The sequence below is a fragment of the Geotrypetes seraphini genome, chromosome 17, assembly GCF_902459505.1.
Source record: "Geotrypetes seraphini chromosome 17, aGeoSer1.1, whole genome shotgun sequence".
NCBI lineage: Eukaryota > Metazoa > Chordata > Amphibia > Gymnophiona > Dermophiidae > Geotrypetes > Geotrypetes seraphini.
Window position 1 is genome coordinate 35,773,961 of NC_047100.1, and position 72,089 is coordinate 35,846,049.

Sequence of the window (72,089 nt, forward strand, 5' to 3'; positions counted from 1 at the left end):
AGACAGCCGGGCACTCACCTAAATTAGCTGGGTGGAGTGCCCGGCTAAAAGACGCTAGGGAGAACACTGCTAATTATTGGTAGATGGACCATTGGTCTGACCCAGCATGGCTATTTTTATGTTCTTAAAGGAAGCTTACAGGGCAGCTAAGGGTTAATTGTAGCCTGACATGGATCTGGAATGTTATTTATCCAATATTTATACGTTATCTGTGCTTCTGTAGTGCAATTGTGTTTATTGTCTGGATTAAGCCTGTTCTGTTGCATTTTGATGGCGCTTTGTTCTTGTGTTTATTGTAGATTGTATACCACTTTGTCTTGTCAGTAAAGGTGGTATAGCAAATGTAAGTTAAACTGAAACTGTGTAACAAAATTCACAGATTTGCTTTATTCCCTGCTGTGAGTGTCTAGTTTTAGGAAAGGCTGTCATCCAGTGGCTGAGATACATTGTGCCAAAACAAGTGCTTCGGGGAGCTTCCTTATTAGAAATACACAATGTCCATCACAATTCAAACAAGCATTTTTGAACAGAGGCATTAAGCAAGAAAACCAGCCTACAGTTTGCAAATGCTTGTGAGTTATCAAAAGTCTGTGAATAAAAATAATCTGCACAAAAATGTGAGCACAAAAGAGCATCTAGTTCACTTGTTACACTGAAAGATAAACCAAAAACTGTAGTAAAGCCCCTATTTTTTACTAGTGGTCTTAACTTCTATGGTCAATGTAGCTGGTTTTAAGAAAGGTTTGGACAAGTTCCTGGAGGAAAAGTCCATTGTTATTGAGAAAGACACGAGGGAAGCCACTGCTTGCCCTGGATCGGTAGCATGGAATATTGCTACACCTTGGGTTTTGGGTAGGTGACCTGGATTGGCCACCGTGAGAACAGGCTTGATGGACCATTGGTCTGACCCAGTAAGGCTATTCTTATGTTCTTAAGTCTAACTCCTACCTCTAACCCAGTGTGTTGCAAACTTTTTAAGCTGCTGGCACACTAATCTTGGGGCTGCCAATGGAGGGTACCCGGAAATGTGCGGGGAATGGTTAATCAGCTGGCTGGGTTGGAGGGCAGAGGGGAGTCCAGTACAATTAAGCCACTGTGACATCATTGATGAGGTTGGCTTTTATTGGTGGAATGAGGCATTATGACATCACAGTCTTAGCTCTTCTTCCCAAACAGGATGTAATGGATATAGTTAAGGGGACGGTTAATCAGCAGGCTGGGTTGGAGAGGAGTCCAGGCCAATCAAGGCATTGTGACATCACTGATGAGGTTGTCTCTTATTGGTGGAATGAGGCATTATGACATCACAGTCTTAGCTCTTCTTCCCACGGGCTGGGTTGGAGGAAAGAGGAGATTGAAAGCTATATAGCGCAGGCGCGCTGGGATCATTGCCTGTCATAATGTTTGATCTTTGACTCTGAAAAAGTCATTGCTACGGGGGAAATGGCCAAACAGGCCCCATCCGCCTCCTTTAACCCCCCTCCCTTGCCTCGCAGACTCCGCCCCTCGAGCGTCATTCCAGTGCGCCCTTCCCGGCCGGAGATGATGACGTCAGCCGAGCCGCGTCGAGATGGAGGTGCAGGACGTGTTGGCTGATACCGCTCAGCTCGCCTCCTATAACGCGGGGCTGCAGGTGCGTCTTTACGGCTGTGAGGGGGGGGGGGGAAGGTTTTGCTTCAGTAGAAGGAAAACCCGGATGTGGCAATTCCTGGAGCCATATGGTCACCCTAGACCAGTGGTTTCCAACTCCAGGGCCACATTTTGGATTGGTTGGTACTTGGAGGGCCTCAGAAAAAAAAGGGTTAATGTCTTAGTAAAGAAATGAACATTTTGCATGAGTTTATAAATCTTTCCTTTTGGCCAAGTCTTAATAATAATATTGTAATTTACAGCTACTCTTTTATTTGACTTTTGTGATTATGAGGAACATACTGAGGGCCTCAAAATAGGACACCACTGCCCTAGGGTAAAGTCTCCTGGGGTGAAAGAATGAAACGGGCGCTGGGCTACTTGAGTTAACTTAGCAATGGGAGGCTGGTAGGGCGGGGAGCCTCAGACCGGTTTTTCAGGCGCGTCTCCTTCTCTCAGTCTGACTCAAGTGAGTTGGCGTAACATATTTGTGCACAATTCAGTCCTTTCCTTAGATCATGTATGCAGAGATGCGCAGTGGTTTACAAAGGGTGGGGCGGTCCGCACTGGCTGCGGGGAGTTCAGGGGTGGTCCGCCTGCACGTGGCCATTAGCTCCGCTGGCCCTTGCTCCCTCTGACGTCAACTTTCTGTTCTGGGGCAGGGGACCAGCGGAGCCGAGAGCAGCCAGCCCACAACCCTGTGACCGATCCATGCGCTTTCCCACTGCCTGGATGAATGGGTGTTCTAGCCAGAGAAGGGGGTACGCCACCTCAGATTCCTGTCCTACCAGGTAAGCCACCGGATAGGCATATAGGTTAGCAGTGGCATAACTAGGCAAGAGGACCGAGATGGATTCCCACTCCACCCCTCTATAGCCATAGCATCAGAGATGGCACCTACAGGGATTTGCATCACTGTGGCAGGACCTGCCAAAGAGACAACCTATACTGTTGTCTCTGAAGCTGTAGCTATGGAACACTCGGGTGGTAGGTAGAGAGCTCAGCACAGAAGTGGGCTGCTGGACTTCAGCTTATTGAATCGAGATTGTGATTTGCTTTTCCCGCATAATCGGGTGTGGGGTCTTTTTTTTCCCAAATGTCCAGGTGGATTTATTTTAAAGCCCATCCCCCTTTGCCTTCTCCAACTCCACACCAGCGCTGTGGTGTAAACAAAATAAACAAAAAAGACTTTTCCTCTCTCTGTTAGATCCTAGCTCATGCTTTCTGTCTTAATGCCAACTCTGACAGGATACACATTTCAAATCTGGCATATTGTAATCACAAAATAGAAAATAAAATTATTGTTTCTACCTTCCACTGCCATATTCAACATTTGTTTCTTTCCCACTGTCTACCATCTCTCTTTCTCCCTGCCCTGTGCCAAACCTCTCTATTCCCCTCCATGCAGCATCTTTCCCTTCCTTCCCTCCATTATCATGTGCAACATTTCTTTCTCTCTCCCTATGCCCTCCACTCTATGTCCAGGATTTCTCCCTCTCACCCCTTTCTACCTCTTTGTTTCAGCTCTCCCTTTTTCTCCTCCATCCCAACAATTCTCTCTGCCCATCTGTAGCATCTCTCCTCCCACCCATTCCCCTGTGCAGTAATTTTCCATCCCTCCGTCCCATCCCCCTGTGCAGTAGCACCCTACTGACCCTCCCACCAAGAGGCCTGACATGCCTCCCAAGGCGGCAGCAGCAGTGTGGCAGTAGCTGTCCTTGAAGAGGCAGCGCAGTGAATAGGCTGCTCGCGGCCTGCCCCGTCGGGGCCTTCCCTCTGCTGCATCACTGATGATGCCCTGATGATGCGGCAGAGGGAAGCCCTGGAGGGACAGGCTGCTGCCACACTGCTGCTGCTGCCGCCTTGGGAGGCATGGAGGTATGTCAGGCCTCTTGGTGGGAGGGTCGGTGGGGTGCTACTGCACGGGGGATGGGACGGAGGGATGGAAAACTACTGCAGAGGGGGATGGGTGGGAGGAGAGATGCTACAGATGGGCTTATAAATAATTAATCATCATTTATTATAATAATATGACATCATGAAAATCTTTAAAACATATAACATTATTTCATATTAAACATACACACTCGTTCTCCCAAACAGTGAAGCCCTGGTGTTATATTATTATAATAAATGATGAGTTATTTATAAGCATAAGAAGTAGTGTGTAATATAGCTCTTATTTGGGTATTTTGTTTATGTATTAAGCAGAGCTGTTAGAAAGTTTTACAAGCCCCGGTGAGTTTATTAATAGTGAATATGCTTGAGACAGATTTGCATACCTGTCACTTCCATTATATGCAAATTGCTCTCATGCATATTCATAAGGGTTATCCTGAAAACCCCACAGGCTGGTGATCTCGCAGGACAGGTTTGAGAACCACTGGTATAGAGCAGTTTTGCTCCGAGCAATACACAAATGTCTCATATTTTTAAAACCAAAGAGGGTCTATTGTACATGGAGCGGCAGTTGCAACCCTAACCACCCTGCTGGGCTCCCTTTTGCTATAGGGCTTTTTTTTTTGGACTAAGCTGCATCAGGCAGCAACATGCACCTAACGCAAAAACCCGCTAGAGTGCTCCATGTTAGTCTCGCCATCTGAGCACGTGAAACGTGCAGAGAATAGGCCTGGATCCACTCATCAAGCAGTGTGTGCACATTATTGAGCATCCATAATGCAGGAGCCTTTACAGCCACCTATATAAGAAGCACCTTTTTTACAAAACCGCGCAAGAGGTTTTTAACGCCGGCCGGCACGCTGAATGCTCTGCGCTGCTCCGACAGTCATAGAGTTTCTATGAGCGTCAAAGCAGCACCGAGCACTTAGCACACCGGCCGGCACGAAAAACCTTCTGGCATGGTTTTGTAAAAGTGTGGGGGTGATAAGTGCTTCCACAGTCGTTTATTTCAAATGATTAAATGCTAACTAGCTCTTAAAGCCCGTTACATTAACGGGTGCTAGAGACGGACGGGGTGGAGGGGGCTGCCGTCCGGGGCCGACGGAGAGGAGCTAGGCGGCTGGAGGAGTAGCAGCAGTCGCTGCCGATCGCAGCCTCCGTCCTACCTGGATTTCCTTTTTTATCTGCATCGGGAAGGTGGAGAGCGGCCTGCGAGGTTCGCTACAGCGGCTGGCGAACCTCAGCAGGCCGCTTTGAAGAGCAGCGGCAGCGGGAGGGAGGAGTCTCTGGAGCACACGCCTCCAGCTAGCTAGCACAGGCGCCGTGAGGTGTGACACAGAAGCACACCTCATGCCACCAGGAATCACGATTTTTGAAAAGCGCATGCGCGCTTAGCCTTTTATTATATGCTAATGTTAATATTAGTACACAGCCTTTAATGAGACAAATTGAAAAATCCCTTTTTGATGACTGCGCTAGAAATGGGCCTATTTGTTAGCCCAGCGTAATAAAAGAACCTCTTTTTTTTTCCTATGCTGTATTTTGTGCATTTCTTGTACAATAATTTTCTGCTATGGTTTTTGCTTTTTTTTTTTACCTTGTAGGTGTTGTTTAGAGTACTTACTTTTGGGTTAAATGCATTCACTCTTCGTTATGTTTCCAAGGAAATTATCGGGATCGTCAATGTCAGGTAAAAACAATGAGCGTGTTTATATTCTTATTACCGCTGCTTGAAAGAGCTTAACAATCTGATTATCACAGACACACTGGACAAAAATGGTGAATAAAAATATGCAGTTTATGTAGGAAAATACAAAGGGATGAAAGCGTTAGAGTATCGGGGATGACAGACAGATACGGTGCTTTACAAATTGGTGAGGACAGGACTTAGGGCCTGTTTCACAAAGCCGCGCGGTAACAACCCTGAAGCCCTTTAAATCTCTATCAGCTTCGGGGCCGTTACTGCAACGTCCCGTGCTAAACGGCTTTGTAAAAGAGGCCCTTAATCGCAGCTTTGAAAAAGTGGGCTTTTAGCCTGGATTTGAATCCCCCCCCCCCCCCCCCCCCCCGCCAGAGACAATATTTTTCTTCTGAGAGCTCTGGACTTTTCTCACCAGAAATGAACGGCTCGGGAAGGTGTTCAACTCGGTGACGGGACAAAAGCCCGCGAGACTTTGGCCCGTCGACATTGCAGCGCAGACAATTTGGCACAAGACCCCTGCCTAAAAAGTTACTTTTAAAGAGCTCCGATGGGGGGTGTGGGGGGTGCAACCCCCCACATTATAGAGAAAACTTAACTTTTTCCTAAAAACTCGGGAAAAAGTTAAGTTTACTCTATAATGGAGGGTTCCAACCCCCCAACCCCCCCCCCCCCCCCAACGGCAGCACGAAGAAAAAGCACAGTTACTTACCGTAACAGGTGTTATCCAGGGACAGCAGGCAGATATTCTCACATGTGGGTGACGTCATCTACGGAGCCCCAGCGCGGACAGCTTTTCAAGCAAACTTGATTGAAGTTTCAAGTTTGCTACACTGCACCACGCATGTGCATGCCTTCTTGCCCACTAGAGGGCGCATCCCACCTCGTGGTCCTCAGTTCCATAACTAGCAAAGAAGCCATCCCCGGGGAGGTGGGCGGGTTGTGAGAATATCTGCCTGCTGTCCCTGGATAACACCTGTTACGGTAAGTAACTGTGCTTTATCCCAGGACAAGCAGGCAGCATATTCTCACATGTGGGTGACCTCCAAGCCAACCAAAAAAGGGCAGGTGGGAGGATGGCAATTTAGGAAAACAGATTACGTAACACCGACTGGCCAAACTGGCCGTCGTTTCTGGACAAAGTGTCCAGACTGTGGGAGGTGAACGTATGAACTGAAGACCAAGTGGCAGCTTTACATATGTCCTCCATAGGAGTGGATCGGAGGAAAGCAACCGAAGCTGCCATCGCCCGGACCTTATGCCCCGTGACTCGACCCGGGAGCGGAAGACCAGCCTGAGCGTAACAAAAAGAAATACAAGCAGCCAACCAGTTGGACAAGGTGCGCTTGGAAACAGGGTGTCCTAAACGATTAGGATCAAAGGACAAAAACAATTGAGGAACCTTCCGATGAGACCTGGTACGTTGGAGATAAAATGCCAACGCCCTCTTACAGTCAAGCGTGTGGAGCGCCGTCTCGCCAGGATGGGAGTGGGGCTTAGGAAAGAACACAGGAAGGACAATGGACTGATTGAGGTGGAAATCAGACACAACTTTAGGCAAAAATTTTGGATGGGTGCGGAGAACCACCTTGTCATGATGAAACACAGTAAAAGGCGGGTCCACAACCAAAGCTTGCAGCTCACTAATCCGTCGAGCAGATGTGAGGGCAATCAGAAATACCACTTTCCAAGTAAGAAATTTCAGGAGAGACTTGTCGATAGGCTCAAAGGGAGGTTTCATCAGTTGAGCTAAGACAACATTCAAATCCCAAACGACGGGAGGAGGCTTCAGAGGGGGACAAACATTGAGTAGACCCTTCATGAAACGAGTCACCAGAGGATGAAGCGAAAGAGAACGTCCTTCCAAGTGACGATGGAAAGCAGAAATGGCACTGAGATGCACCCGAATGGATGTCGTCTTCAGGCCTGAATTAGATAGATGCAACAAATAGTCCAGTACCGAAGACACCGGGACCGAAGCCGGTTCCAGATGACGCAAGGAGCACCAGGAGGAAAACCTGGTCCATTTCTGGGAATAACAAAGCCTGGTCGAGACCTTGCACGAGGCTTCCAACACTTCCCTCACCGACTGAGAAAGCGGGACCGAAGTCAGGGGGAGAGGAACCAAGCGGTTAGGTGTAACGACTGAAGATTGGGATGCAACAGCGAACCCAGACTCTGAGATAGCAGAGAGGGAAACACAGGCAGAAGCAGAGGCTCCCTGACACTGAGTTGAAGAAGCAGGGAGAACCAGTGTTGACGAGGCCACCGAGGCGCAATGAGAATCATAGTTGCTCTGGATGATTTGAGACGAACCAACGTCCTCAAGATCAGGGGAAAAGGAGGAAACGCATAAAGGAACCTCCCTCCCCAGTCGAGAAGAAAGGCATCTGCTTCTAGACGGTCCGGGGAGTACATCCGAGAACATAAGAACATAAGAACTGCCATCTCCGGATCAGACCCATGGTCCATCGAGTCCGGCGATCCGCACACGCGGAGGCCCAGTCAGGTATACACCTGATGTAGTTTTAGTCACCCATATCCCTCTATGCCTCTCATAAGGAGATGTGCATCTAATTTGCCTTTGAATCCCAGCACAGTGGATTCCTTAATAACCTCCTTTGGGAGAGCATTCCAGGCGTCTACCACTCGCTGCGTAAAACAGTACTTCCTGACATTTGTCCTGGACTTGTCCCCCCTTAGCTTCAAACCATGTCCTCTTGTCCGTGTCACGTTGGACAATGTAAATAATTTATTTTCCTGCTCTATTTTATCGATGCCTTTCAGCATTTTGAACGTCTCGATCATGTCCCCTCGCAGCCTCCTCTTCTCAAGGGAGAATAGTCCCAGTTTCTTGAGTCGTTCCTCATATTCCAAGTTCTCCATACCTCTTATTAACTTCGTTGCTCGTCTCTGCACCCTCTCCAACAGTTTTATATCCTTCTTTAGGTTGGGAGACCAATGTTGGACACAGTATTCCAAGTGTGGTCTGACCATTGCTCTATAAAGCGGCATCATGACTTTCTCCGATCTACTCGTGATTCCTTTCTTTATCATGCCTAACATTCTGTTTGCTTTCTTTGCCGCTGCCGCGCATTGTGCCGACGGCTTCAGGGTCCTATCTATCAGTACACCCAGGTCCTTTTCTTGTTCGCTCTTACCCAGAGTTGCGCCTGACATTCTATACTCGTATTCCTTATTCTTTCTACCTAAATGCATTACTTTGCATTTCTCCACGTTGAACTTCATCTGCCATTGCTCTGCCCATTTCTCTAACTGATACAAGTCGCTTTGGAGTTCCTCGCTATCCTCCTGCGATCTGATTGCCCGGCATAGCTTTGTGTCGTCTGCAAACTTAATGATCTCACTGGATATTCCATCTTCCAGGTCATTGATATAAATATTAAATAGGATTGGCCCAAGCACTGAGCCCTGGGGCACACCACTAGTCACTTTCTCCCAGTCTGAGAACTTCCCATTTATGCCCACTCTCTGCTTTCTGTTTTCCAACCATTTGCCTATCCACCTTTGTATATCTCCCTCTATTCCATGGCTTTGTAGTTTCCTGAGAAGCCTTTCATGTGGAACTTTGTCGAATGCTTTCTGGAAGTCCAAATATATTATGTCCACCGGCATTCCACTATCAATTTGCTTGTTCACGGTCTCGAAAAATTGAAGTAAATTCGTTAAACATGATTTCCCTTTCCTGAACCCATGTTGACTGGGTTTCATCAAGTCGTGTGTATCTAGGTGCCGGACTATGCTATCCTTGATCAGTGCTTCAATCATCTTTCCAGGGACAGACGTAAGACTCACAGGTCTGTAGTTGCCCAGTTCCCCTCTCGATCCTTTTTTGAAAATTGGCGTGACATTCGCTATCTTCCAGTCCTCTGGTATCTGTCCCGTTCTGATTGTCAGATTGGCAAGTTTTTGCAATAGCTCTCCGATTTCAACCTTCAATTCCTTTAAAACTCTCGGGTGAATTTCATCCGGTCCAGGGGATTTGTCACTTTTAAGTTTGTCGATCTGGTAGTATATCTGGTCCAACTCCACTTCAACTGTGGTGAGGCTGTCTTCTATTACTCCACTAAACACTTTCACTGCTTCTGGTATTTTAGCGGTATCCTCCTCCGTAAAGATGGACGCAAAGAAGGAATTTAGTTTGTCAGCAATTTGTTTATCTTCCTTGATGTACCCTTTTCTTCCCTGGTCGTCCAGGGGTCCCACCGCCTCTTTTGCGGGTTTTTTCCCTTTCACGTATCTAAAGAAGGGTTTGAAGTTTTTGGCTTCTTGCGCTATTGAGAACAATACAGGGGTAGTTTGTGAGTCTCCGGAGAGGCAAACAGATCCACCTGCGGAGTCCCCCAGCGGTCGAATACCTTCCGCAGGACTCTGGAGTTGAGTGACCACTTGTGCGGCTGGAGAAGCCGACTGAGTTTGTCTGCCAAGCAGTTCCGTTCTCCCTGGATATAGACCGCCTGTAGGAAGATGTTCTGGGAGATCGCCCATTCCCAAAGGCGTAGAGCTTCCCGGCAAAGGGACCAAGAGCCTGTCCCACCTTGCTTGTTCACATAATACATGGCCACCTGGTTGTCCGTACGCACGAGGACTACCTGATCGTGGAGTAAGTGGCAGAATGCGCGAGCCGCCAGAAAGATGGTACGAAGCTCCAACACATTGATGTGACAGCGTCGGTCCTCCGCCGACCACAGGCCCTGGGTCCGCAGACCGTCGAGGTGGGCCCCCCACGCGTACTCCGAGGAGTCCGTGGTCAGAACCTTGCGATGTGGAGGGACGAGAAAGAGCAAACCCCCGGAAAGATTCGAAGAGACGGTCCACCAACGGAGCAATCGTCTCAAAGAAGGAGTCACCGCTATGAGACAAGAGACAGGATCGCAATCCTGGCGCCACTGAGAGGCCAGAGTCCACTGAGGGATTTTCAGGTGCAGTCTGGCGAACGGAGTGACGTGGACCGTAGACGCCATGTGGCCCAGAAGCATCATCATGCGCTGAGCCGAGACCACAGGTAGCCGAGAAATCAGACGGCTCAACCGAACCAAAGCCTCCAAACGAAGAGGAGGGAGGAACGAACGAAGGCGAACAGTGTCCAGCACTGCGCCTATAAATTGAAGTGATTGGGTCGGGCACAGCTGTGACCTGGGAAAGTTCACTTCGAACCCCAGTCGCTGAAGGAAGGTGATAGACTGTCGGGTCGCTGAGATAACCCCCTCCCTGGTTGGGGCCTTGATCAGCCAATCGTCCAGGTATGGGAAGACCTGAAGCCCCCGAGACCTCAGGGCTGCAGCGACTACCACCATACACTTCGTGAAGACTCGAGGGGACGAAGCCAGGCCGAAGGGGAGGACCCGGTACTGTAGGTGTAACTCGCCCACCTGGAACCGTAAGAATTTGCGGAAGGTGGGATGCACCGGAACATGGGTATACGCTTCCTTCAGGTCTAGGGAGCACATCCAGTCCCCTTCCTCCAAGAGAGGATACAATACCGGAAGTGACAACATCCGGAACTTCTCCCGGACCAGGAACTTGTTGAGCTTCCTGAGGTCTAGAATGGGGCGCAAGTCCCCGGTCTTTTTTGGGACCAAAAAGTAACGGGAGTAAAACCCCTGCCCCCGCTGGTCGGGGGGTACAGGTTCCACCGCCCGAAGCCTCAACAAGGCCCTGGCCTCGGCCATGAGGATGGGGAGCTGGGTCCGATTGTATGGGCAAGCCCCCGGTGACTGTTCCGGTGGCGCAGACCAAAAATTGAGAGAGTAGCCCTCGGAGACGGTCCGGAGCACCCAAGCGTCGGATGTTATCTCGGTCCAAGCCGCATAAAAGGACCGGAGTCGACCCCCTATGGGAAGGGGGACCGGCGCGATTGCGGAGGGGGGCCGGCCCCATCCGCATAGCACGTCAAAAGGACGGCGCTGGCTTGGACGCAGCCTGCGCCGGAGGTTTCGTTTGTCCCCCTCTTCCCTGTTGAGATGGACGCCGTGGCGGAGGCCTAGAAAAGGCCGGCGTCGACTTCTGAGGGTAACGCCTCGGAGGAGGCCGGAAGGGTTTCTGCGGCGTGGCCCTAGGTTTCGGATGGACCAACGAGGCCAACGAGCGCTCCTGCTCCGACAACCGTTTGGTCGCCGCCTCTAGGGACTCATCAAATAACTCGGACCCCACGCAAGGTAAATCCGCTAGGCGTTCCTGCAGGTTTGGGTCCATATCGAGGGTGCGTAGCCACGCTAGTCGGCGCATAGCTACAGCGAATGCAGACAACCTCGACACCAGCTCAAACGCGTCGTACACAGCGTGAAACAGGTACAGGCGCAATTGAGACAGGTTGGACATAAACCTGGCGAATCCTTCCCTAAGGGAATCTGGGAGATCATCATGATACTGAGGCAGGTCCTTCACCATGCCCCGTAAATAGGATGAGAATGTAAAGGCATAATTGAGCACCCTGGTTGCCATAAGGGAATTCGAATAGAGGCGACGACCAAACTTGTCCAGGGTCCGACCCTCTCTGCCGGGCAGGACCGCCGCAGAAACTCTGGAGGGTTGTGACTTTTTCAGCGCCGACTCCACAAGCAAAGACTGGTGGGAGAGTTGAGCCTTATCGAATCCCTTGGGTGGAATAGTCCTATACTTGGTCTCCATCTTAGACGGCACCGCTGTGACCGTAAGAGGTGAAGTCAGGTTCTTAAGGAAGGTCTGATGAAGGACCTTATTCAAGGGAAGTCGGGGAGTTTCCCTCGGGGGAGTGGGAAGGTCCTGCTCCTCGAGGAACTCCTTGGTATATTGAGATCCCGCCATGAGGTCCAGACCCAAAGCACGTGCCATGTCCTGCACGAAACTGGAAAAAGAGGACGGTCTGGCGGGCAGCGAGGGGGTTCTCGACCTCCCCGCCGAACAGAAGGGGGAAGCCTTGTGGGAATAGCGTGGTTCCCTACCGGATCCGGATTCCCAGGAGGCCAGATCCAATGGCCCCGAGGGGGTCGGGGAACGTTTACGTCCCGAAGAACCCCTGGGAGAGGTACCAGGTGTCCGAGGTACCGAGGCACGCCCCCTCCTCTTTGGCGAGGAGTCACGCGAACCCCCTCTCGCTGGGGAATGGAGCAGCCTCGGGTTATCGAGGCGGAGCTCCGATACCCGCAATGCCTCGCCCCCGAGCGGCGAGGAGCAACCACGTCGTCGAGGGGAACCTCGCGAACGCTTAGGCTTCCTCGGACGACGCCTCGCCCGAGGGCGAGGAGTCCCGGGAGGACCTCGAAGAGGAGGAGGAGGAGATCCGCCTCACCCTGCGCACCTTGTCACGGGGCCTAACGCTACTCTCAGGCGGGGCCCCCGAGGCCGAAGTCGAGGGTAAGATCGGGGCCGAGGTCGGTGCCGTCCCGGTACCCAAGGCCGAGGGAGTCGAGACCGAGGCCACCGAGGTCGGGGCCCTCGAGGCCGAAGCTGTCGAGGCCGAAGCCTGCTGCAAATGCTCGAGGGCCCCAGACAGCTCCGAGGCAATCAATGCTCGGAGCAAGTCTTGGAACGCCGGGATCCCCACCATGGTAGGCAGGTCCGAGGCCGGGGGCTGCTCCCTGGAGGGCGACCTCGGTCTCGAGTATTCCCTCGGGGCAGTAGTGGCCATAGGCCTTGGCGGGGCCGAGGACGACCCACCCGCCGTCGAGGAGCCCGAAGATGGCTTCTTCGTCGACCCTGGAGTCGGGGATGGAAGAGAGGACTTACCCGAGGCAGGTTTCGTCGGAGGCGTAGGCTTCGATGTCGAGGGACGTGGCGAAGCCGAGGATCCCGAGGCCGAGGTCAAGGCCGGGGCCGAAGCCGAGGCCGACGTCGAGGCCTTCCCCGGCGCGGAGTCGACCGCGAAGAGCTCCGCCATCCTGGCACGACGTCGGCGGAGCGCTCTGGCCTGAAAGGTGGAGCACCGATCGCAAGAATCAGTCGGATGCTCGGGTCCCAAGCAGAGCAAGCACCACCGGTGTGGGTCGGTAATGGAAAGTAACCGCTCACACCGGGTGCACTTCTTGAAACCCGTCAAGGGACAGGACATGAAAAACCGAGCCGGCCGAAAGCAAGGCCGGTCGCGGCCGCGGCTCACGGGAGCCCCCGGAGCCGAATGAAATAAACTTTTTTTTTTTTTTTTTTTGAAACGAACAATCAAAACAACAAAAACAAACAAAGTACAGCACAGCGACCGATCAAAATTCACCGGACGCGGCGACAGAAGGCAAAAAAGAGCAGAGCTCAATTTCCACAGGGCTTCTGGCTCCGCGGAAAAAACTGAACTGAGGACCACGAGGTGGGGATGCGCCCTCTAGTGGGCAAGAAGGCATGCACATGCGTGGTGCAGTGTAGCAAACTTGAAACTTCAATCAAGTTTGCTTGAAAAGCTGTCCGCGCTGGGGCTCCGTAGATGACGTCACCCACATGTGAGAATATGCTGCCTGCTTGTCCTGGGATAATGTAGTAAACTGGGGGTGGTTCCCCACTCATACGCTGCGTTGGAGCTCTTTCAAAGTAACTTTGTAGGCGGCGCCATGGGGTCTTCTTGTGCCGATTTGTCGGGGCTGCAATGTCGGCGTGCCGAAGTCTCGCGAGCAAATGACTATGAACCGTTCTACTCGGTATGGATAGCTACTAGTCAGGCATGCAGGGAGGTAAAAATCTCAGCATGCGTCCTGAGTCCTTTCACTTGGTCAGGGGCTAGAATGGGCAGTGCTATTTGGCGTTTCAGGCAGATGTGTGTAAATGACAAGGATCACAGGGGTGTCCAACCTCGGCCCTCACCCGGTTGGGTTTTCAGGATTGCCACAGTGAATTTGCATGAGGTCTATTTGGAGACAGTGCATGCAAAGAGACCTCCTCCATATTCATTGGAGAAATTTAGAAAACCCAACCTGGTTGCACCCTCGAGGATCGAGGTTGGACGTCCCTGCGGTAGCATCTGCAAGGGAATGTATGGTTTTGCTCTGGAAATTTCCCTCAATCATCATCAGTTTATCTCCTCTGTCCATCAGTGGCTTAAGTGAATTAAATTGGTAGTCTACTAACTGCTAGTGGACAGATGGCCATATCATCTAAATCAGGAGTGTCCAACCTGTGGCTCAAGGGCCGCATGCGGCCCAGTGAAGTATTTTGTGCGGCCCCGATCGAGGACGACGCAGTGTTTTCCTCTGCTGCCCCTGGGTGTTTACCGTCTTGCTGGCTCCCTCCTCTGTCTTGCTGCAGCATGGCCCCAGAAACATTTTTTTCTGACAGTGCGGCCCAGGGAAGCCAAAAGGTTGGACACCCCTGATCAGAAGAAAGGCTACTAGGATCGACTTTTTTCTCATTATACCTCTATCTCCCTAAAGCAAATCAATCGGCCAGAAGGCTCCATAACTTTGGTTCCTGTGAAAGCATTCTCCGAGTCTCCTGCATCTTGACCATGTGCTGGACCGAGAGAGTTAATCTGATATTTATATTCCACCTTTTTGGGCACAATATGAAAATAAAAGTACTTGATTCTTTTGGAACATTTGCATAATGAGCATTATGTTGGAAACAGCAATTCACAAATTCAAGAGATTGAAAACAAAATGTAATGAAAAGGAGGAAGCAAAGGAGAAAACTGGGGACAGGCTGGGGGCCTATCTTGAAGTCTTGGCTTGGATCCTGTGCTTTAGCCTTATCTTCGGGTGTCAATATCAATCTGCAAACACTCCATAATACAAATATTAGACGTTGCTTTTAGCTTTTGGATTGTTAGAAAAGGGGAGGAGGACCTTTTGTTCTTAGGTGATTTAACATGATATGTAGTTAAGTAAATTAGCAAAGCTGTCGACAGTGGGGATGTATCGAAGACAGCTAACATCATCCCTCACAAGAACTATAATGCAGAGGATTGTTAAAGTCTAAAATCCTTGAGCACTGTTCTTTCGTGTACGTGTGCCTTTGAAGGTTGTTGGGTTTTTTTTGCTGGGGAGCTGCAGTGGCTGGGTTTGATTATCTTTTGTTTTAAGTAAAGACCTCTGTATGTATAGTAAACATTTAACTTCTTGCCTTTCAGGTTAATGTTGCTATATTCCACAGTAGTCTTCCTAGCTCGAGAAGCATTTCGGCGGGCATGTCTCAGTGGCAGTGCCAAGAGGAACTGGACCCAGACAGTGAATCTTCTCTGGCTGACGTGAGTTGGGCTGTTTTGATGGGACACACTTCTGAGAAGGGCCTGGATTGGTAATGCCAAAAAAGAAGCTAGATTACAAACTGGCTAAATAGTTTCCTTCGCTTGCTGGAAGAAAAGCCCTTGAAAGTTTATGAGAAAAAGGGGGCACAATGCGTTGCTGAAAACGCACCTAAAAAAAAAAGATGCTGGCGGCGTTTATCACAGGCTTCGTTTACAGAATCGTGGCTATCGGCGCCTATGTAAAAACTTAGGCGCCTGAAATGTAGGTGAGGGTTCTAAAACCCTACATTTCAGGCGCCTAAGTTTTTGGAGAATCACACATGGCGGTGCCTAAATCGCGCTCTGCCCATAGAAACACACACTTAGTTGTTAGGTGCCTCTAAGTGCACTGTGCTAAGTGCCTATCGCCCAATTAAATGTTTTTAACCAATTATTGAGGCTGTTAAGGGTGTTTTGCCAATTAAGTTAGACGCCTAAGAGACATCTGACTTTAGGCACCCATTATAGAATCGGCCCTAGAGTGGCTAAAACTGCAAACAGTAAAATCTTCAGTGACCTGGGATCGGAAGCATGGAACGTTGCTACAAGTGGGGTTCTGCCAGGTACTTGTGACCTGATGGACCATTGGTCTGACCCAGTATGGCTGTTCTTATGTTTTTATGACCGAGCGGATGACACATTCTCACCTAATCCTGTTTAATTTTAGAAATGTAGTTGTGAATTTTTGTACTTTAGATGGGTTATGGACATTTGGAAGTTACGGACATGTGGAAGTTACAACAGGCAAAATACATGGGTTTTTAGAACAAGGTGGGTAAAGGGATGAGTAAAAGTTTTGGATTAAAAGTTTTCCCGAGACCTTGAGAACAGAGGTTTTGTTCAGACCGTATTAGACTTGTCTGTTGAAATGGTTTGACTTGCCAAGCTGCCATTTGATTGTTGTGGGTCTCAATAAAAGCTGCTTTAAACATAATAAAGAAAAGCCATGCTGACAGACCCTGTTTCCAGACCAGGTCACAAATATCCATCAGATCCCTCTCCAAGGTGGAGAGAACGAGAGGGCACTCTCTAAAGTTAAAAGGGGATAGATTCCGTACAAACGTACGGAAGTTCTTCTTCACCCAGAGAGTGGTGGAGAACTGGAACGCTCTTCCGGAGTCTGTTATAGGGGAAAACATCCTGTAGGGATTCAAGACAAAGTTAGACAACTTCCTGCTGAACCAGAACGTACGCAGGTAAGGTTAGACTCAGGGCGCTGGTCTTTGACCTAAGGGCCGCTTTGTGAGCGGACTGCTGGTCACGATGGACCACTGGTCAGACCCAGCAGCGGCAATTCTTATGTTCTTATCCCAAAAGGTAGATCAAAATGCTTCACATCTCATTTAAGAAATGCTTATTGTCGAGGCTATCTGGCTAATCATTTTTTTATGGACTTTCTTTCAAGAACTTGTCCAATGCTCTCTAGTTATTCACTGCTGGTCATTCATTTCCTAGTGACCTCTTGTCTTGTGTTTTTTGAAAGGTCAAAGAAACTTGAACTTCTTGACCCCACACTTTGTTTTTCTAAATTTCATTATACAGTATTTCCCGTGTTGTCACTTTTCCACTCACTGTTAGAGATGTTCCATCTCGTTTATCTTTCTCGGAATCTTTTGAGATGGGGTGACCAGAAAGGCACACAGAAGTGCTGCCCGATTCAGGAAAAAAAATTTTGATTCGATTCAGCCTATTGAATCGATTTTTTGATTTGATTCAATTTTCCTGCCCAATTGGGTGTTTTTTTAAAAAACATCCTGGTGAGTTTATTTTATAACTTCTTCACCCTTTTATAGTCTCTTCACCCCATTTGCCTTCTAACCACACTAGCACTGTGGTATAGACAAACAAAAAAGATTTTTCCTCTCTCTGTTAAATCCTAGCTCACGTTTGTGGTCTAACACCAGCTCTGGCAGGATACACGTTTCAAATCTGACGTATTGTAATCACAAAACAGAAAATAAAATGATTTTTTCTACCTTTTGTTGTCTGGTCATTATTGAAATCTTGTTGGTCCCAGGCTCTGGTTGTCTTCTGATAACTTGCTTGCCAGGGTCTCCTTCTTTCTTTTTTCTCTGTGCTAACTATCCATCTGCCATCTCTGTCCACCCCTTCCGTTTCCCTTCCCTCCCCCAGAGAACATAAGAATTGCCATCTCCGGATCAAACCCTGGGTCCATCAAGTCCGGTGATCCGCACACGCGGAGGCCCTGCAAGGTCTACCCTGTCATAGTTTTAGTCCCCATATCACTATATGCTTCTCAAGGGGATGTGTATCTAATTTACCCTTACCCATATCACTCTATGCAACTCTTAAGGACACCTCAAGACACAGAAGAACCTCGAACCCTTTCGCCTTCCCCCCACTCAAAGGCACACAACGCAAGAAAATGTTTGACAACCTTCTAGCAACACAAGCAGCAAAAATCAACCATTCCATCTCCAATCTTATGACAATATCAGACAACTTCAAAACATTCAGAAAAGAAATCAAAACCCTGATTTTCAAAAAATTCATCCAAATATCTTAACCCCTCCTCTTTTACCTCCAGAAGATTCACCTACCTTCAGATAACCTTCCCCCAAATTACCCACCTTAACACCTTCCAATTAAACAAATACCATAAATAGATTGTAACCTACCCTCTCTAACTGAATTCCATATGTATTTTTCATACAGTTCTTCACTGTCAGTTTAATTTCCATCCTATAAATTCACATATAATTTTTATTTTTTCAACCATCTTTATTTTCTCTTCTTTATTAATTTCCTGGTACTTTAGTTAGATTGTGAGCCTTCGGGACAGTAAGGGAATTTTTTAAGTACCTTCTTACTTCTCATTTATAATCTTAATGTATATTTTCTTCAAACCGCTTAGAACCTAACGGATGTAGCGGTATATAAGAAATAAATTACATTACATTACATGTGCATCTAGTTTACCCTTAAATCCTAGAACGGTGGATTCTGCAGTTACTTCCTCTGGGAGAGCATTCCAGGTGTCCACCACTCGCTGCGTGAAACGGAACTTCCTGATATTCGTCCCGGACCTGTTCCCCCTCAGCTTCAGTCTATGTCCTCTTGTCTGTGTCACATTGGACATTGTAAATAACTGCTTTCCCTGCTTTCCTTTTTTTCGTCTCCATCCACAGATCTGCCTTTTCTCAACTACCCTTTAATCCAGCATCTCTCCCTCCTTCCCAACTACCCTCCTATCTAGTATCCCTATCCCCCCTCCACACCATCTCTCCCTTTCTGTTCCTTCCCTCCCTAATTCCCATTGCCCATCATCTCTCTCCCTCTCCTCTATTTTTAGACCCATTATTTCTTCTCCCCAAAGTTCGGCATATGCACATCTCTTTGAACCCCCCTTCCCTCCCTCCCTCCCTCTGTGTACTTTTATACCAGGGCCCATTCCCCTGAAGGACTGTCCCCCCCCCCCCCTGAAGACCTACACCCCACTCACGAAGGCCTGCACCCAAGGCCTGCCTGTCCCCCCCGGAAGGCCTGCACCCCTTCCCTCTGGCCTCAATTTACCTAAATCCATCAACCTGCATAAGATCGCTAGTGCTAGCAATCTTTGCAAGCTGCTGTCGGGTCTTCTGAGCTGTCTTCTCTCTGCTGCAGACCCGCCCCTCCTCTGAGTTTTGTCCTGGCCCCATTCCTGTAAGCTCTGCCTTAACCGCACAAGCCTCAAACTCTTTATGATTTAAAAAATGTTTGAGGCTTGTGCAGATGAGGATGGAACTTGCAGGAATGGGGCAGGGACAGGAAAAGAATTTGCCTAGATGGGAAATTTAGTTCCCGCAGGGACGGGGAAAAATTTGTCCCCGTGACATTCTCTGCTAGGGGGCAAGCGATGAAGCTACTAAGTAGTGGATTTTAAACAAACTGGAGAAAATAGTTCTTCACATAACGTGTAATTAAACTCTGGAATTCGTTGCCAGACAATTAGTTAGTGTAGCGGGGTTTTAAAAAGGCTTGGATAATTTCCTAAAAGAACAATCCATAGGCCATTATTGAGATGGCTTGAGGAAATTCACTGCTTATTCCTAGGAGAAGCAACATAGAATCTGCTAGCTAGGTACTTGGGACCTGGGTTGGCCACTGTTGGAAACAGGATGCTGGGCTTGATGGACTTTCAGTCTGTCCCAGTAGGTCTTTTTTTCAGTGGTGGCTCTCTAATTCAAAACCCAGCACTTTTGCACTTGTCCACATTAAGTGGGAGAAGTTATCGACACGGACATGTTATTTTGCTAGTAATCCCCGTTCTGTAAAATGGGACCTGATCTAATTAGCACAAAGTTGTGGTAAGATAACACGTCTGAGCATTACCTCATGTTGCATGGTAGAGAGCAGTACTACTGAGCCACTGGGCTGGTCCCTTACCAAATTGTTTAAAGACTTTGGAAGAAATCTTTGAAGGAAGATGTTACCAAATGCGGTTCCTTATTTTCTCTCGTTTGTTTTTTTGAACATTCTCTTGTAGTGTACCTCTTGGAGTGCTGTGGTCCTTATTATTAGGTTGGGTCTGGTTGCACATGCTTGAAGGGCCAGACCCTGCTCTTGTCTCCCACTATGGCACTGGAGTGATGCTCTTTGGCCTCTCTGCAGTGGTGGAGCTCATGGCGGAACCATTCTGGCTTTTGGCTCAGGCACATTTGTTTGTAAGGCTAAAGGTAAGTACGTCAGAATGGGATGTACCTATAAAGGTGAGAGGAATTGAGGACATTTTAGGATTAATTGTGCTTTGGAACATTAATGAAACATATGTAAATAGCATTATTTAAATACAGTATAATCTCATTATATCGGACTCACTTATAACGGAACCTCGCCTATAGCGGACAAGGTCCGCTGGTCCCGGCCGTGCACCTTTATAAACATACAGAAAATCATCGCAAATAGCGGATTCGCATATAACAGACTTTCGGATATAACGGAAAACCAATTTGGTCCCCCAGAACCGTTTTTAGCTGTAGTTTTGTTTGTCTATAACGGACATGCAGGCTCCGCCCACAAGGCGCATGGCGTGCCGGTGATACAGTATCAAAATGCAGCCCAGAAGAAAATGACAGATTATTTTTCTTTCCAGTACAGTACGACCTAATGCTTTAGAACATCTTTTAGTGTTCTGGTTTTGCAATCGTTTCGTGCCATACCAATGTTTTGCTGAGTTTTGTTCTTGATGTTGCCGATATGCTTGTGCAGTGACTGTTGTTCATTGATTGTACGTTGTTTCAAGTTGACCTAAATAAAGTTTTTTTAAAAAGGCAACTCTAGATATAACGCACTGTTTTTCCAGGTCCCTTGAAGTCCGATACAACGAGATTATACTGTATGTAGATTGCATATATACGTATGTATGTAAATAGTATTTACTCTGGATAATAAAGACCTCCCAGTGGCGTAGGACTGTACGAGTGGTACCGATATGAAGGGGCAGAAAAATTGCTCCCACACAACTGTTTCATCTTAATGGTGAGGGTGGGGGGCACCAGTGGTGAGTTGCCCAAGTAGAATCTTGGGTATAAGAGTTAAATGCTGACATTGCTTATATAGTTAGACATATGCAATTTATTCTTATTGATGTAGCTTAATGTACCGTCAGAAAAATTGTCTGGTGTGCGTGTTCACTTGGGATGAAGGAAATCTTTATCAAAAATATAAAGATACTAATATTTTAGAATTTGCTAGTTTCTGTGGTTTCTTGTAAACGCTATTTGTGTATTTTCCCAGGTGATCGCCGAAAGCCTTTCCATAATAAGTAAATGCTGCTTGACCGTAATTTTAGTGGTTCTCTATCCTCACTGGGGACTTCTCATCTTTTCTGTATCTCAGGTAAGCGCAAAAAGAAATAGAGAGAGTGAGGCGGAACATTGTCCTGGAGAATCCCATGCACAAATGTTCAAAGTCTGGCTAACAAGATGACGACGTGCTTTTAATTATTGAGTTTTGATATACTAGAAACCGGGGTTGTTGTGACCAGAAAGGCTATAGTTTCTTTAGAACAGACTATGTGAAGAGAGAAAAAAATAGAGGTTGCAAGGAGGAAAATGTCGGAAAATGCTTCCATTCTGAGAGAGAGGTAGAAGTTTAGAGGAGTAGTCTGTGAGTGGAGGTAGTAGCAACCAAAAATGTGAAAGAACATTAAGAACATAAGAAAATTGCCATACTGGGACAGACTGAAGGTCCATCAAGCCCAGTGTCCTGTTTCCAACAGTGAGTGGCCAACCCAGGTCCCAAGTACCCAGCTAGATCCCAAGGAGTAAAAAAGATTTTATGCTGCTTATCCTTAAAATAAGCAATGGATTTCCCCAAACCATCTCAATAATGGCCTAGGAACTTCTCTTTTAGGATTTATCCAAAGCTTTTTTAAACCCCGCTAAGCTAACTGATTTCAACACATTCTCTGGCAGTGAATCCCAGAGTTTAATTACACGTTGTGTGAATATTTTCTCCAGTTTGTTTTAAATCTACTGTTTAGTAGCTTCATCGCATGCCCCCTAGTCCTAGTATTTTTGGAAAGAGTGAAGAAGCGATTCACATCTACTCTTTCCACTCCACTCATTGCATTTCTTTTTTTTTTTTTCCTTGCAGCTTCTATACACAAGTCTTCTTGTGATCTGCTATGTTGTATATTTTCTGAACTTTCTCGGTTCGCCTGAAGCATTGAGGAGATCGTTTCCTATCTACAGAGTGACTGAGCTGCTGCCTCATTTGGTGCAAGATGAGGTAAGGAGTAAAAGATATTAGATATTTCTCCTTCCTTTATATGGTAACAACCCCTGGACCCACAGTCTAATGACAGGAGTACTTGGATGTCATTCCAGGCTTTTCTTAACTGGAAACAGGCCAGACTGACCTGGAGTTTCTTTAAGCAGTCATTCCTGAAGCAGATCTTGACAGAGGGTGAGTAGGGTCGATAGATTCACCATGACATAGGTCTGGACTCTTTAACACAACTGAACCGTAAACAAGATATCACTGCCTTCTTTTGAGTACTACATTGGCTGCCAGTGGAGGCTGGGATTAAGTTTAAGTTAGGATGTTTTTGTAACAAAATTTTGTTTGGACTTTCTCCCAATTATCTCACGGATTCATTCTCATTTGCAACTAATAAAATACTAGACGTTCACATGCCAATTTTATTTTTCCATCTGTAAGAGGATGCAAATTCAAAAAGTACCACCATCGCCTTCTGTTCTACCAGGCAGCTTCCTGGGACAAAGATGTAAACACCTTAATTATGACCGGGTAAGAAAAACAAGGAACATGAATATAAAATGTTAGGTGTGACATTGGGCAAGACCAAACAAGAAAGGGACCTGGGGGTACTGATAGACAGGACCCTGAAGCTGTCGGCTCAATGCGCAGCGGCAGCAAAGAAAGCAAACAGGATGTTGGGCATGATAAAGAAGGGAATCACGAGTAGATCGGTAGACATCATAATGCCGCTTTACAGAGCAATGGTCAGACCACACTTGGAGTACTGTGTCCAACACTGGTCTCCCTACCTAAAGAAGGATATAACCCTACTGGAGAGGGTGCAGAGGCGAGCCATGAAGCTAGTAAAGGGTATGGAGAATTTGAGCTACAAAGAACGCCTCGGAAAACTGGGCTTGTTCACCCTGGGGAAGAGAAGACTGCGAGGGGATATGATAGAGACTTTTAAAATACTAAAAAGATTTGATAAAATAGAGCAAGAAACATCGTTATTCACATTGTCAAATGTGACTCGGACAAGAGGTCATGGACTGAAACTGAGGGGCAACAGGCCCAGGACAAATGTCAGGAAGTTCTGTTTCACACAGCGAGTGGTGGATGCTTGGAACGCTCTCCCTGAGGAGGTCATGATGGAGACCAACATTCTGGGATTCAGGGCAAGTTGGATGCACACCTTCTTGCAAATCACATTGGGGGATACGAGTAAGCAAGGTTTCTCAGCAGGGAACACCTGGCTTGGCCTCCCCGGGTGCGGGTCGCCGGACTGGATGGACCTAGGGTCTGATCCGGCAAAGCCATTTCTTATGTTTCTTATGTTCTTATGACTTCAACCACTTACTCGGATTTCAGGAGGCATCTGAAAACTTATTTGCTAACCCAATACTTAGGTAATTAAGTTAATTCATCACATTGTTCAATTTATTTTGTAAACCGCATAGAACAGGGGTGTCCAATGTCGGTCCTCGAGGGCCGCAGTCCAGTTGGGTTTTCAGGATTTCCCCAATGAATATACATGAGGTCTATTTGCATGCACTGCTTTCATTGTATGCTAATAGATCTCATGCATATTCATTGGGGAAATCCTGAAAACCCGACTGGACTGCGGCCCTCGAGGACCGACATTGGACACCCCTGGCATAGAACTTCACAGTCCTGTGTTATATAAGTAAAATCATAATATAATAATGTAATGTAAACCTCATTTATCAAACATTTTCTCTTACAAATATTGTTCTAGTACCTGTGTTTTGTCCCGGGGACAGAATGCATTTTAGGTTTTGACTTCTTTCATTGCACCATTGGAAAAATCATAATTAAAACTAAAAATACAGCATCAGCATTTCAACCAAGAAGGTCCCATTTTCCTATGCTGCAGTGCATAGGCGCTCTTTGTAGCATCCTCCAGGTTCCCCCCTGGCCTCCTGGTCTCACCTTCAGCTAATTAGGGCAGCCTGCAGAGGATCGCCGGTGCTGTAACGATCCTAGCAGGCTGCCATCGGTCTCCACAGCACGTTCCCTCTGGCGCGATACCGCCCCTGACTTAGGAGGGGCGGGACTGCGGCAGAGGGAATGTGCTGCGGAGGCCGACGGCAGCCTACTAGGATCGTTACAGCACCGGTGATCCTCTGCAGGCTGCCCTAATTAGCTGAAGGTGAGACTGGGAGGCCAGGGGGGAAGCCGTAGGATACTACAAAGAAGGGGGGAACATGCATGCCTTCGGGGAGGGGGCCCCTGGTGTAGAAGTATACGGAGGGAGGGAGGGAAAGGGGGGTCCAAAGAGATGTGCATATGCCAGACTGGAGGGGGAGGAGGGAAGAAATAATGGGTCTAAAAACAGAGGAGAAAGAGAGAGATGGTGGACAATGGGATTTAGGGAGGGAAGGAACAGAAAGGGAGAGAAGTTGGACAGAAGGGATGGTGTAGAGCAGTGGTCTCAAACTCAAATCCTTTGCAGGGCCACATTTTGGATTTTTAGGTACTTGGAGGGCCTCAGAAAAAAATAGTTAATGTTTTATTAAAGAAATGACAATTTTGCATGAAGTAAAACTTTCCTTTTGGCTAAGTCTTAATATTGTCATTTATAGTTAAAGAGATAGATGATCAAGAAACTGTTTGATTTTACTTTTGTGATTATGATAAACATACTGAGGCGGGCCGCGAGTTTGAGACCACTGATTTAGAACTAAGACCGAGGTCTAGTGCCACGAGCCTTCGTTCCCAAATACCGAGGGGAATTCCTGTATCTTATAAACCTTCTGTGTTGACTTTACAAGTCCCCAAGTCAAGGGCTATTATCCCAGGACAAGCAGGCAGGTATTCTCACTAGTGGGTGATGTCATCCGACAGAGCCCCGATACGGACATCTTGCAAGCATGTCTTGCTTGAAGAAACTCAGAAGTTTCGAGATGCCCGCACCGCGCATGCGCCAGTGCCTTCCCGCCCGATGTACCGGGCGCGTCTCCTCAGTTCTTTTCTTTCCGCGGAGCTGAGAAGTTCTCTTCAATTCTGCGCTGACTGAAATTTCAGTATTTTGCCTTCTTTCCCCGCGTTTTATTGTTTTCTTACTTTCTTTGACTTTTATTTCTATTTAAAAAAAAAAAAAAAAAAAGTTACAATTATTTCGTCCGGCGGTTCGGCCGGGCCGGCCTCGTGGCTGCGACCTAGCTCCTTCGACCTAGCAACGTCACTTTTCCGGCCTATGTCCCGGCCTATCACCGGTTTTAAAAAGTGCAGCAAGTGCCAGCGTGCGATTTCGTTGACGGACCCACACCGGCGCTGTCTTCAGTGTCTTGGTCCAGAACACGTTCCGAAATCGTGCCGGCCTTGTTCCACGCTCACAGCGCGCTCTTTTAAACGGCGCTGCTTACTTTGGGAGTCCATGTTTAAGATGGAGTCTTCTAAGGAGCCATCTGCTTCGACTTCGACGGATGTTTCACCGGTCTGTTCGAAGCCTGCATCTGCGACTCATGCATCGAGCATCGTGAAGCCAGCATCGTTCACACCGGCTTCTGCATCGAGTTCAGCATCGGTTCCTGCTCCCGTCTCCTCGGTTCAGGTACCGCCTTCCACTGTTCCTCCCGTGGTCATAAAAGTGCCCAAAGCTACCAAGCAGAAGCACTCGACCACGAAGGAACGCGATGACCGTGCAGGAGGACCCCCTTTCGGTGCGGATCCCTCCATATCGGCATCGCTTAAATCCCTGCTCGAAGCTCAATTTGTTGAGCTCATGCGGACGATGGGACCGAGGCTTATCGCTAATATTCAGGGCGATACTACGGTCCCGGTCCCGGAGAGCGGTCCGCCCCCTCCTCCTCCTCCTCGTCGTTCGATTTCCCTGCTCGACGAGGGGGAGCGGCGGAGGGCGGCGGAACCCACTAGGCGGGCTTCCCTTTCTGACATGCCGCCTTTAGAGCCCATTACACCTCCACGTCACCAGGGTACTACATCGGCCCCTGATAATCGGAGTCCTGGGCATACTGCATCGCAGGAGGAGTTCTTTCGCACTCCATACCAGACTTGGGTGGCACTGCGTGAGTCGGCATCGTTGCCTCCCATGCGCTCCACTGCATCGAGTCCAATCCATTCCTTCGAGGCTTCAAGGGATCGATCGATGCATCGAAGATCACGTTCCCCATCCCGGCATCGGGAGGGGCATCGATCTCGACATTCTTCTAGACACTCCTCGCGTCATTCGGAGGTGTCTCCACAGAAGAAAATGCAGTGTATGGGATACTCATCCTCAGATTTATCCCAGCCAGAGGGACCGGAGTATGAAGAACCATCTACCTCATACTCTCCATGCCGCTCCCAGCTCTCCCTGGAACCGGAGGCTTCCACGTCTTCTAGTCCGTCTCGCCGGCCGGCCTTGGCGGACCAACTTTCCTTTTCATCCTTTCTCAGACAGATGGCGGATGACTTGGATGTGACCTTAGATACTGGGTCGAAGTACTCTAAGGAGTATCTGGACACCATGCATTTACCTCATCCTCCGGCGGAGACACTTCGGCTTCCCCTGCATAAGTTACTTGACCAGACTCTCATGCGGTGTTTGGAGACACCGTATTCCATACCTGCGGTACCTAGCAAGTTGGATGCTCGATACCGCATCGTGCACCACAAGGGGTTTGAGGGAGCTCAACTCTCTCATCAGTCCCTCCTAGTCGAGTCTTCCCTTAAACGTTCGCACCCCTCCCAAGTCTACGCTTCCGTGCCTCCTGGCAGGGAAGGGAGAACGATGGATAAGTTTGGTAGACGTATCTATCAAAATTCAATGATGGCGACTCGAGTGCTCAATTACAATTTTTTCTTCTCGTCCTATTTGGATTTTTTCTTGCCGGTACTCCGCAAGTTCACACCTTTCATCGATGCTGAGGCTCGGTTTGAGTTTGAGGAGGTGGTGGCGACCCTGTCCCAGTTGCGCCTCCAATTGATGCAATCCTCCTATGATGCTTTCGAGCTCTCGGCTCGTGCTGCGGCCTGCTCGGTCGCCATGCGTCGACTGGCTTGGCTTCGCACCATTGATATGGATCCGAATCTCCAAGACAGACTTGCAAATGTGCCTTGTGCGGGAGCGGATCTGTTCGATGAGTCTGTCGAGACTGTTACTAAAAAACTGTCAGACCACGAAAAATCTTTCCAGTCTATCATGAGGCCTAAGCCTAAACCACAACAGTCTCATCCTTCTAGACCGCCTATAATCTACCAAAGGCGTTATCAACCAAGGCAGGCCCCTCCTGCGAGACAGCCTGCAAAGCGACAGCCGCCCCAGAAGACTCAGCAAAAGCCTCAAATGCCGGCTGCTCCCAAGGCTACTCAGCCTTTTTGACTCTCCTCCAGGGAGCATAACCGATCTCGTTCTGCCTACCCCATTTTTTCCCATAGGGGGTCGTCTCCATCATTTTTGTCATCGATGGGAGGCGATCACCACGGACCTCTGGGTCCTCTCCATCGTAAGAGAGGGATACTCTCTTCATTTCCAACGGGTCCCCCCGGACCATCCTCCAAGAGAGTATCCTTCCAACTCCACACAGACCGCTCTTCTTCTCCAGGAAGCTCAGGCTTTGCTCCGGCTTCGGGCCGTCGAGCCGGTACCGGTGGATCAACAAAACCAAGGGTTTTACTCCCGGTACTTCCTGGTCCCGAAGAAGACGGGCGATCTGCGTCCCATTTTGGACCTTCGGGTCCTCAACAAGTTTTTGGTCAGGGAACGGTTCCGCATGCTGACCCTTGCCTCTCTTTATCCCCTCATCGAGCAGAACGATTGGTTATGCTCTCTGGATCTCAAGGAGGCCTACACTCACATCCCGATTCATCCGGCCTCCCGCAAGTTCCTCAGATTCCGGGTGGGACATCTGCATCTGCAGTATCGAGTGCTTCCCTTCGGCCTATCTTCGTCGCCCAGAGTCTTCACGAAGTGTCTGGTAGTGGTGGCCGCTGCACTCCGGAACATGGGTCTCCAGGTGTTCCCATACCTCGACGACTGGCTCATCAAGGCCCCGTCCGCTCCCAAGGTCATTTCGGCGACCTTGACTACCATTTGTTTTCTGCAGAGCTTGGGCTTCGAGATCAACTTTCCAAAGTCCCATCTTCAGCCCACCCAGTCTCTCCCCTTCATAGGGGCTGTCCTGGATACCATTCAACTTCGAGCATTCCTTCCTCCTCCACGCTTACATGCTCTCCTTCTACTCTGCCAGTCAGTGTCTTCTCGCCAATCCATCTCAGCGAGACACATGATGGTCCTTTTAGGCCACATGGCATCTACAGTTCATGTGACGCCTTTTGCCAGACTACATCTCAGGATCCCTCAATGGACTCTGGCATCTCAGTGGACTCAGGTGTCCGACCCGTTATCTCGTCACATTGTGGTCACTCCTGCTCTACGGCAGTCTCTTCTCTGGTGGATGACCTCTTCGAATCTATCCAGAGGTTTGCTGTTTCATTCTCCTCCCCATCAGAAAGTTCTAACGACCGATTCATCGAACTATGCATGGGGGGCCCATCTGGATGGTCTTCGCACTCAGGGGTTCTGGACCAGTGCGGAACGACTCCATCAAATCAATCTTCTGGAGCTCAGGGCCATCTTCAATGCTCTCCAAGCTTTTCAACATCTGCTTCACGACATGGTGGTCCTTATTCGCACAGACAATCAGGTCGCCATGTATTATGTCAACAAACAAGGGGGCACGGGCTCGGCCCCTCTTTGTCAGGAAGCTCTTCGAGTCTGGGATTGGGCGGTTCGCCACAACACCTTCCTCAGAGCAGTCTACATTCAGGGGAAGGACAACGTCTTGGCAGACAAATTGAGTCGTCTACTTCAGCCTCACGAATGGACGCTCCACTCCGACCCCCTTCATCAGATCTTTGCTCAGTGGGGGACACCTCAGATAGACCTCTTTGCAGCCCCCCACAACTTCAAGCTGCCTCAATTTTGCTCCAGGATCTACACTCCTCATCGCCTAGAGGCAGATGCTTTTCTGCTGGATTGGAGCAAACGTTTCCTATATGCGTTTCCTCCTTTTCCTCTCATTCAAAAGACTCTAGTCAAATTGAGATTAGACCATGCCACCATGATTCTGATTGCTCCTCGGTGGCCCAGACAACCTTGGTTCTCCCTTCTACTTCAACTCAGCAGCAGGGAGCCAGTACTTCTTCCAGTGTTTCCTTCACTACTCACTCAACATCAAGGTTCACTACTTCATCCCAATCTGCAGTCCCTCCACCTGACAGCTTGGTTCCTTTCAACATAACTCCTCACCAGTTCTCTCAAGCAGTGAGGGAGGTCTTGGAGGCTTCCAGGAAGCCTGCTACTCGACAATGCTATTCCCAAAAATGGACTAGATTCTCTTCCTGGTGTATTTCCAATGCCACGGAACCTCAGCGAGCTTCCCTATCTTCTGTATTGGATTATCTTCTACACCTGTCCCAGTCTGGCCTCAAGTCTACCTCTATACGAGTCCACCTGAGTGCTATTGCGGCTTTCCATCAGCCTCTACAAGGGAAACCTTTGTCTGCTCATCCTGTGGTTTCCAAATTTATGAAAGGGCTTTTTCATGTCAACCCTCCTCTCAAACCTCCTCCTGTGGTTTGGGATCTCAATGTTGTCCTGTCTCATCTTATGAAGCCTCCGTTTGAACCTCTCAACACGGCTCCACTCAAGTATCTCACCTGGAAGGTGGTTTTTCTAGTGGCCCTCACGTCAGCTCGTCGGGTCAGTGAGCTTCAGGCCCTAGTTGCGGATCCACCGTTCACCGTATTCCATCATGACAAGGTGGTTCTCCGTACTCATCCAAAATTCTTACCTAAAGTGGTCTCTGAATTTCACATCAACCAATCCATCGTGCTTCCGGTGTTCTTTCCAAAGCCTCATTCTCATCCTGGGGAATCTGCTTTGCACACTCTGGACTGTAAACGTGCTCTAGCTTTCTACTTGGATCGCACAAAGCCACACAGAACTGCTCCTCAACTTTTCGTCTCCTTTGATCCAAACAAGTTGGGACGACCGGTATCGAAGCGCACCATCTCCAACTGGATGGCGGCTTGTATCTCTTCTTGCTATGCCCAGGCTGGATTATCCCTTCCCTGTAAGGTCACAGCCCATAAGGTCAGAGCAATGGCAGCCTCTGTAGCCTTCCTCAGATCGACACCGATTGAGGAGATTTGTAAGGCTGCCACTTGGTCCTCGGTTCATACATTCACCTCTCATTATTGTCTGGATACTTTCTCCAGACGGGATGGACAGTTTGGCCAAACAGTGTTACAAAATTTGTTCTCTTAAGTTGCCAACTCTCCCACCATCCCATTGGGGTTAGCTTGGAGGTCACCCACTAGTGAGAATACCTGCCTGCTTGTCCTGGGATAAAGCAATGTTACTTACCGTAACAGTTGTTATCCAGGGACAGCAGGCAGCTATTCTCACGTCCCACCCACCTCCCCTGGGTTGGCTTCTCAGGCTAGCTACCTGAACTGAGGAGACGCGCCCGGTACATCGGGCGGGAAGGCACTGGCGCATGCGCGGTGCGGGCATCTCGAAACTTCTGAGTTTCTTCAAGCAAGACATGCTTGCAAGATGTCCGTATCGGGGCTCTGTCGGATGACATCACCCACTAGTGAGAATAGCTGCCTGCTGTCCCTGGATAACAACTGTTACGGTAAGTAACATTGCTTTACTGCACTCTTGGGCCCTTGGTGATGCTCTCCACTTTGCCCAGCAGCTGTAAACTTTCCATACCATACCGTACTGATAGTTGTATCTTGCAAATGTCGGCTATGAATCATTGTAGCTTACATAATATTAGAAAAGGTACAGGCTTCATACATATGAGCTCGTTATAATAGGTCATTGCAGAGAAGTGAATAGATGAGTTTTCAGTGCCTTCCTGAATTGGGAATATGTGGTAAGCTGCTTTGGAGTTCATTCCAGATTTTAGGTCTTTGGAATTCAAAGATGGTCTCAAAGAGGGCATTCCTCCAGACATGGCGTGGGGAGGAAAGTGGTAGCTTCCAGCGTTGAATTGCCCTCGAGTCATTGAACGACTGTGAGACCGGGATAGCGGAAGTGAATCCAGCTGAGTTTTCTCTGTATATGGCTTTATGGACCCTATACGCAATTTTGAACTGGACCCTGCCTTTGACTGGTAGCCTTAAGTAGTGGACTTGCCCTCTCATATTTGGTTTTGTGCAGGATCAGCCTTGCTGCTGTGTTTTGAAGTACTTCCCAGCCTCAACTGATGAGTGAAAGATCTGTGCTAGAAATCAACCTATCAGGGCCAGTCCAATCGGCAAACTTTCTGATACCGGACATTTGCAAGAATCATCAGCACGGTTTAGTGGCCAGACTGGCATCTAAGAGGTTTTACCACCAGCTGAATGTGGGGTGAATGGGAAAGAAGCCGGGATACTAGACCAGCCTCCTGTACAGTCTGCAAGATTTGAGTTCTGTTTGATTTGCACCATTCTTCTACAAACCTACTTCAAATGGGATTCCATCATTTTACTACTGCTGTTTGTATTATAAGCATGCTTTTAAATTCTTGTGTGAGTGTTTTCTGACCTATTTTTTCTGACGTTCTCTTCACTTTTCTGTATTTTGGAAGGTGTAAACCGCCTTGACTTGTTATCAGAATTTGGCAGTATAGCAAGTTTGTTTACTAAACATCGTTTTAGTCATCAATTGGACAAACTGAATCAGAGGGAAAAAAAAGTAACTCTTCATAGCCAGAGAATGTATGCAAAAGGAGTTAACATAGCTGGGTTTATTCCCGGTTATGAGCCAGAAAGATAGGATCTATTATTTGGAATCCAGCCTGGTTCTTGTGACGACAAAATGTCACATTTATTTGCTTTATATCCGTAGGTGAACGATATGTCATGACGTTTCTGAACGTGTTAAACTTTGGAGACCAAGGTAAGCATGTAACGCTCTTATTTAGAGAGTTGTTTGTGTTCTTTAGGAGGTTTAAATGGTACCATTTCGAGGAGCAATTTGAAATGGGCTAAGCCGATTCAAGATCTACAAGGCACTTCTATACCCGAGGTACCTTCAAGATAATTTTGTTTTAAATTGATATTTTCAAATCCAAACTCTAGAACAGTGTATTGCAAACTTTTTAAGCTGCTGGCACACTAATCTTGGGGCTTTGGCTGGAGAGCACCCGGAAATGCATGGAGGTCTATGCGATAATGTCAAGCGATAATGACATCATTAAGTCAACGTTTGCGTATGCGCGGAGGTCCTCCAGCCACAGCCCTGAGTCTCGTATTACCGCCGGTGGGTGGGGGTGCTGCAGAAGGAAAGGTGAGAAAAAGGAGCAGAGGCACAGGCGCCTGCTGTGACTGACTACAGGACATGCCTGTTGCCATGAAAGGCACGTCCTATAAGCAGGCAGCCGACGCCTCTCCTTCTCGCTGGCATCTTGAGCCACACCTGGAATCCTCCAGGGTGCACTATTGGGCCGCAGCACACACTTTGCGATACATTGCTCTAGAAAGAAAATGCAGTGCCTATAGTGGCACTTCACTACACAGCAGTGCAAATGTGTAATAGTTCAGCAAAAATGTCTTTCACCTCCCCCTTTTTGAACTGGGCTTGCTAGTGTTTAAAGCTTATGCTGTTGGAGGAAGTGAAAGTTGAAAGTAATGGGCCTTTAGATGCCTTTAAAGTTGAAGGATTCCTTGTATAATCCCATTCCATTCCTAGACAAATGGGTTATGCATCCCATGTTGCGAGACTGCTTGTAGGAAGCCTCATTTACATAATTTTTTTAGACCCTCTCCTCTTAGGACTTCAGTTGCTTTCCTACAAATGAGACAGTAGGAGCTAGTCTTTTCTGTGGCTATCCTGTCCAGCTTAGAATCTCAATCTAGTTCTCCGGTCATTGGCGCGTCTGCCCTATGATCCTCTGGAGTAGGCGTCCTTAATGGATCTCACTGTCGAGACAGTTTTCCTGGTGGCTATAACTTCAGCTCACAGGGTTTCCGAGCTTAAGGCTTTATCCTGCAGAGATCCTTTTCTTTGGATGACGGATTCCCGCATGCTTCTGCACAATGTTCCCTCCTTTCTTCCGAAGGTGGTGTCTAGTTTCCACATCAACCAGGAGGTTCAGCTGCCTGCTTTTTCTTTCTTGGATTCGAGAGAGCATAACTGAGTGCTGAAGTCGCTGGATGTGCGCAGACTTTTGTTGCAGTATTTGGAGGTCACGAATGAGATTCGGGTTTCCGACCACCTGTTCGTCTGTGAGGGCTCATTCTACTACTCATTCATTTCCTCCTTTTGAGAAGAATTGGCGATTTTCTCTTGAGGAGATTTTCAGAGCCATTACCTGGTCCTCCTTGCATACATTTCCGAAGTTTTTAGCAGCAGGCTCATAGTCCCACTCTGACTCAACGAGGCTGCTCTGTTACATCTCACTTGTCCAGGAATAGAGTGGGATTGCACAAGAATGAAAGATTAGGCTCCTTCCTTTGCTAATCTTCTTTCTTGTAAATCTATTCCTGGAACCCACCCTGGGAGTTGCTGATTCGCCAATTGTCTGTCTTAATAAGTACTATCTGAATATGTTATGCACTTTGCTTTGGGGGCCCATAGCTATGGTGACACCCCCTCCCCCCTCTGTTAGTGCAGGATGTCTCCTTATAGCACAGTTTCTTTCAGATTTATGCAGTTTAATAACCTGTTTTTTAATTGTTTATGATTGCAATGATATTTGATGTTATGAGCAGATTAGACCTATGTCGGGGAGTTTCCTTGTACCCGTCCTTTTTGTCTATATCCTCTACAGTTGCACGAACTGGAGACCAGAGGGCAGTCCTGAGGTAAGAGGGGAAAGTTTGAAAAAATGATGTAAATTAGGTTTCCTACAAGCAGTCTCACAACATTGTGTGCATAGCCCACTTCTCTAGAGTTAGAGTGTGGATTTACAAGAAAGAAGATTAGCAAAGGTAGGAACCTTATCTTGCGTTATTTGCTTGTTAAAAGTTTTGACTAAAGGCCAGGGTGATGCAGCCGTGAATGTATTATCAAAGTTTAATGACTCTCTTATCAATTTTACTCAGTTCTTGGAAGCTAGTCAGTGTGACATTTCCTCATGTGCTAATTTCCTGGTCACCTTCTCCTCTGAGAGGGATAAACCAAATGTGTTAAGATAGATTTTTTTATGTTTTTGTTTGTTTTGTGGGAAGAAATTTCAAATTTTTCCTGATGTTTCTAGCAAGGCATAAACAGTTTTTTTTTCCAGTTAAAGGCAAGGAATTTGGTCTTAGATGGAACTTTTTTTTTCTTGAAATGCCCCTCATAATGCCTTAATTTTGAGAAAAGATGCTGTTAGATAAAGAAGCAAAATAAAAACAGGTTTCCTGGTTCAGATATTTAGATCGCCACATTGTTTAACTGGGTAAATATGGATATATCTTGATTTCATGTAATTCTTCTTTTTTATTTTTCCTCTTTCTGTTCCTGTTTCTTTCTAGATGTGGGCTTTTGCTTTAAATTGAATACCAATTGTACTTATTAAATAAAATTGAAGCTTAGAAAAAAAGCAGATACTAGGCTTGATGTACCCTTGGTCTGACCCAGTATGTCAGCTGTTATGAAGAGAACTGGAGGGGTGGAGTTTAAGGAAGGGGCAAGTTTAGAGAGGAGAAGGAAGAGTACATGGGTGGGTGGTAGTGAGATGAATAGGGAGCGGGTGTAGAGGAAAAGAGGAAGATTCAAGAGAAAAAGGAGGCTATACAGTATTCCCCCACTCATTCACGGTCTGCTTCGACCGCCTCTTCCTGTGATAAAGTCGGGCTACACCAATCAGGAGCTGCGTTTCAAAACAGCTCCTGATTGGTGTAGCCTGACTTTACTACAGGAAGAGACGGTCGGAGCAGACTGCAAGTGATTTTTTTTCACCCACCATAGCTCCAGCTGCCCTCTCCTACCTCCCCTGCCTTTTAACTGGAACGGAACCCCCACAAATTTTGGGGGGAATACTGTATATCCACAGGTGCACACACTCTGCCCCCACACACCGCAGTACAATCCCATGATAGAGAGTGCAAGAAGGGGAAAGGAGGGAGTAAAATGAGGGTGATGGATGAAGAGAGTGCAAAGGGGGGGTAGCAGGAGAGTGCAAGGGAGTGGCAGAAAAGGGCGGGGAGTGCAAGAAGGAAGGAAAGTAGCACATGGTAGAGAGGGGGGAAGAGTTCAGGAAGGAGTACAGGAGGAAAGATGGGAAAGCCTACATTTTCTTCAACACATCTCCCCCCATACATACACTCACAGTTGCATATCCTTACCATGCCTACATGCACGCTCACACTCATGTACTCCTAACATATTCATCCTCCCTCAGACACACACATCACCTCTCTCTGATATCCAACGGTCCCACCTCCCCCCAAAATATAAACTTGCATCGTGTAGACAACTACATCATACCTCTTGATACAAACAGAACTCATGTACCAGGTCTTGGGCAGCTTCACTACTGGACCTTGTGAAGGCTGATTTTAGGTGCATGATTACTTGCTAAGTTAGTATTGCTGGTTCATTTGCCCAGTGATCAAGGGGATTTGTTAGACATTTGATCATGGTAAAACGCTGCAATTTAGACTGCTACCTACAGCGTAAGGCTTCTTTTCATTTCCTTTCTTAGGTATATACGATATAGTGAATAATCTTGGTTCACTGGTTGCCAGGTTTATATTCTTGCCAATAGAGGAGAGCTTCTATATTTTCTTTGCTAAGGTGCTTGAGCGGGGGAAGGATATAAAGCACCAAAAACAGGTTAGTCTGGGCTTAAGGCTGGGATTATTGTTGGGTAAAATGTATGTTTTAAATCTAACAAATTGAGCAGTTTGTGGATTAGGTATTCCTTAACATTTTATATAGAAACAGAGTACTTGACATGATCTGTGTAAAGAGAATGTTAACAAATGCTATGAACTAAATCTTATCTATTCATGAAACTAAACTGTATACATTTCTCCCTCCGTATTCGCTGTGATAGAGGATTGACAGAACCGCAAATACTGAAAAACCGCCAATAACTTTGTCATATGTTATTTGCTGTTTTCTATTAAAAACCATCGTGAATGGAAAGAGCAATAGCAATACAAAGAGGGACATATACTAAATTTATAAAAATATGGGGGCCATTGACAAAATATTGTAGTGAATAATCATCAATTTTTTTCTTCTTCTTTTCTTTTTCTTCTTTATGGCACATCAGGAGGGATGGATAATGGAAATAATATTACATAATATGTTATATAATGTCTATATGGTGATTGGAAAGCAGTTGAAGGGTGGGTGGTGGGGGAGGGGGTAAAAATATTATTAGAATTTTATGTAGTAGATATAAAAGTGATATTGTGTAATAATTTGTTGTAATTTAATATTTTGTGCACTTGATGTAAAATATGAAAATGAATAAAGAATATTTAAAAAAAACAAAAAACCATCGTGAATATGGTGAAACCTGGCCTGTTCCTGAAGGAGAGGCAAAACACGGTGCTGGGAATCGGCGATTTTCTCTGTAAACGCTTGGAATCGGCGATTTCTCTATGCAACTTAACAGTAGTAACAGAGGGAAAAGTGAACCTAAGAAGGTGTTGGACAGGACAACTGGAATTAGACAAATATTGCGTGTGGTACTTTGAGACCTGGAGCCTGATTCATTCTTCTTTTGATCATGCACAGAATGGGGAAAGAAAAGAGTGAATCAGACCCTCAGGTTGCTGCCCCAGTGAACTCAGACTGGGCAGATGGCAAATGCTACTGCTGCTCTAAGCTCCTCGAGGATGGAGAGGTGGGGGGAAGGAAAGGTAGCGAGAAGCAGATGGAGATAGAGCGTCCACTCACACACACATTTCTTTGCAGGAAGATGTGGTCATAGCAGCGACCGTGTTAGAGTCCCTGCTGAAGCTGGTGCTTTTGACTGGACTGACCATGACTGTGTTTGGCTACGCCTACTCTCAGCTGGCCCTGGATATTTACGGGGGCTCCATGCTCAGCTCTGGCTCAGGTATGTTGAGAATTGCCTCGTCTCGGAGCATGGCAAATAAGAGCGACTTTCCTGGTTTGTTTCTTGTCGTGTCTCATAACAGTAAAATGCACCTCGTTGGCTTCTGAGCTTTCAGCAGATAAACATTTTATTGTTCTTGCAGTTCTGGTAGTCTCCAAAACTCTTGTACTATAAAATCACTACTTTATTTTTAATGCAAATACACTTGTAAGCACATGAAGAGCAATTTTCTAACTGGACACGCACATTTATGCGTCCCTTACATGTGTAAATGTACAGAATGCTGTACAGTACTCCCCCCCCTAAAATTTGTGGGGGTTCCGTTCCAGGAACACCCGTGAATTTTGAAAAACCATGAATACAGTTTTGAGTCTGTAAAAAGGCAGGAGAGGGCATTTGGGGCGCCGGCGGGTGCAGTAAATCATACCTGGGGGGGAGGGGAGAGGAGGAGGAATCGGCTGTGCAGAAGACTGATTTGTGGACTTATTCCCTGTATTTTCTGACCGGAAGAGGCAGTCAGAAAATACTGCAAAAAACAGTCCGTGAATCGCAATTTCGCGGGGAGCACTGTATTGCAAAAAAAGCACAAAGGGCCTCGGTGAATAGGAATTTGTCTTTATTGGGTGAACGAAATCCCCTAAACTAAAGCATAAAGTGTTTATAAAGGGTGGTTGAGGTTCTGAGAGACCAGCTTGGACTTTGGCAAATACACCTCTAAGCCAAGACTCGCAAGTTCCCAAATTTCAATCATCGATCCTCTAAACCTCCCCCTCCTATTTAACTCTTTAGTGGTCTTTTCTTTAAAATTCTTCCAATGATAAATATATCATCATTCATTCTCTGGGAATAATTTATTTGCTGTGAATAATTTATCAACCACCCAGCAAAGAAACTGAATGACTTATCTTAAATAGATGCACAAATTCATAGCCCGACGGGACCCATGTCGCCTTATAATGGCTTTCTCAAGGGTTTTTGGCATTTTGGGCTGCGTCGCGCCCGGTTGAGGCTGGATGCTCAAAAGCAACATTGTTAAATAGGAGGGGGAGGTTTAGAGGATCAGTGATGGAAAATTGGGAGCCTATGAGAGAGAGTGGTTCGCAGTGGAGGCAGCACATGCGGATCTGTCCCATGAATATTCCTTGTTTATATCCTGAAAATCTGACCGGCTGGGAAAGGGGTGCCCACACTTTTTTGGCTTGCGAGCTACTTTTAAAATGACCAAGTCAAAATGATCTACCAACAAAGCACACTGTACGCAGAGAAAATGTTAATTATCATGTATATTCGGGGGGGGGGGGGGTTCAAAGGAGTCAAGGAAGATGATTTTAAAAAGTCACCTCAGTAGCAACTATACAAAAATAGACAAATATACCCGCTCCCCTTTTACTAAACCGCAATAGCAGTTTTTTTTAGCACAGAGAGCTGCGATGAGTGCCCTGCACTGCTCCCAACGCTCATAGACTCCCTGCACTAAAAACAGCTATTGCGGTTTAGTAAAAGGTGGCCCTAGTGCAAAAAATGGACTGCAGATATAAATTCTCAAAACGGACACATTTTGATCACTAAATTGAAAATAAAATCTCTGGTTGCACTTCCTTCTTCTGACTGTAAATCCAATATTTCTTTCTTTCTGCCTTTCTTACTGCCTCCTGCATGCTTCCTCTCCTCCAGATCTCATTCCATTCTCTCTGTCCCTCCATGAGTCCAACTTTTTCTTCCTCTCTCCCTGCCCCTTCCCCTTTCTTTCTCTCTCTCCCTGCCCCTCTTTTTTTCTTTCTCTCTCCCTGTACCCCCCCTACATGCCAGGCCAGGTGCGTACAAGCGCCGGGCCCATAGCCTCCCCCCTTTCCCCTCCTGACATCAATTCTGATGTCAGAGAGGACGTTCCGGGCCAGCCAGGCAGCGATTGGCTAGCCCAGAACTTCCTTTCTGACGTCAGAACCAGGTATGGAAACCACTGAGTTAAGGCAATCAACTCCTGATTTTCAAAAACGGAACACCGTGCCATACCACACCGTTTCTTAGTATTTATATACCACTTATAGTCTAAGTGGTTTACATTCGGCTACTTGAGCATTTTTCCCTATCTGTCCTGGTGGGCTCACACACTATCTGATGTACTTGGGGTAATGGGGGATTAAGTAACTTGCCCAAGGTTACAAGGATCAGCATGGGATTTGAACCTACAACCTCAGGGTGCTGAGGCTGTAGCTCGAACCACTGCACCACACTATCAGCTAAAGAAATGAATGCTAAATACATGTGCTTCTTTTCATTGTCTTAAGGTCCCAGTCTTTTACGCTGCTACAGTTTGTATGTCCTCCTGCTTGCTGTGAATGGAGTAACCGAATGTTTTACATTTGCGTCAATGAGTAAAGAGCAGGTGGACAGGTGAGTGGTGGGGATGGGCTCTTTAGATTGTGATAGGAATGAAAGAGAAAGACATGTCCATACTGTTCATTTGTGGAGGTGAATCTATCTTCAGTGGGTCTGAAATAAATGTGTATTTATGTAAACAATTTGCACTGTTTATGCAGAGATTTCCATTGATGGGCCAGTTACAAGCTGGATTGGCTGTGAATAACTATCCATTCCGTCGTGTCCGACCCTTGATCCTCTGTAGGCCAGTCCTCACCATGCTTCCTTGTTTTCCATAGCTTCTTTCAATTGCTTGATGTTCATTCCCGTGGCGTTCTTGATGGTATCCAGCCAACGGGCCTTTGGTTTCTCCTGCTTCCTTTTACTACTGACATTTCCAAGGAGCACCTCCTTTCCTAGTGAATTTGCCCTTGTCACATGTTCAGAGTAGGTCAGTTTCTGTCTGGTACTCTTGCCTTCCAGGGACAACTCTGGGCTTATAAGATCAAGAGCATCTTTGTTGGTGATCCTAGATGTTCATGGGATTCATAGAAGTCTTCTCCAGCACCACAGCTCGAAGGTGTCGATTTTTCTTCTATCTGCTTTTGTGGGTGTGCAAGTCTAGCAATGTGGGACAAAAGGTAACCTGTATGAAAACAGAATTATATTATGCAGTGAATTAATCTATCTGCTTTCCTGAGTGATAGACTTGGATACTCACAAAAGCAGATAGAATAAATATATATATATATATATATATATATAATACACCATTTGAAAAAGTACTATTTTGCTGTTGAATTCCAAAGATGCTTATTTAGTCAAATCCAAGCTAGCGAAATAAAACATATATGATATCTAGGGCAGTGTTCTTCAACTGCCGGACCGCAGACCGGTGCCAGTCCGCTGAAATTTCCTGCCGGTCTGCGGCTGGCATGTGCCTCGGGCCTGAGGAGATCAGTTCACAAAGTCACGGGCGGCGGCACCGCCTACGCACGTCTTGCGCCTGAACCAGTAGCCTTCTCTCTGACGTCGCAAGAAAGGCTTCCGGATGAGCCGCCGCAGGTGGCTTTGCGCAGACTGCAGCAGTGAGGAAGAGGGGGGCCGGCCGTGGGCAGCATAAAATGGCCAGGTGGGAGCACTGGTATGTTTATTGCAGAGGGGGAGGAAGACAAGAAAGACAGCTAGCTTTCTCAAGGCATTGTTTCTAAACAAGAGAGGGCAGGACACCCAGCCTCACCCAACTAGAAACACCGTGATGAAGGGATGGCATGTTAACAAGGAGGTCAGAGAGCAGATGCGGGCAGAGGGAGGCATCTAATTGAAGCACAGCATGGAGGGAGGGAGACAAGAAAGGTAGGGGGAATGATTTTATTTTTGAATTTAGTGATTCAATTGTATCAATTTTGAGAATTTACATCTGCTGTTTGTATTTTGCACTGTTCGGGAAGAAATGCATTTGTTTCTTTTCCTCTGGGGTTGTATTGCATGCAGAGTCTTGCATCTTAGGGTTTGTTTGTATATATTGGTACTTTTAGTTTTTGGTCCCATATTTGCAACTAGAGTTATCTGTGTTCTGGCAGGAATGAATGTTGAGAAGCATACAGTGTGCTTTGCGTAGTTTAATTTTATGGTTAACCATCATGCGTTTTTAATACGATTATATTGGGTGTGTATATATGAAAAATGAATGGAAAAAATGGTGTTTCAATTAGTACTATTATGGGGGTGGGGTCTGGGGCGGAGATGGACGACTTAGCCCAGTGCTCTTTGTCAGCCTAGAGGCCTCTGGGAGATTATATCAATCTGACCCTGGCATGGGAAGGCAGATAGACCCTTAGTGCAGGGAAACTGTTTTAAGTAGCCCTGATTGATATATTTTAAGTTTCAAGTAGCCCTGCTTGAATCATGGCTAGCTAAAAGGTGTTAATGTCTGATTAAGAGGGTGCTTAGGACAATGGTGCACAGATCAAGCCAGAGACTTAATCCCATCACCATGCTTACAGGTATCTCACCCTCCTTAGCAATTAAATTAACCATTGTTTCAAACAGTTTACAAATTCTAAACAGAAAGATATTGGGGCATACAGGTTTCTATATTGAGTCAAGCTATAAAAGCCTGCTCTCTGCTCTATCAAGTTATCTCTCTCTTTTTCTATGGAGCTATCAGGAGAGGGGTCTTGGCCCTCTCTCTCTCTCTCTTTCTATCTAGCTAGCTATCTCTTGGCTCTTGGCTTGGCACTCTGGCTCCCCCTCTCTCTGTCTATCCTTCCCTTTATCTATGGAACACGAAGCTTCCTAGAACTGCAAGCTTCTATGTCCCTCTTTGCCTCTGACCTCTGTAAGGCAGTGAGACTGCTTGCTCTCTGCTTAAGTGTAATGCTTATAAATATTACTTTTCTGTAAGACTATTTCTATAATATATTCTTTATATAATCACCCCTGGCTGTGCTTCTTATTTGATTCTATCCCTAATGAAACTTCTGTGAAGGAACTGAACCTGGGACCTGGCGTCTGTCAGTGCGCATTTCACTTAACCCCTACCACCTAATATTGTGGGGGCCACTTTCAAACTGACACTCTTCAACCACTGGTCCGTGAACCGGTGCCAGTCCACAAAATAATTCTTTTATTTCCGTCGGTCCATAGGTGTAAAAAGGTTGAAGAACACTGATCTAGGGAATTGGTCTGATGGCACACCGTAGATCAGTGCTTCTCAACTTAATCCTCGGGGCACACCCAACCAGTCTGTGTTTTTAGGATATCCAAGATGATTATGGATGGATTATGCCAGCGACTCCTGGCAACATAAGAATCCACCCTGTGATGTTTCACGGCAGAGTGTAGGAGTGGTTTGCCTTTGCTTCGCTCTGTCGCTGCTGCCTACCATGGGCTACAGCACCTGATATGTCTAGGTGGTCTCCCATCCAGGTACTAGCCAGGTCTGACCCTGCTTAGCTTCCGATAGTAAGAGCAGGCCTACTCAGGGCGGCCAGGCCGTAGGCCCGAGATGATTATACAGTACATGGGAAAAATTGACCCGCACTGTGTCATCATTGCGGATATTCTGAAAACCCAAAGGCCCGAATTCTCTAAACTGCGTCATACGTTAGGAAGTGGTAGGTGCCCTACGGCTGCCTAACTTAATTGTTTGAATTGGTGTTAATCGGCGCAGTAATAGACCACATCATTTAAAACCAATTTAAAAAAAAAAAATGGCACCCAGAGGTGCCTGCAAGAAAGGACGCTATAATGAGATCTTCAGAGATACCTAACGGAGCATAAGATTAAAAATAGGCGTGGTTTAAGCCAGAAATAACTTTAGGCACCATTAGGGCATCTGTAGATGCAATTCTCGTCAAATGTAGGCCTGCTAAACCCTGGCACCTACCTCTGACGTTAGCCGTGATTCTGCCAACAAACCCTTAGCACGACTGACGTGATCGGTGGCGGTTATTTTAGACGGCCGACGATTCCAGCTGTGTTTGTGGAATCTGACCCGAAGTGACCAACTTCAGACCTACAGTTTGAGCATGAATCGAAATTATATCTATCACTAGAAGCTAAAATATATAGCCGTCATTTCCCTGAATGATGAAGTTTTTTAGATTGGAATAACTATTTAGTGGTGGCAAGGTGAGTTGGAATCTTATTCGCATCTGGAATGGGATTCCTTCTACCCTTTAGGTGATTTCCTTTGCTGTGAACCCTCATTATTTTGTCTAGGTGGTTTGACGAGACACACTACAGATTAATGCAAAATAGGATTATTATAATTTAACTTTTCCGTTAAAACTGACTACAGTGATTTTAGAGTTTAGAAGTCGGTCTTGGAAAATATTTCATTGGACAACATTTTCTCATTTGCTGATAAATTCAGACGCTGCCGTCCCTTTTGATTGTCAAGAAATATTTCTTAAGCACGATCTGTCATCGCTGCATATTAATTTCAGGGAAACAATTGTTAAAATGCATTTTGTTTCCAATTAGCATTTGTGTTTTCTGAAGCCTAATGCTTTCCTGGCTGCAGATTGCTGAGCTATGGGGGTAACTAATTAAAAGAGTGACAGCTGCATAGTGAATGTTTTAATGGAAAGACAGCAGGACTTGACGTTATCAGCGTAGGAAAACAACCATAAGTTTTGTTCTCCCTGATGTTCTCCACTGAGACGGGAATGCTGGATGAATCTCCACCTTAGTAAATTACTTATTAGCTAGCAACACTTTTTTGCCATAATATGCATGTGACTTTGTGAATCGAGCGTTTCTTTCAGCGGTATTTCTCCCTGGAAGAAAAAGCTACGTTGAGGGTTGGCAAAATATAACTTTAACACATTTAGTTAGGCTTGTGACATAGGGGCTAAATTCACTAAGCCCACGGATCCAATCCGATCCATGGGCGATTCGAGGCCGGGTGACCGATTCAGAACGCGCCTGCATGCAAAGCAGGCCGATCAGAGGCAAGCCCAAAACTGACCGCACGGATCGCTAAAGAGCGATCCCAGCACATGCGCAGACATCTACTTTGCCTGTAGATGGTCTGTGCATGCATTTGCAGTCTATGCTTTTTTATTTTTTACTCTTTTACTCATGAGCCCGTGGGTTTAAAGCGGGTTAAAACCACGGGCTCATGCTGCAGGGAAGGGAGGCAGAGCAGGAGAATATAGGGGTGGCAAAAGGTAGGAGAATCGGGGGTGAGCAGGGCGGAAAAAGGCAGAAGAATCGGGGCAGAGAGCAGGGTTTTAGCACAAGCAACTGGTCCTCACCAGTCGCTAGTTTTTTGATCGGCCAGCCAGTCGGTGGGCCAGAAGAAAGTTTAGTGAATCGCGTCCTTCCTGCTTTGCATGTCGATTCCCCTCATTTACATGCACGGATCGGGTTTGGATTGGTACACAGGTTAGTGAAGCGGGTGGGAGGGAAATCGGGTCGCAAAGGGCTTGCAAACGGATTGGTACACGATGGGTTTACTTAGTGAATCTAGCCCATTTTGGAGTTAGAGAAACGTTACTGATTTTGTCCTTTGTAGACTTCTTTCTCATCGGCAATCGGTCATCTTTATATCCATCTGTACATCTCTCTCTGCTCTTTACCACCCTCCAGGACTCCTTTTTTCTGTACCTGAGAGACACACAGTAACTTTTCTCCATGAAGCCCCTAAATTTAATAAAAAGCGTACCACGCAAAACTTTTAGCCATTCACAAATAGCACTCAGCTGAACCACCACTGCAAACACCCCCAGGCCCCACGCACTCATTAAGCCTCCACTGGCCGTCATGGCCTGTCCATTCACTCGGACTTCCGCTGTTCTCAATCCCCGACCACACACTCAATCAGCAAAATACATTTTGTGCATTGCTTACAACACACACTTTATCACTTATTCAATTTTTGTGGTATTTTTTGAATGATTTTATCCCTTTTATGGAGTGCTTTTATTTTTATTTGTGGGTTTTACCTTCCCCCCCCCCCCCATCTCTTGCTTAGTTCTAGCCCTGTAATATCCCTTCCGTATACCCTGGAGGTAGGAGCAGCCTTGGGATAAGATATGATAGGTTCATTTAGGTTCAGATTGTTTGTGGTGGCTCCTCTGGAGCCCAGATTAGCAGGGAAAACACTGGGCCTAACTTAAAAGAAATGCTAAACTCTCCTCCCTCCCTTTCTCTTGAAGTGCTTATATTTATACCTCAAAAGAGGCTTAAAAGTACCACCCAACTGTCCAATGCAGATATATCTTTTAGCCAGGTGTAATATATGGTAATGCTAAATGAACCTTCTTATGGGGCATGAACACCCTGGAACAAAGCTCAAACAGGGTTACACAGAACATAGAAAGATGACGGCAGAAAAGGGCTATAGCCCATCAAGTCTGCCCACTCTACTGACCCACCCCATTAAGTCTGAGTGCTAAAGACCTAGTTCCTTAACTCGACCTTCGTAGGGATCCCACGTGGATGTCCCATTTATTCGTAAAGTCAAGCACGCTGGTGGCCTTGATCACCTGCACTGGAAGCTTGTTCTAGTGATCTACTACTCTTTCCGTGAAGAAATACTTCCTGGTGTCACCATTAAATTTCCCTCCTCTGAGTTTGAGCGGATGCCCTCTTGACAGAAGCTCTGGTCATGAATCTGGTAACACTAGTTTTCTGTCCTTCAAGGAAGGAGAGTTAAGAGGAAGGGAGCATTCGTTCACTTTCAGTATGGTGGGATTGCTTGGCTGATCAATACATTTAGACTGACGTGGTTCTCTGACTGCTACTAGGAATATCCACCTTGTACCAGCTGCAGAGCTGATTTTACTAGAACTGTAATGGGATTCTCATGTTCAAGGTTAAATTTCTGGATAAAAGTTACTGGCTAGTAAATTATGCACTTTCACCTGTCTGGAAATGAAATATTATCTCCGATTTGCTATAAAACCTGTCCTTTTTGAAATCTGATGTCATAGCAACAAGTAGAACTTATTTTGAGCATGATTGCCTTTAGAAAGCTGTAGCAGCCACTGTAGGATCCTCTTAGATGGTGTTTGCCATATAGTTTGACGTGGCCCTTTATTGCATCCTCTCTTCCAAGTGTCTTTAGTGGCAGGAATGCAAACATGACGGCAGGTACATGATTCCTGGAAGAATAAAGGCGGCCACTTAAAAATACTTACAAGGGCCTTGGCGTCATGTTGCAGATAGAAAAAGCAGTTTAAGGATTGTTAATGTTTTGCAACTCTATATTTAAAATCAAAGAAGTACTGCATGCACCAAGTGTAGAAGCCTGTGTTTTGTACACTCCCTGGCTTTTAAGATTTAGGAAAGAAAAGAAGTAGCTTGCCTGGCCTTCAAGTGCCTTTAAAAAGCACCTTCAGTTGTGCTAGTATTAAGATAGTAACATAGTAGATGACGGCAGATAAAGACCCGAATGGTCCATCCAGTCTGCCCAACCTGATTCAATTTAAATTTTTTTCTTCTTAGCTATTTCTGGGCAAGAATCCAAAGCTTTACCCGGGACTGTGCTTGGGTTCCAACTGCCGAAATCTCCGTTAAAACCTACTCCAGCCCATCTACACCCTCCCAGCCACTGAAGCCCTCCCCAGCCCATCCCCCACCAAACGGCCATACACAGACGCAGACCGTGCAAGTCTGCCCAGAACTGGCCGTAGTTCAATATTTAATATTATTTTCTGATTCTAGATCCTCTGTGTTCATCCCACGCTTCTTTGAACTCAGGCGCCGTTTTCCTCTCCACCACTTCTGTCGGGAGCACATTTAAGTGATATGTAATGGTTATAAATGAAATAAATAGAATGAAGGGGGAAAAGGGTAGGGGGGAAAGGGAAGGGGTTAAGGGGGGATATAGAAAAGAATAGATTAGGTATATAGAAATATATTTTGGAGGAATGATAAAATATGTATGCAGATATTTTATTTTGAATTTAATTGTAATGAATATCTCTTTGTATCAAATTATTGTATATTTATTTGATTCCTTCAATGAAATGTTTATGTTTAAGTAATACTTTTAAATTTCAGGTATAATCTTGTCATGTTGGCTTTGTCGCTGACCTTTTTGTGCATCTCCTACTACCTGACTAGTTGGCTGGGCAGCATGGGCTTCATCCTTGCCAACTGCTTCAACATGGCTCTTCGGATAGGACACAGCGTGCACTACATCTGTGGCTACTACAGCCAGAGCTCCTGCAGACCTCTGAAGGGCCTTCTGCTTTCACCCTTGCTTCTTCTGGTTTATCTAATCAGTGGAATCCTCACTGGCTTTTCAGAGGTACCTCCCCATTTCTTTGATTCCTTCTCCCCCGTCTCTTTCTTTTTACTTTGCACTTGGAGTCAGTAAAAATGTACAGAGACAGACTCCAGCTTCAAAATAAAAACTTTAAACATTAGAATAGATGGTAAATTTATCATTTTATACTCATATGAGTAAAAAGATATCTTTTAAAGCCCGAAAAAAAATATTTAAAGCCTACTATGTGGAAGAGTAGAGAAATAGAGGAGTTAGAGTCAAACGTTTGGTTCATGAAACACTCTAGGTCAGCCGTCTCAAACCCTTTGCAGAGCCACATTTTGGATTTGTAGGTACTTGGAGGGCCACAGAAAAAAAGAGTTAATGTCTTATTAAAGAAATGGGGACCGCTGGGACCTGGGTGCGGCGAAGAAGGGGGGGTCTTGTCTGAGCAGGGCCGACCAAATCCCGGGCCTGCTCTCCTTCCCCTAAGTCAGCCGTGTAACTTTTTTTTTTTTTTATTTGAAAGCCGCCGCCGGGGCTGCGCATGCGCACTCGTGTTTCCGCGACAGATCAGGGAACACGACTTTTGAGTGCGCATGTGCGGCCTAACATTTTATTATATTAGATGAGAACTTTGCATGAAGTAAAACTCGTTATAGTTTATAAATCTTTCCTTAATTGCTTCTGATGCTGAAAGCAGTGCAACATGCAGAAAGTGAAGTCACTTAATCCCCTCATTGCCTCAGGTACATGAGATAGATTGTGAGCCCACTGGGACGGACAGGGAAAAATAAATAAGATGACATCTATTACAATTAGGTTGTCCAGTAGTAAAGCTAATGCAGGTGGCTTTGGTTAACGTGGTTAAGGCAAAGAGGATTTTGCACACTTAGAACCAAATCCTAGAAACTGACCCATTACTTTCTTCAAAGAGAACCCATCTTTCAAGGCAGTGCAAGAACTGTACCTCTACCAGGACTGCAGACCTACTACACATCGTGATGATTAATTGTAAGGATGGGGCTTCATATACCACTTTTTCTGTGTGGTTACAGTCCAAGCAATTTCCATATTTTAGACAGGCACTTACTTTGTACCTGGGGCAATGAAGTGCTATTGAACTCCCAACAGCAGGGTGCTGAGGCAGCTGCTCTAACCACTGGGCCACTTCGCCACTCTATATTGCTAACTTCTCTCCTTAGAGCTGCGATTGTGATGTCATAATGCCCTAGTCCACCAATAAGAGCCAACCTCCTCAATGATGTCACAATAGCTTGAGTGTAAAGGCTGTACCGCGTTTTCTGTGTGGTTACAATCAAAGTGGTTCACATATTTTAGACAGGAACTTATTTGGTACCTGGGCAATGAAGTATCAAATGACTTGACGTTCCCAGACCCACAAGGAGCTGCAGTGAAACGCATGCCAAACTGTATAGTTAGTGTCGTGTTGGGGCTCCAAAATATTCCAATATGACCTCTTAATAACTATATATTTCTTTTCTTTCTTGCAGGAATTTTTGTGTTGTGATAAAGGCTGGCTTTCAAGACTAATACACATTGCTATAGGAAGTGTGTGTGTTATGGCAACTCTTATTACAATTGTATTTACGGAGACGAAACTAGTCCATTTTATTAGAACACAGTTCTTGTCAAGATACACCAAAAAAGAAACATAAACATTGATACTTAAAGGTGCTTTAACAGCATGGAATAAGATACAAGCCATCCATCAGCTTGCAATTTCTGTACTGTCATACAGCTTTGAAATTGTATGCCGAGACTGCATCCAAAGAGCTGAAACAGGATTAAGCATTATAGAAATGGATAATACATACACAGCTACTGTTGTAGGACTGCAGAATCACTTGAAAGCATCAACAGGTCCAATTGCATTGTGTTGAAGAATGAGGGGCAGTGTCGGTCTCCATTCTTAAACTGGGCCAAGTGATGAACAGAAGGACTGACAGTGCGAATCCAGCTCGTGCAGAGAAGGAAGCAACAGAATTTGCAAAATAAGAGGAAAAAAAAACCCTGTAAAGAATTAGAAAAAAGACAAAAACATAAATATGGCAGGAAATACAATGCTACATCAGGAATCATATGTCAATCAAACCTAACAAAAAGAAGAATGAACTTAATCCTGAGGATGGGATCTTGCCAGTTACAGGACATGGACAAGATGGTTTACAGCCAGAATAGAAAAAAAAAAAAAATGCTAGACTAGACAAATGCAGATTCTGCAAGACAGAATGGGCAATGGCTACGCGTCTCTCTACGCTGACATGAGGAGGCCTGTATGCAGACAGGTACAATAAGGTAGCCTAGTTCATTCCTAGAAAATGTAGATATGATATTGCTGTGCCAGAAAAACATTGGGAGCATCACCCTGGGAAGGGCTTATAATCACCTGGGATATTCAACTTCTACTAACCCAAAAGTCTAATGCAGTGTATCGCAAATTCTATGCCGGTGTGCCCCGACGAGACGCTGGTAAGGAGGCGAGGCGCCAGTCTGGTCTGACTTGTCTGGTCTAGGCAGTTGGCTGGCACCGATGACTCTTCTCCTTGCTGGCGTCTCCTCCTCTCCCTGGACCTCCAGGATTCCCCACCGAAGAGATGGGCTCAGGGTCGCGGCCAGATGGGCCTCCGTGCACTTGGGCACTGGGTTTAGTGTGCCTTCCGGCCGAAAGGTTTATGGGACATTGGTCTAATGCAAGAAATTTGGACATGGGGTAAAGGAGAAAACCACAAGCGTTGCTAATAAAGCGCTAGCACAAAGAGGGTAATTTTATGGGAGGGTGCAGACTAGTGTAACTGGCTGAAAACATTCCTTGATTTAAGGTGTGATCACTTAGAGCTAGTGTAAATGCCTCTGCCTAGATGTTAGCAACAAATCATAATATTTTATAAGGTGATGGGTCTTAAGCGTGCGAGACAGATGCACGCCGACAAACGAGCGCTGACAATTCAGCGCAAGACTTCAGCGCGCCGCAGAAAAACCTTCTTTTAAAGGGTTCTGACGGGGGTGTGGGGAGAACCTCCCACTTTACTTAATAGGGAATCGCGCTGCCTTGTTGGGGGTGTAACCCCCCACATTATATTGAAAACTTAACTTTTTCCCTAAAAAATAGAGAAAAAGTTAAGTTTCCAGTATAATGTTTGGTTACAACCGCCCAAAACCCCTCCAACGCCAGCGCGATCACTATTAAGTAAAGTGTGGGGGTTCCCCACCAACACCCCCGTCAGAGCCCTTTAAAAGAAGGTTTTTCTGCGGCGCGCTGAAGTCTTGCGCTGAATTGTCGGCGCGCGTCTGTCTTGCACGCTTAAGACCCATCACCTTATAAAATATTATGATTTGTTGGTAATATCTAGGCACCTCAGCGTGGCTGCCGTCCTTATTCTGGAGCAGAGTCGGCAGCCACCCTGAAATGCAGGAAGGTCCCGTGATGACTGCATCTGCCAGCTCGGCTCAGGAAGATGTAAGTGACATCGGAGGGGGGTGGACCAGCAGCCGCAGTCGTCATGGGACTTTGTTGGTTTGGAGGGAGAGAGAAAGGAGCATAGAAGGGTGATGGAGGGAGAGAAAGTGGGCGGGGTGGTGAAGGGAGAGAAAGGGGGCAGATGCTGATGGAATTGGTGTGCAGGGAAAGGGGAGAGAGACATAAGGGGGAAAGATACTGGATGGAATTGGGTTGGAGGGAAAGAGAGGGGACAGATGCTGATGGAAGTGGGGGTAAGGGAGAGGAGAGAGTGAAATGATAGATCATGGGGGTGTGGGAGAGGGAAGGAGAGGAGAGAGATGCCAGACCATTGGAGGAGGGAAGGGAAAAAGATGGATGCCAGACCAATGGGGGTGAAGGGCGAGATGGAAGGGGGAGGCAGTTTCTGGAAGGGGCATAGAAGGAGGGAAGATGCCATATAGAAGGGGCAGAGGGTAGACTGGATGAAATGAAGAGAGTGACAAGAAGATGAGGAAAGCAGAAACCAGAGAAGACAAGGTAGAAAAACATTTTCTATTTGTTTATTTTTTTTGCTTTAGGGGAGATACATCGCTGTTTCTGTGGTGTTGCATTGTATGTAGAGTCTAGATTCTGGGTGGTTCAATTTAACCTTTCCCCCTTTTTACAAAATCATAGAGCATTTTTTAGTGCTGGCCGTGGTGGGAACAGCGCCAATGCTCAGGAGGAGTGTGTGGCGCAGTGGTTGGATCTACAGCCTCAGCACCCTGGGGTTGTGGGTTCAAACCCCGCGCTACTCCTTGTGACCCTGGGCAAGTCACTCAGTCCTCCATAGCCCCAGGTACATTAGCTAGATTGTGAGCCCACCGGGACAGAGAGGGAAAATGCTTGAGTACCTGATTGTAAAACCGCTTAGATAACCTTGATAGGCGGTATATAAAATCCTAATAAACTTGAAACTTGAATTCTATGAGCGTCTGAGCTATTACCACCGTGGTAAAAAACGCACTACAGTTTTGTAAAAGGGGGAGGGGTTAGTTTGTGATTACATATTCCATTCTAGGCAAAGGTGTTTTCTTTGTTCTGTGTGTTCGAAAGACAAGTTTTTCTGTTAGGATTGACTGCAAGATTGATCTGTACTAGTCTGGCTCACTGCAGTATGTAAGATGCTGCCTTTTCCTAGGGACACTCTTGTGTGACGTGTGGATTGTTAGTACAAAATCATGTTTTTCATACAGATGGGGGGTGTCTAATATGCTAGGTATGTCACTGCAAGAAATTGACCTGCTTGTTATCAAAGACAAACACTCTACCTTGCATTGATATGCTTAATACTATCTGACATGTCTTGATCCTGGTTATCTGCTTTAATGAACTGCACAACTCAATGGATTCATGCTAATTGACAATAATCTATTAAATGACAAGCAGATAGAATCTCTATAGGGAGATGCTGGGCTGCTTTACATCTTACTGAAATTATGAAGAGGCCATTTAATTGACTTTATGTTAACACCACATTTATAGTGGATGATTGAATCCTACTGTAACTGACATGGTTGCCTACTTAGAAGTATTTTAATGTAGTATTACATTAATAATAGCCTTGGTTTGCTCATAGAAACGATAAAGCAATTCCATTGTACAGTTCCAATGAAGTGAATGTAACAGCTTGCCATTGAATTGCAATTCATCAGCCAGCTTATTAGACTTAACAGGAATTTTAGATTTGATTGCTTACATTTCCAAATCCAATCTCAAGGCCAGGGTTGGTGCTACCAGAAGGTGAAATAGGAAGTTGGCCAGAGTGCCAAACTTTAGAGGTGGCAGAAAGTGTCCCCCCTCCTCTGGCAGGCTTTGATCTCCCAACTCTGTGCCTTCCCCCCACCACTACCATTGCCATCACTACTGGACCTGTGGTTGTGGCAATGACCATACGGATAAGAGAAAAGCAGGCTCAGGGCCTATGATGAACTCCTGAATGTTGCGCACTCAGGGGCAAATTCTATAAACAGCATCCTACTGCCAATTAGGATGCAAGTTTTCAAAAAATAACAAACAAGGCAGGTTGCCTACATTGTACAGGTACAGGGAGATGTGTCGGGACAATGAAACATGGTTTTACCCGAAGTGGCCTTGACCGAGCTTAAGCAGCCTTAGGTGTCTTCCCAGGGCTGCGATAGGTGTCTGAAATGTAGCCCAGCAAATGCTGATCTATGTTTCAAATAGATGCGGCCACTGAGCTGATAGTGGCAAGGAAAACTCCCTGCTGTGATCAGCTGAACGGCCATGGCAGGGAACCGCCCCACGGTGAAGTTAAGAGGCAGAATGGATGCCTACTCCCTCCTGTTGCCATCCCCACCCCCCTGCATAGAGTAGTGGCATTCATTTATAGTCCCTCAAGGCTACAAAATGAGTCATATTTTCAGCATGCTCATAATGAATATGCACTACCTCCATTTTAAACATATCTCATGTGTATGAATCGGAGAGAGCCTGAACATCCAACCCATTTGTGGCCCTTAAGGGCAGGAAGCAAATAGCTCTGGCATAGATACTCTGAAGGAGCTTTGCTAAACTGGGATCGAGCTTAAACATGAATATATAGCTAAACAATGGCATGATGAATTACTGAATGGGCCACGTTGCTCCTGCGTCTCATGGGAACTCTGTGAGCGGCAGGAGCAGCGTGGGCCATTCAGCGCGGCTCACCGCGCTACTTACTGCTCGCGCAGTTTAATAGAAGAGAGCCTTAGTATGTAAAAATATACGGGCATGTAGTAATAGCCAAAATATGTTCTTTTGTCACATTAGCAGCCGGTACATAGACATTTATGCATTACCTCAATAATGACCTAAAGGCCAGCCACAAAGGGAACTTCTTTCTAGTTCAGCAAGCTCTTACAGTGGGATCTGTTTGGTTGAAATGTAAACACAGTAACCCAAATGTTCTGCTGCTGTTCCAGTGACGCAGTTATTTGGGACTGCACGTTTCTCGCAGCCGGGAAAGGATAATTTAGGGCTCTTTTTACAAAGGTGCGCTAGCGCGATTAGTGCACGCTAACCCCGCGCTACACAAAAAGTAGTAACAAGCTCTATGGAGGCGTTAGCGTGTAGCGCCCCTTCGTAAAAGGAGCCCTCAGTGTGGGAGCAAAGACTAAAGCAGGATGTTGCACAGTTAAACAGAAAGTCAGGAGCTATGTTTGTATAAGATGGGTGGGGAACTCCGGTCCTCGAGAGCCGTATTCCAGTCGGGTTTTCAGGATTTCCACAATGAAAGCAGTGCATGCAAATAGATCTCCTGCATATTCATTGGGGAAATCCTGAAAACCCGACTGGATTGCGGTCCTCGAGGAGGGACTTTGACACCCCTGATCTAGACCATATAAATTGAATGGAGTCGGTTTAGACAAGGGATCTCAAAGTCCCTCCTCGAGGGCCGTAATCCAGTTGGGTTTTCAGGATTTCCCCAATGAATATGCATGAGAACTATGTGCATGCACCGCTTTCAATGCATATTCATTTGGGGAAATCCTGAAAACCCGACTGGATTGTGGCCCTCGAGGACTGGAGTTGCCCACCCTGGGCTAGCCTAATGGCCCACTTAGTGCTGTAATGGGGACATTAGGCCTATTATACCAGTCCTGGCTCCTGTTTGGGTTTTCAGGATTTCCCCAATGACTATGCATGAGATCTAGGTGCATGCGCTGCTTTCAATGCATATTCATGAGGGGAAATCCTGAAAACCTGACTGGATTGTGGCCCTCGAGGACTGGAGTTGCCCACCCTGGGCTAGCCTAATGGCCCACTTAGTGCTGTAATGGGGACATTAGGCCTATTATACCAGTCCTGGCTCCTGTTCGGGTTTTCAGGATTTCCCCAATGACTATGCATGAGATCTAGGTGCATGCGCTGCTTTCAATGCATATTCATGAGGGGAAATCCTGAAAACCTGACTGGATTGTGGCCCTCGAGGACTGGAGTTGCCCACCCTGGGCTAGCCTAATGGCCCACTTAGTGCTGTAATGGGGACATTAGGCCTATTATACCAGTCCTGGCTCCTGTTCGGGTTTTCAGGATTTCCCCAATGACTATGCATGAGATCTAGGTGCATGCACTGCTTTCAATGCATATTCATTGGGGGAAATCCTGAAAACCCGACTGGAATACGGCTCTCCAGGACCGGAGTGCCCGACCCCAGGTCTAAGAGCTTTAAAATCTTGCATTGTCTCCAATGTTCATGTGCTCCTGAGGTATTAATTAAAGTCAATGAACTATTGCAGTCTTATTGCTATTAAGGAGGCAACAACACGTCTCCCTGGGTTCTTGCGCACTCTGTGGAAAATGGCAGCAAAATGACAGGGGCAGGTTGGCTTTGGCTTTCTTTGCGGCTAAGACGAGGGAACAAAGCAGGCGTCGTGCCAAAGGCAGTTGGCCCCGCCCCCTCGCTATTATGTCCAACGCCGGGGCAGCCCTGCGCCAGAGGAGACTTTGGACCCGCCCCGGAACTCTTCACGCGGCAGCGACTTCCTATTCCCGCCTAGGCCGGCGGTTGCTGCGTGACGTCACAAGTCTCCTGTGGAGGATAGAGCATGCGCCGCGGCCGCCGTAAAGTTGACAATAATAGCGACCCGCGGGGTGTGAACGGGCGGCTAAGCGTGCCCGTCCAATGTCCTCCTCCCCCCCCACCCCAGTGATGCAACTTCCGTTTACAGCCTGGATGGTCCCCCGAGGCGCGAGGAAGGCCGCAGCCGCCATTACTCTGGACTCAAATGGTGGGGAGAGGTGAAGGGGCGGACGTGGAGGCCCCCCAGGACTGGGGTTTGGGGTTTTTTTTAATGGGGGGGGGGTGCCAGGTGGGGAGTGAACTCGGGGAACCAGTGGACAGTGATCTGGAGGGATGGAAAAAAGAGAGTAGTAGGAGGTGGGGCTGCTGTGAAGGAAAAGGAAATGAGATGGTGAACCTGGCGGTGGTGTAGAGGGAGATGTATGGTGGTTCATAGACAACGGCGTGAAAGACAAAGGTGCGCTCAGACAATTGAGCGCAGCGCGGAGGTGCGCGCCGCTCTAAATTACTGTTTTTAAGGCTCCGACGGGGGGTGTGTGGGTGGGGGGAACCCCCCACTTTACTTAATAGACATCACGCCGGCGTTATGCGGGGTTTGGGGGGTTGTAACCCCCCACATTTTACTGAAAACTTCACTTTTTCCCTGTTTTTAGGGAAAAAGTTAAGTTTACAGTAAAATGTGGAAGGTTACAACCCCCCATAACGCCCCCACAACGCGGCGTGATGTCTATTAAGTAAAGTGGGGGGGTTTCCCCCCACGCCCCCCGTCAGAGCCCTAAAAACAGTAATTTAGAGTGGCGCGCGCCTCCGCGCTGCGCTCAATTGTCTGGGCGCGCCTTTGTCCTGGCGCGCTTTTGATCTGACACCATGTATGGTAGAGAATGACACGGTGACAAAATTCATCACAGTCCCTGTCCCCGCGGATAACCGCGGGAAACCATCTTGTCATTCTTTAAGGAGAAAGGGAAGAATCAGAGTATGAATGGCCACAACCACTGACCTGCAAGCTTTGCTTTGAAGAATGCTGGTGTAGAAAGACTGAGGTTGAAACAGACACTACAGAATGACAGTCTCTGGTATCCAGAGCAGATATTGTGATGTCATAATGCCTCATTCCACCAGTGCCTAAGAGCCAATCACATCAGTGATGTCACAATGGCTTCATTATCCTTGGCTCACATAAGAATCAGAGTATGAATGGCCACAACCACTGACCCGCAAGCTTTGCTTTGAAGAATGCTGGTGTAGAAGGACCGAGGTTGAAATAGACACTAGAAAATGACATGGGATTATTTCCCGCGGGAACGGTAATGAATTTTGTCACCGTGTCTTTCTCTAATGTATGGCATGGGAGGGGTATTGGGAAGTGAGGGAAAGAGAAATGCTGCCAGTGGGGGAGGGAAGAGAAGAAGAAAATAGTTGTACGTAGGTGTGTGGAGTGGGAGGGAAAGGAAGAAGAGGGAGAATTGTTAGACAACATAGTGGTGGAGAGGAGGGTAAGAAAAATCTTACACTGGCAGGGATGACTCAAAGAAGTGACAGATGTCAGATTCTGCTGATGGAAGGAGAGAGAGTTGTCAGGACCACTGGAGAGAGAGGGAGGAGATGGTGCACAGCAATGGGTGTGCCAGGGAAGAAAGAGAGAAGGTGATAACATGGATAGATGGGAAGGGAAGACACAGAAAAGCAGAAAAATGTAAGAAAGTTGAATGTTAAAAGTTAATCCGTCAAAAATGAATTTAGGGGCAGAAAGTGAAGAAGGAGAGAAAAACAGCAAATGGATAAGAAGGCCATGGAAACACAAGAACACAGACTGAAAGAACCCAGACAGACAGTGCAACCAGACATGGGGAAAATATGATTAGATCACCAGACAATAAAGGTAGGGAATATGATTTTATTTTCAATTTACTGATTGAAACGTGTCAGTTTTGAGAATTTATATCTGCTGTCTATATTTTGCACTGTTCAGGAAGAAATGAATTTCTTTCTATTTCTCAGGTGTTATAATGCATGTAGAGTCTGGCATTAGTTTGTGGTCCTGTGTTTGCATAGGGGTTATTATCTGTGTTCTGCTTGTTTGACCGAGGCCAGGTGTTCTGGTAGGAATGAATGTTGAGAAGCATACAGTGTAGTTTAATTTTGTGTATATATGAAAAAATGAATGGGAAAAAATGGTATTACAATTAATACTATCTAATACTATCATTATTGTGGGGGCTGGGCGGAGATTTTGGACCTCCGCCCAAACAAAAAAGTGTTCCGCTGCCTATGACCCATACTGTAATATGTATGTATCTCTGTAACCCATTCTGAGCTCTTCTAGGAGGACGGGCTATAAAACCAATTAAAAGATCTCAATATGTATGCTTTGGAAGAAAGGCAGGAGAGAAGAGATATGAGACGGACATTTAAATACTTCCATGGCATAAATTCCTAGGACAAACAAAAGATTTGACCCTTTGAGTCCACAGAAGGGTAAAAGTCCAAAACAAAAAAAGACTGTGGAATCCTGGGATGGAGTAGATGGACTGGAGTGAGCTTTGACGGAGACTTAAGTAGTTGGAACCTAAGAACAGTACCAGGCAGAGCTTTAGATTCTTGCCCAGAAATAGCTAAGGAGAAGAAAAAAAAAAAACAACCCCCAAGAAAATTTTAGATTGAATCAAGCTGGGCAGACTAGATGGACCATTTGGGTCTTTATCTGCTGTCATCTACTATGTTACTATGTTAATCCTATGTTGTTGATGTGTAGGCTTTTATTAGAACGAAAAATTCTCAATTTTAAAAACGCTGAAGTACATCAGTTATGGTTAATGAAGAGAACCCTTGACCAAAATAGTCTTCCACAGGTTGCTATGTCCCCCAAATTTGTGAAGAGACCATTCGGGACTCCTGAGGAAAGCCATTTTGGTTGAGGGTCCTCTTCATCAACCATAACTCTGGATATATTTCAGTGTTTTGAAAATTGAGAATAAATTCCTAGGAGACAGCGTCTCTCAATTAAGAACAGAACTACCTCATCTTCAGATAACGTTTAAAAATTTACTTGTTTGTTAAATATCTATCTGTCCATTAACTTTGCCTCTTTAAAGTTTTTATTTTCTCTTCTGTTGTGCTTTTTTATTGAATTGCTGTATTGTTCTTTTCTTATTCTTCCCTTTCTTTATTCCTGGTATGTATAATTATGATTGTTTGTTTATTTCTTTTCATAGGTACTATAGTTAGATTGTGAGCTCATCGGGACTGAGAGGGAATTTACTTAAAGTGCCTGATTGTATAAATCAAATGTTATTTGTTTTTGTAAACCACTTTGAAGTCAGTGTAGTAATTTAGCAGTCTATAAAAACAATGCATTAATGAAATTAAGAATTAGCTCTGGAAAGAGGTGGCATAGAATGAAGGTGTGAGAAGATAGGCTCAGGAGTAACCTAAGGAAATATTTCTTTGCAGAAAGGGTGGTAGAAATGTAGAATGGTGAAGACTGCGGGAAAGCATGAGACAAACACAGAGGATCTCCGAGGGAGGAGAAGGGACAGTAGAGAGATTAGTAGTTGTTATGGATAGGCTGTGTGGTCTTTTATCTGCTGTCATTTTCTTTGCTTCTAGGTTTCTGTGTTTAAGTGTGGTGGGCGGAAGTAATCCCAAAAGGATCCGTGTAAATCCATTTGTGTTTATTATGAAACTGTGTTATTGTAATTGAAATATGATGTGCATCACTTTGAGCTGATGGCAGTGTGATTTATAAATGTAATAAAATGAAGCATAAATGTCATGCTAGTACCCCAGATGGCTGAGTTGGGGGAATTTATAATGCATTGTGTTTATCTTCCTTTTGCTCTTAATGCTTTTTTTTAACACTAAGAATGAAGATTTATACATTTCTTGGGGGGTTTTTTCTCTACGATTTTTATGAACTCGGACTAATGTACAAGGTTTAGAGCATATTTAAATGAAAGACTATGGGGAGTGAACGGTGGCCAAACATGTCTGGCTCGTTGGCCTGAGTTTGAAGTGACATCACAACGGGATCTTGCTCTTCCATTCTGTTGCACACATTTGTGACAGAAGAACTGAAGGGATCACGTAAGGGATGAGTGTTTTGTGTGCTTTGATGCAATTGATATACAAATCTGAAAGGAAGCTAGGAGCTAACCTTCTTCCCTCCCTATTTCAGGCAAAAGCCTTTAATGTGCCAATGTGTTACAAAAGATTGGCCCACCTTTGATCTAAAAAGTCACGTGAATGGCGATTTATTCCGTTAAACCAGTTCTGTGTGGAAAAATTCACCCACACATCCTTATAGAATAGCGAATATTTCAAGAGGTATGTGGGGAGCGCTCAAGAGGTGTGGAAGAGTGAGGGTTCCCAAGTGGTGAGGAACAATGGGGAGAGCGCATGGCATGGTGATGCCCTGGGTGCCAAGCTCCTTCACTACGCCACTGGATCCATATATCGGAGGCAAGTATAATGAGGGAATAGAATGAGAGACAAGAAAAGTGGGGTTTTTATGTCATACGGTGTACTCTTTCTTTTATCAAATGTCCTAATATTTACTGATTCTAATATTTGATTTTGTGAGTGTAACAATGGCAACATATCTTTCTACTGACAAGAGGTGGAGCTGGTGATCTACAGAAGAGAGAGCGGGCTAACAGAATCTCAGATGACAAGCTGCTGTTTCACAGACTAGTATATTATAGGCTTGCATTTGGTATACCAGGTCTGACATGAGCTGTGCCTAAATCAGTGGTCTCAACTCACTGCCCAGGGGCTACATGCGACACGCCAGGTACTATTTTGAGGCCCTCAGTATGTTTATCATGATCACAAAAGTAAAATGAAACAGTTTCTTTATCATATGTCTCTTTAGCTATAAATGACAATATTATTATTAAGACTTAGCCAAAAGGAAAGAGTTTTACCGCATGCAAAATTCATTTCTTTAATAAGACATAAACTATTTTTTCTGAGGCCCTCCAAATACCTTCAAATCCAAAATGTGGCCCTGCAAAGGGTTTGAGTTTGAGACCACTGGTCTAAAGGGTACGGAAATAATCTTTTTAATTAAGTGGTTAAACCCATCTCTGACAAACACACTGCAGTATGATGATCGGGCCATTTTTAGAAATGCTGAAGCCCAGGGTAGAAATTAAGGATGGGACCCTCAATCTCTGTCCTCTCTCAATCTCCCCACCTGTCATTATTACCACCCATAAAACATTTAAATGAGACGACTTCTTCACACACAAAACACAAACAGACCATCACCAAGGGACTGCAAATAGAAATATGAAGACCAAAATTGAACTGGGAACCCCGAGAAATTAAACTCAGCAAGCACTGTAACACTGGAGAAATAAAAACAGAAGTGCACTTCTTTTTTGTACTGAACATAATCGGTGGTGTAGCCAAAGGGAGTCTTGAGTCCAGGTCCCTGAAAATTAGTCCCCTCCTTTACTATGGCTTTTGGGGATCCTGAAGCCCTGCCAGCTGAAGACCCCCCCTTCATCCTCTTCCAAGTTCTGCAGCCAGAGGCAGTGTCCCTGAGCTGCCACTAGCTGCAAAGTTTGGAGAGATTTGACTGCCGGATAGGAGAAAAGGGTCTTCATCTGGTTTCAAATTCATTTAAAATTGGATATCCCGCTTATCATATATCTAAGCGGCGTATATAAGATAAAATTGGAAATAAATATAGGGTAATACGTACAAAACACAGACAGACATAAATTATACATTTGGTTAAAGGGAGGAAATACAATAATGTGACAGGATAGAAAGAACAAAAAGGGAGAAGGATATGGATATGAGGGACTTGTCTAATAATGGGGTTCACAGGTGGGCGCATAGGGGAAGAGATATTGAGGGACTGCAGAGTGATTTCACTTGAAGGTCAGTAAGAGGAGTTTGAACTGTATTTGGAAATGAATGGGGAGCCGGAGAGGGGCAATGTGAATGTGGCAGCTCTCCTGGAATATAAGTCATCTAGCAGAATTTTGCATGGATTGAAGGGAAGAGAGATGGCTGAGCGGAAGACCTGAGAGAAGTAAGTTGCAGTAGTCAAAGGTTTTGGTAGAGTGTTCAGAAGGGAGAGGTCAGTTTTTGGTAATATTATAGAGGAAGAAGCGACAGGCTTTAGCAGTTTGTTGGATCTGAGCGGAGAAGGAGAGAGACAAAGATGACCCCAAGGTCATGAGCTGATGAGACAGGGAGGATGAGAATGTTGTTCACAGAAAATGAGAATGGGGGGAGAAGGGAAGTGGATTTAGGCAGGAAGATAAAGAGCTCAGGTTCAGTTTTAGATTGCAGTGATACATCCAGGCGGCAATGTCGGACACCTAATAGTTAAGTGAAATAAAATTATGCGTATTTGTTAATCTGCCTAGAATGTGGGTTAGAGCAGTAAAGAAAATAAGAAAATAAATAATAAAGAAAGAGGAGCAGAAAGCCATGCTAGAGTAGAAAGTGCTGGGACTCTTGGAAGGGACTTGTAGGCCCAGTTTTAGCTTCAGTGAAGATCTGTGGACCCAATGGTAGTGACAGCAGTGGAAGCATGCATGCTGTCTGCCCCTCCTCTATGTGGGAAACAGCTTGAGGCAGTGACAGTTATATCCTGGGGAGATACAAAAGAAATGTAGGTAGTGAAGTCAGACTGAGATGTACGAGTATGTGCAGCTCGGGCAGCACCTGATATTTTTGCAAAAGATTTGGGTTTCAACCCATCTGTTGAGGCTAATGGCTCTTGGACCTGGGGTTGATGGGAGAGTGACTGGAGATCTCTGTTGTGGAACAAAATGCTGAAGAATCCAGCCTCAGGAGAGACAAAACAACGACTAACCTGTGCCTTCCTCCACCCCCACCCCCCTTTTGTTCTCCCTCTTACTGTTCTTTCCTTTCAAGATTAACATAGTAACATAGTAGATGACGGCAGATAAAGACCCGAATGGTCCATCCAGTCTGCCCAACCTGATTCAATTTAAAATTTTTTTTTTTTTTCTTCTTAGCTATTTCTGGGCGAGAATCCAAAGCTTTACCCGGTACTGTGCTTGGGTTCCAACTGCCGAAATCTCTGTTAAGACTTACTCCAGCCCATCTACACCCTCCCAGCCATTGAAGCCCTCCCCTGCCCATCCTCCTCCAAACGGCCATACACAGACACAGACCGTGCAAGTCTGCCCAGTAACTGGCCTAGTTCAATCTTTAATATTATTTTCTGATTCTAAATCTTCTGTGTTCATCCCACGCTTCTTTGAACTCAGTCACAGTTTTACTCTCCACCACCTCTCTCGGGAGCGCATTCCAGGCATCCACCACCCTCTCCGTAAAGTAGAATTTCCTAACATTGCCCCTGAATCTACCACCCCTCAACCTCAAATTATGTCCTCTGGTTTTACCATTTTCCTTTCTCTGGAAAAGATTTTGTTCTACGTTAATACCCTTTAAGTATTGTAGTTCTTCCCCTTTTTCCATTGATCCAGTTTGTCTGTCTGCCAAACCACCCCAGTAAGGTCCATTTTTATTAATTTAATCTGTTTATATGTATTTTATGTAACTTCTGATTTTATTAATTTAGTCATACTTAATGTGACCATACGTCCCGTTTTGAACAGGACTGTTTTTAGATCGTCTGTTCCATTGTCCCCATGCACAGCTTCGGGATGCCGAAATGTCCCATTTTCAGAAAGAGTGTCCCAAAGCTGTGCCCAAAATGTTGATCGCGATCTGAACCACGGGATTGCAGAGCACGGGATTGCTCTCTGCTTCCCCAACGCTGACACAGCAACAGATCAGGTGTGTGCAGCGACTGGACAAGCCTTCCCCCACCCCCACCCCCGACATCAATTCTGACGTCGGAGAGGAAGTTCTGGGCCAGCCAGGCAGCGATTGGCTGGCCCGGAACTTCCTCACTGATGTCAGAATTGATGTCGGGGGGAGAGGGGAGGAAGACTTGTGCAGTCATTGCACGCACCTGGCCTGTCGCTTCGTCAGTGGCGGTGCCTTGGAGAAATCGGCAGCTATGGTGGCAGCAGCTTGGGGGAGCAGGGAGAAAGAAAGACGGGGGGGGGGGCAGGAATAAAGAAAGAAAAAAAAAGAAATGAATGAAAGAAAGGATGCACAGTTAGAAGGAAGTGCAACCAGAGACTCATGAAATCACCAGACAACAAAGGTAGGAAAAATGATTTTATTTTCAATTTAGTGATCAAAATGTATCAGTTTTGAGAATTTATATCTGCTGTCTATATTTTTCACTATATTTAATGGGTTCTGGGAGGGGGTCCTGTCCCATTTTGAGGAAAAAAAATAAATGGTCACGTTAGTCATACTATATGTACTTCCTCTTGAGTCATGTTTTGTCTTGTGAGTTATATTCAATTGTCTGTTTCCCTTGAACTACTGTAATTTAATATTTTAATATTTTGTACATCGCTTAGAATGTGGAATAAGCGATTAATCAAATACTTAATAAACTTGGAGACTTGGAATATACACCGCCTAGAAGCCTGATTAGGTGGTATATCAATTTTTTTATAAACTTGGAAACTTTCTCTCCAGCCCTTGCTTAGTGAGAGAACTTAGTTGCTAAGATTATTATTCAGGAGGTGGTGGTCAAGAATCAGAAGGGAAGAAAGGGGTTATGGACAGGTTTAGCTCTTGTTAGAACAATTTATCACTAATTACTTCCGAACAACTACTGCATTGATTTAATACGAGGGCACCTTCTGCAGTCTGTCATGAAGCTTATCTCTCCTCTTAGTGTTCATTAATCAGAGAAATGGCCTTGCATGATGATGAAAGCTGGGGAGGCGGACTCTTCCCTTTATCCTTCACAAAGCATGCTTTTCATTCCTCTCGTCTGAGGTTGGTTTAAGGCAATTTTAACACAATGTGCTCTGCCACCCTGTGCTTATTTTAAATGTTGTTGCCTGGGACGTAAAAGTCATTTTGGACAGAATCATACCTGTGTCTTTGCAGATGAAAGCCACAAAATTACTAACCTTACTTCAAACATGCAGGATATAAGCATAAACCAGCCTTCCAACAGAAGCGATAGAAGCATGTTTGAATCATATTCTCATGTTTGCTTCTATCGCTTCTGTTGGAAGGCTGATTTATGCATCTACCATCCTCTCTGTGAAAAAACACGTCTTACTGTCCTGCCTTCCAATTTCTTACATTCTAGAACAGGGATCTCAAAGACCCTCCTTGAGGGCCGCAATCCAGTCGGGTTTTCAGGATTTCCCCAATGAATATGCATTGAAAGCAGTGCATGCACATAGATCTCATGCATATTCATTGGGGAAATCCTGAAAACCCAACTGGATTGCGGCCCTCAAGGAGAGACTTTGAGACTCCTGTTCTAGAACTTCCTGCCCACTGGAAAAAATGCATGCCTCCTGTGTACTACACGGGTTAAGTACTTTATTCCAATAAAGCCTGCATCAGCAACGTCAGTCTCCACCACAGTCATTTGTTTTGGATTTTCCTCTGTGGGTCTATGGGGTCAGCTTCTTGGTTGGATATAAACAGGAACAAAGCATTTTGCTTTGTTACAGACTGTCCTTTCCATTGCTGACAGTATTGTCTTCCAGTATGCATTCTTCATATGTGCAGACTCTTTCGAAAAAAATTCTGTTGCCTATACACAAATGTGTCACCTACTTGACTAGATCTTGAGACTCCCGAGGAAAGCGTTAGATCTGTGTCGTCTGGATCTTTCTACAGACTTAGATTTCCATTGCACATAATTATTATTTTATGGTATACTGCATGAGTTTGGACCTAGTAATCTATTAGTTTATTGTCATTGATGATTTTCTATTGCTTTAAATTTTCAAGCTGGAATCAAATTGGTCTTCCTCTACTCCTGCTTAACTCTTCTGCATATTTCATAAAGACTTATCTCATACTTAGTCCCTCGATCAGCCAGAAATGTATAAAATTATATATATAAACTGAATATGAAATGTGAGATATGCTCTGTCACCCAGATTCTATATATGATGCTCAAAATTTGTGCACGCAAATTTGGAGGGGTGTCCAATTTGCAAAAGTAACTTAATTGAATTACAAGCCAATTAGCACCATGAATTGGGTGCTACTAATCAATCATTCACTCTAAGTAAATATGCATTTTAATTTAATTCTCTGTTCCTTTATATAAATCGTCATACTCTCTTAAACCAAAGACCTCAGAAACACCACTCCACTGCCCAATAGGTGATTTTTCTTAGTGGAGAGAATTAAGTGTTATATCCTCATAGGTCTAGATTATTTCTTATTTCTTTATCATTTCCCAAAATCTGAATATGAATCATAAATAGTTTTTAAATAAAGTTTCATTTATCTCAATAGTTGCTAGGATCTTTTAATACTTGTTAGCAGTTTGAGCACCTGGACCCGACATGTTTCGCAACAGCTTCATCAGGGATCCCATCTAAAAATCAATATATATCCTAGAATTAATATTAATTACCTCACAACCTCCATATTTGAGAACAATTACTAAGAATTGAAAAAAATATTTAACCTACCACTGCGGCTGTCATCCGACCCGCAAATAAAATTTTAAGCAAGATGGCGGCGGCATTCTAAGGGCTCATTATTAACTCTAAATTTAATTAAACCAGCTGAGTTTACCCGCTCCCTATGGATGGATTCTCTCCATTGCCAGCTGCTCTCTCCACGCCCCTTTGGAGGGAGACGCCAGCAACAACCTGTCATATTGACGTAAAAACAGCTGACCCAGCCTGCCTCTCAAGGACTGTTAAATCAACATGGCCCATTCTATTTCTAAGTTCAACCCCGACGGTTCAACAGTGTTGAGTCGGTAGGTCCAACGTTGTTCTTTTACTGGCATTAATTTGCATTTACATGTGCATCTTGCTCAGCATTCATTTTTTTAAGTGTCCACATTTGGGTGCCATTTATTGAACCTAGTCCTCTCTCTGTAAAAAAAAATCAAAGACTATTGCTGTGACTGCTTGAACTTTATACTCCTTTCTTTGTGATCTCTATTCAAGTTTCTATCCTTTTCAGGGCTGGCCCAACACTTAGGAAAGACTAGGCAGGTGCTTAGGGAAGCAGTTTCTAGACTAGAGCATGTCAAAAAGCAACTATAGTCAAACAAAATAACCACACAAAATCCAAGAAACAATGGAAAATACTTATCCAGTAGAGAGAGCAGGCAGTTTTCAAATAACCCATTTACTAAAATTATTCTGAGAGGGATGGTGTTGGGTTGATCATGATTGTTGGTGGAGGGAAGAAATACAGAAACAGATAAAGGCAAATAAAGGCCATGTGAATGATCCAGTCTGCCTGTCTATGACGTCTCTCCTCCTCTCCCTATGGGCTTGTCCCAAGCGGGTTTTTTTAAATTTCAGATACAGAAATGAAGGGTCTAAAGGGGGAGGGACTATGGTTTGCCTAGGGCACCTAATTTCCTTAGACCTTCCAAGTTTATTTATCATTTCATATACCGTCTATCAAGGAATCACTAAATGGTTTACAAAGAGAATTGTTTAAAAAACAGCTAAAAAATATTTTAAAAAAGAGAAAGGGCGTTCCAAGACAGACGAAAATGAACATGACTAGAAGGGAAGGACATGAGGGCATGAAAAATACATTGCGATAAAAGCACCTTTCCCTTCCTCTTTATTGAAAGCTGTTCTTGTCTGTCTTTCATAGGCAGCTAAAGCATATCAGCATGTGAATTACCGAGTATTTTCCTGCTGGGCTACTTCACACAGGTATTAAGCACTGGGCATTTAGTTCTGTGGCTAAAGCCAAATCGTAGGACCATGAAAAACTGGAGCCAAGCCCACAAATAAACAGCCAGGGCAAAGGAGTGGGGATAGGTCTATAAACAGCCAATCAAGGATACACAGACTTTACACAAATGAATAAAGTATTCAAAGTAGTCTTTATTGGCTCATAGTAACTGGACCCAAATTATATCAGTAGCTAGGATACAACTAGAAAGGAAATTCTAACATTTCAAAAAATTTATCCAGATATCTTAACCCAACCCTTCCCCCTCCTCTTAGATAAATTCTCTCCCAAAACCTCCACTTAAATAATCTCTTCCTCCCCAAAACACCAACCAAGTATTCAGATCCCTGAAATGTAACGTAATCTTATTTGTACTCTAACTGTAATCTATTTTGTTATATCACACAGTAACGTACAGTCAATTTAATATCCAATTTGCAAGTTCTTCCGGAATTAATCCAGGTACCTCTCCTCCCTTGTAACCAAAAAATAAAAACCCCAAAACTGTTGTAACTTCACTGGAAATGTCCAGTTAGCTCTTTTGTAATCCGCTTTGAACTGCAAGGTATAGGCGGAATAGAAGTCCCTAATGTAATGTAATGTAATGTAATCTTTGCATGGATCCTTCTGGAAGCGAGATTTAAAATTAGAAGGGTTCTCTTAAATTTCTTTCCCTTATTATTCTTTTTTCATTATGGCATGCCAAGAAGAAAGCAGCATACTTAAAAAGCCTCAATAAATTACTAGTTAATGTGACTTACAGTTGTGTTGATAGCGTCCACTTAGGGTCACTTTATTGAATACAACATGAATTGCATCTGTGGGATGAGATTAAACATGTGCTTTTGTCCCCAAGGTTACTCCTTTGGACAGGAAGGTGTTCAGTGAAGAATGTGCCTTTAGGGGAGATAAGCAGAATGAACTGGGAGTTTCTATTAAGTCAGCAGAGCGTGCGGTCGGCTCATAAATATTGAAAGCTCCCAAGGTCTCTCTAAAGAACCTTGAAACATAATGAGATTCTGAAGCAACATGTAAATAACTTTCCCAACTCATGTTGATGCAAGGCAAGGGGAAGACCTCTGCATTGCAGGCTGCACTCCTAATTACTAATTGAAATCATTCAATTACCAGAGCCCACATTAATATGGTTTAATATGTTGAACTAGAAGTGCCTGTAGATTATTGCAAAGCAGCATAAATAAAGACAGTTTTACATTTGTGCGGCTGGGAGTTTTCTTAATTCCTGAATTGGTATTAAGAGAAGGCCCGATTCACATTTCTATGGCAGAAACATATTGCCAGTTTTAAAAGGCTGATTTCTTCTTTTTCATCACATGTATCCGTTCTGAGGAGAAGCATCCCAACTGAACAGGTCTGAATTATAGTAGGTTTTTCTCCTATTTTTTAAATTTTATATTTATTGAATTTTATAAGTATAATCAAGCAGTTATCACAGCTTGTACAGAAAATCCACATGGATATGAATTCCTATGAGCATCAGAGCTGTTACCACCACAGCTGGTGCTAAAAACTGTGCTATGGTTGGGAAGGATGAAAGAAAATAATAATTAAAAAAAACAAAACAAAACTTGGCACCGATATTATTGGGGTGCTCTGGACTTTTAGCTGCAGATGGTCTGCTCCCTGTTTGGACTTAGTATAAGTAACCTCCTCAAATGAAGTGCCACCTGCTCCCTCAAGTGACGACATCGAAGTCAGGACTTACTCAGGCCATATCTCTTGCACGCAAGTTCACACCAAATGTTTATCAAGTGGGCCTGAAAGCACAGATGGAGTCGGCTGAGGAGAATGCCGGCTCCCATTTTCCTATTAAGGTAGGAGCTTAGGAAACATAGAAAACATGATGGCAGATAAAGGCCAAATGGCCCATCCAGTCTGCCCATCCACAGTAACCATTATCTCTTCCTCTCTCTAAAAGATCCCATGTGCCTATCCCAAGCTTTCTTGAATTCAGACACTGTCTCTACCACCTCTTTCGGGAGACTGTTCCATGCATCTACCTCTCGACTCATGCATTTAAACATTTCTATCATATCTTCCCTCTCCCACCTTTCCTCCAAAGTATACAGATTGAGATCTTTAAGTCTGTCCTCATATGCCTTATGATGAAGACCACATACCATTTCAGTAGCCTTCCTCTGGACCAACTCCATCCTTTTTATATCTTTTCGAAGGTGCGGCCTCCAGAATTGTACACAATATTTTAAATGAGGTCTCCCAGAGTCTTCTACAGAGGCATCAATACCTCCTTTTTCCTACTAGCCATACCTCTCCCTAAGCTTTCATTGACACCTTTTCAACCTGTTTGGCCACCTTAAGATCATCACATACAATTGCACCCAAGTTCTGCTCTTCTGTTGTGCACACAAGTTCTTCACCGGATAGATAGCTATCAGTGGTTCTTAAACCTGTCCTGGGGGACCTCCAGCCAATTGGGTTTTCAAGATATCCCTAATGAATATGCAGGAGTGAGATTATTTGCGAATTTCTTTCATGTATATTCATTAGGGATATCGTGAAAACATGACTGCCTTGGGGGTCCCTCAGGACAGGTTTAAGAATCACTGATTAAGACAGTTATAGGTTATAGGTAAGACTATAAAAATGTTTCAGAGGCTTAGATATTACCCAGTTTAATATTGTGAATGTTAAAAAACATTTTTCTTTATTAATTTTGTTTCTAAAAGCTGGAATGAAATGCTACCTCCTGTACCACATTTTTCCTGATACAAGTTGTTGTTTTTCCTAGAGTTTACTTTTATGCTGTTTATTACTAGGCTTATTTCTTCATTCTAATTATTCTCTGTTGGGCCTATATTTTGACCTGACCATTTCTTCCTGCTCCTTTGTGCTTTCAGCTCAGCTGGCTCCAGGCCTGGAATCTGGCAGCGTGAACCTTCGTTTGCAACTCCTGTTATAGACTATTTGTTATAGCCCAGGGATCTCAAAGTCCCTCCTCGAGGGCCGCAATCCAGTCGGGTTTTCAGGATTTCCCCAATGAATATGCATTGAAAGCAGTGCATGCACACATATCTCATGCATATTCATTGGGGAAATCCTGAAAACCCGACTGGATGTGGCCCTCGAGGAGGGACTTTGAGACCTCTGTTATAGCCCCTGTTGAGGGAGACCTGAAACCCAGGGGGAAGTTATCAATGTGGACTACATTTAAGACGGGTTCTCTTATTGTTAACCCAGTTATTAGCAACTAGGTCTTACTGCGTAAAATGGGGCTTGTGCTAAAATAGCACATCTTAATGGTGGCCCACATTAGTTTTAGTCTCTGGTAACCAGAACTGATAGTGTGATGTCATAATGCTTCATTCCATCAGTGCTTAAGAGCCAGCCTCATCTGTGATGTCACAATGGCTTGATTGTTCACCATTGTTACATATAGCAGTGATTTCACTAAGGGAGGGAAGTTATCGACATGGTCTACTGTTAAGACATGTTATGGTAACCCCAATTATTAGTAACTAGGTTTCATTGCATAAAATGGGACCCGGGCTAAAATCGCATAAGTTACAGGTAAAATAACACACTTTTACTAAGCTGCGCTAGCGTTTTTAGCGCACGCAGCATTTTAGCGTGCGCTGAACCCGTGCTATGCGGCTAGAACTAACACCAGCTCAATGCTGGCGTTAGCGTCTAGTGCGCGCGCTATTCCGCACGTTAATGCCCTAACGCAGCTTAGTAAAAGGAGCCCTTAATGGTAGCCCATTAAATGATCAATTAATTACACCATGTGCCAATATTTGGGGAATTTCCGATACTCCTAATTCCTGGGTCACGTTCAGGTGGTTCACTCATTTTCACTTGACAGAGGTAGTAGATTTCACTGGTGATTTTTAGAAGGAAATAGATTCTGGACCGGGATCAGCAGTGACTCGGAGTGGCCTGGCTGAACATCAGCACCGGTTAGTTTACACCTGGGTGTAATTTATGCCTCTCAACGCTGGCCTCCATGTAGCCTAGACCAAATCATTTTGCAGTTGACGCAAAGCAATGACTCTTTGGAGCGTATTTTGGAACTAGAACGTTGGAATTTATATTCATGCTTACCCAGACCCAGTAGTCGGTTCTGTTTCTGGTCCTGTTTCCTATCTAGGAGCTCTGAGGTGCACAATTCGTCCTTTGCTTCCAGACGCTGGCTGCAGTCTTTAGTGCTTTCTGCACCATTCCTAACGAACCGACAGCTGGTGGAGGAGGAACTTGGCAACGGAGCGTAGAAATGTTGCCTGGTTACAGGGTGATGTCTGCATGAGCTTAATCGAAGAACAGAACCCTAATGGAATTTTGAAAGATCGGAAGAGTAAATATTCAACCAGTGGTCCCGTGTGGCTTTCCAGAGCCTTTCACCCCATGTTTTCATCGAGCATTCACAAAGTGATATTGATCTGTCAAAGGGACAGACATGAACTGGAAGCTATCATGAACTGAATGCTCTATAAGCAGTTTTGATGGCCTAATTGTGTGAAATTGACTCTTTCCACCATGGGAACATTTTAACAGTTGATATGCCTTACGACATGAGTTAGGTTACCTGAGCAGGAAGTCAAGTAGACGCCTAATTTGGGGCTATTTATAAAGACACTTGCAAAGCCTGATACAGCAGTGGCAAACTGCATGTTTGTATATTTCGGGCCAAATTCCGTATATGTCGCCTAAAAAAAAAAAAAGGATGGCAATTGGTGTGATTCTATAAATGGCCTCTGGAGTTTGTAGATTCATGCGTAATACATGTCCGCATGGCTAACATTTAGGCGCACCCATTTAGACCAATGAAAACCAGGCTTAAATACCTGCGCCTAAGTTGTACACAGGTTGAGCATATTCAATAACAGTGTTTTCCATTCTGCCTTTACCTATTCAGTTCAAGATTGTATTATAAGAGGTTGGGTCAGTTACCCAGGAAGATACAATGGACACTTTGACACGGACATTCAATAGAGTTGCTAGTACCGATAGGTCATTACAGTTATTAATACAGTTAGGTCATAGTTACAAATTTACCCCTCCC

The 72,089-nt window shown here is 45.4% G+C and overlaps 1 protein-coding gene across 2 annotated transcripts; it reads left to right on the forward strand.

Annotated features, from left to right (window-relative positions):
• The first annotated feature begins 1,500 nt into the window (after positions 1-1,500).
• RFT1 (RFT1 homolog) lies at positions 1,501-49,497 on the forward strand. Of its 2 annotated transcripts, XM_033925722.1 has the most exons (14): positions 1,545-1,633; positions 2,292-2,420; positions 5,133-5,218; positions 15,276-15,392; positions 19,918-20,107; positions 21,168-21,269; positions 22,029-22,163; positions 22,262-22,340; positions 32,008-32,058; positions 35,792-35,922; positions 37,018-37,162; positions 39,451-39,556; positions 47,042-47,291; positions 48,764-49,497. In XM_033925722.1, the coding sequence occupies exons 4-14, from the start codon at positions 15,280-15,282 to the stop codon at positions 48,926-48,928; spliced, it is 1,467 nt and encodes a 488-aa protein (XP_033781613.1). In that variant the 5' UTR covers positions 1,545-1,633; positions 2,292-2,420; positions 5,133-5,218; positions 15,276-15,279; the 3' UTR covers positions 48,929-49,497. The 2 variants fall into 2 exon arrangements, with proteins under 2 accessions (XP_033781611.1, XP_033781613.1); XM_033925720.1 differs by lacking the exon at positions 2,292-2,420 and having other exon boundaries at positions 1,501-1,633.
• The last annotated feature ends 22,592 nt before the right edge of the window (positions 49,498-72,089 follow it).

What these genes read in the sequence shown, in the direction of transcription:
- RFT1 (XM_033925720.1), top strand. Translation starts at nt 1,571, where the DNA reads ATGGAGGTGCAGGACGTGTTGGCTGATACCGCTCAGCTCGCCTCCTAT. An exon ending in GTTAAACTTTGGAGACCAAG is followed by an intron (nt 32,059 to 35,791) that starts GTAAGCATGTAA and finishes TTCCTTTCTTAG; the next exon opens with GTATATACGATATAGTGAAT. An exon ending in AGTAAAGAGCAGGTGGACAG is followed by an intron (nt 39,557 to 47,041) that starts GTGAGTGGTGGG and finishes TTTAAATTTCAG; the next exon opens with GTATAATCTTGTCATGTTGG.